Raw genomic sequence first — 72,089 nt, forward strand, 5'->3', positions numbered from 1 at the left:
TTGGGGCTTTAAATAAAGGTCTACTTCCCCATGGAAGGGATGATGTGACAGTTTATGAGGGGCACTGTAGTATAGGGGAAGACCTTGTAAAAAGAGCTTCTGGTTAGCAGTGTCCAAGATTTGCACAAGAAGCAAGTGTGTCATGGTGTATTCCATCACAAACTCTCATGCTCCTCTTTAAGGTGCTTTATTGCTCTTGTCTTACTGGCTTTTCTTGAAAAAAAAATAAAATAAGTACAGCTTTGATGTTTTGTAGCTGCATGGAAATGCTTTTTAAATTTTTTTTTGATACTATATTTTGTTCTTTCATTGCCTTCCCAAACCCCAGCTTGTCAGAATGGGTGAGCAAAATGAACCTGACCTTGGTACTGATCAGGTCTCATCATTCTCTTCTTTCTTTGTCTCACTGGTGGTGGAAAAATCTGGCAACTACCCCTGTTCAGCTTCTTGCTGAGATGTGAAGATGTGCTACAGTCACATTGTGCTTCTTGACCTCCAGGTGTTTACAACTTAGCAAAGTTCATCCCTCAGCAGAGAACATCTTTATAGTTTTCTCCCAATTCATTACTTTTATTATTATTATTATCATCATCATCAATACTTTGTCTTGGTTTCTAATTATTATTTCAGTGACCTCTTCTTGAGCCATGTTGCTTTAAGTCTGGAATCATATTATGTGTTGCTGGATAAAGAAGTGTCAGTGGAGTTTTTAGATTTGAGACAAAGGGTGGATGATGGAGAGGACAGTGGGGTCAGTGGAGTGAGATATGGGGAGAGACAGTGGACATGAGAGTGAACCTAGAATAAAGCAAAATCTGTGAGTGGAAAAGTGAGATCAAAACAAAACATTGGCTAGAAATGAAAAAAAAAAAAAAGATAAATAGGATGCATAAAAGGGCTGGGAAGTTCATGTAGACAGGGAAATATTTATGCTGGTGAGATATAAGACCGGAAATTTCAGGCTGAAAAACAAACAAAAAAATAATCTTAATACAAAGATTTATTTGAGGACCTCATAAAGTACTTAAATATCTCTGGGTAGTCCTACCTGTCTAGTCCGGTAATTCTTTAGGAGAGCTGTTTCAATCCTCACAGTTTATGGGCTGATGTGAAGCCATCTGAAGGCTGGAGCAGTGTCCATTGCACACAGTGGACTTTGGGGCTCATTTGAACACATGCTGGAGAAAACAGCAGGAAAATAATGTACAGAGAACATTCCTACCTTCAGTAAGGAGATGGCTTAGCTGATTTAATAGCTTTTTCTCAGTCTGTGATTCCAGCAGCCAGGTTTGTGATATTTATTTTAGTATTCATGTTCTTGGAGTCCTTTTTACATTTCTCTGTTTTTCCCTGGCAGACATCCCGCAGCTCCATAAGTCTGGGGGAAGAGGATGGTTAGCATGTTGTTGCTGTGGGGATTTGAGTCTTAACTCTCTGTGTTGGTAATGCTGGGCATATAATTTTAAAACTTGCATGCTACGGAAGTAGATAATTATTTCCCTGTTGCATTTTACACCGTGGTTTGGGAAAGCAATACATTTCAGAATATTAAAAGAAAGAAATAGTTACGATTTGGGGGACTATTGGAAATGGAAGCAGAAAGAGGGGAGTAATGGGTGTCAGTCTGGTTATCAGTCAAGCTGGAAGGAGACAGCTTGTTCTGTCGAACACCAAGAATGTCAGTAGTCAGCCAATCACTTATGCAGGAAGAAAACCATAGACTGAAAGGTAAGGTTCAAAGACATCTGTGTATGTTTCTGAAATGAGTTTGGAATCAGCTTGGTATTCAATTATGCTTACTGATCCTCTGCGTTTTACATCGATGATTTCTGTTTAGCGCAGGGCATTTCTATGTCTTTTTTTTTTTAGGGTCTCCCTTCCCTTCCCTTCCCTTCCCTTCCCTTCCCTTCCCTTCCCTTCCCTTCCCTTCCCTTCCCTTCCCTTCCCTTCCCTTCCCTTCCCTTCCCTTCCCTTCCCTTCCCTTCCCTTCCCTTCCCTTCCCTTCCCTTCCCTTCCCTTCCCTTCCCTTCCCTTCCCTTCCCTTCCCTTCCCTTCCCTTCCCTTCCCTTCCCTTCCCTTCCCTTCCCTTCCCTTCCCTTCCCTTCCCTTCCCTTCCCTTCCCTTCCCTTCCCTTCCCTTCCCTTCCCTTCCCTTCCCTTCCCTTCCCTTCCCTTCCCTTCCCTTCCCTTCCCTTCCCTTCCCTTCCCTTCCCTTCCCTTCCCTTCCCTTCCCTTCCCTTCCCTTCCCTTCCCTTCCCTTCCCTTCCCTTCCCTTCCCTTCCTGTTTTTATGTGTCCAGGGTTGGCAGTGAGTGACCATCACTGAGCAGGAGACTCAATATACTGTTACTTTTTTTTCTCCTCTCTCTTTTTTTTTTTTTTCTTTTTTTTTTACAACATCAGGGGAAACAGGTTGTCTTCCCAGTGGGGAAGGGTGGATACTGGGGTACACAAATATTTATCTGCTGGTTCTGCAGCAGATTTGACATCTGACTTGTGATAAGTTGTGAAGGACAGAACCCAAAGAGGAGGTGACAGAAGGTGTCTCCCTCAGCTCCTGGAGCTCCTGAGAGCTTCCTAAGGCTGAAGGGACATTCTAGGTCCCTAAGACAGTGCCCAAACTCCTTTGAAACCACAGTTCAGTTGTGTGTAAAGTGGACACAATCATCTCTGAATTGTAAAAAAAAAACCTCCGTGTTTTTCAGGTAGTTCGAAATCCTTATGTAGAAGTGAGGAATCATAAATTATTTATCTTACTGGAGAATATTTCTAGAGGTCACCAGTTCTAATAGTTTCTTTCAAACAGAAGTAGGTTCACTTAGAACAGTTTGCCCCCTATAAAATCTCTGACCTTGACTATTCAAACTTCTTTACAAATGCATCATTTAATACAGGAAGCTCCTTAGGGAAGGTTCTTCACATCTGCTGTCATAATTTCTTATTTCCTAAATGCAGCAATTTATACTTGATTATTCTTGCAAGGATCGTGCCTCCCTTCCCTCCCCCTGCTCTGGCACATTCCTTTGTGCTGCTGCTGCTTCTTCTCCAGCCTGAACGCGGCATCTGAGAGTGTTTGAAATCCCAAATTTTCTTTGTTGTTATTCTAGCATTTCCTCACCACTCCGTTCTAGGGGAGGGCATGTAGGAATCTGCTCCTTTATTCTGAGGCTGTTTTTGCTGCGGCTTGTTAGTGACAGCGAGTTGTCATCATCTTGCAGCCATTCAGCCAAGTAACAAAAACCAAGCTGAATCTTTCATTTTGGCTTCCTGAGAACAAGATTTTCCCCAAATAAAAATTCTCTGCCACTTCTTGGAGCACTTAACATCTGCGGTGGTTAAGCAGAGAGCTGCAGCCTGGATTTTTGAAGATGCTTAAGTGCTTGACTGCCACTAAACTGAATTGGACCTAAGTACTTGTAAATAGCTTTAAAATTTGAGTGACTGTGAAGGTTTCCCTCATCCATCACTCTCGCTGTGGTCCCTTCAGAATGGCAGAAAGGCACATCAGCGTGGTCACAGAAAATACTTCTGCTCTCCAGAATTTTGCATATTAACTACTGTGGCTTTTCATGAAATACATCTTTGAATCAGATCACTTGTATTCCCTAGAAGAAAAGAGCTCCTGCTTGCATGAAAGTCAATATTTAAGTCAGACAACTTTTAAAAAGGATGCAAAGTTATACTGTAAAAATACCTACCTTTATAGCTTATAATCCATTTTTTATTAAAACTGGGAAGTAAGCATAAAATTCACATTTAAATTACTTTCTGCTGTTTCTAGGGGATACTCTTTGCATTCCAGTTGGTTTCACGTTGTTCTTCCCTGTTTTCAGTACTGCTGTTTTAGACTTGCATAGCCTTCAGGGAAAAATTTATTCCCATACATAAAAAATGTATGGATTTTACTTTTTTTTTTTTTTTTTTTTTTAAATAATATTTAGTAACATTTAACTGTGTGTTAACCTTGGAATCGCTCTGTTTTCCTGTGAATCCAGAATGCTGGGCTACTACTGACTGAAAAGTGTTTGAAGAGGGGAGCCCTTCTTATTTATGTCCTTCACTCAAGGAGTTGTCCCCTCCTCAAGGAGTTCCTTCAATGATGCTATAAAACCAGGATCAAGTGCACAGAAAGCCATTCACTCTTCTGTTGGTGTAAAGGAGAGGCACTTGCAATGCTTCTCCTTAATAAACGTCACTGAATTTGTGAAAATGTAATTAAACTTGTTCAGTTAACTTGCATTTGTGCCTAGTGGTGTATTCAGTTTCAGGTTTGGTGGGGTTTTTTGAGGGAGGATGAGGAATAAAACTTCATCAGTTCTATGAAAAAAAAAAAAAAGTCAATTAATGTGCTGGAAAATCATTTTGATTTGGTGTGGCTTTCTGAATGACGGGCTGTTGCAATAGGACACGAAATAAAGATGCTTGACTCCAGTCAGGGAGCAGTAGAAATCAGAAGGTTTTATTTACAATCCATTCAGCCCTTTTATAACACGCTGTGCTAAAGGCACGTTATTGGTCCATAGGACTGACACCTCTCCCACTGGCTCAGTAACAGAAATAGCAAACAACACCTGTTGTTATGGGAAAGGAACATTGTTTACACAAGGTTGTTTTGGGAAAAAGAAAAACTGTTGAAAAGTTTCTCTTGGGAAGAACTGAGGCTCAGAAAATATCAGGTCCACAATGGGCTTGTCTTTTGGGATTGGATTAAAAGTCTGGAATACTTGAGCTATGTTCTGTAGCAAGTTTACTTCCACTCCACTCTTCCCACCTCTAACTGAAGCCCATTTGTCAGGTCACTGAGATGGAAAGATTTGTGATCTGTACTTTGAGCAGTCTGTCTTCATCCCTCCACCTTCATCTCACATGGAATAAATCAGAATTCCTGGCAGATTGAGTGTCCCACAGTTACACTGTCCCACATTACGCTGAATGTTTTTTACTGGGCTGAAAATAAGATATTTCTTAGTATTCACTTGGTTCTCAACAGTGTGCTGTTTAAACTTCCAACCAGTAAGAAATCATGGTACTGGAGGCTTAGGCAGTCAACTATATGATAGGAACCTAGCACTCAAGGAAGGAGGTGAAAATCCTAGGCTATCCTTAGAAAATAGTTCCTCGGAAGGGTTTAGCAATGTTGCCCTGATTTGCTGCCTTCTGATGATTGTTTACATCTTTTCTACTGGAGTTTTTCACGCATTTAACATAAGCAAAAGTAGATTGTTTTCATTCCTCTCTGTAATGGACTGCTGGTTTGATCACTGGGGTGAGAGGGGTGTTCCTCTCGTCCCCCAATCCTTGACCAAATTCCAAACCCTTATTTAAACCCCAAATCACAATAAACCTCCCTTCTTTTGCTCATCACTTCTGATGGCGACGGTTGTTCTTCTGTGTTGCATAACGGCGACAATGAGCAATCTCTCATGAATGATCAATACTGTTGAAGAAACTCGTGCAAATAGAAAAACAGGCCAAAACCAATTGAAACATGTGCCATGGTGCATCTCTCCCTTGTGCTGCAGGTGTTTGGAAGGGGAGAGGGGTCAGAGGGGTGTTCCTCTTGTCCCCCAATCCCTGATCAAATTCTAAATCCTATTTAAAACCCAAATCATAATACACCTTCCTTCTTTTGCTCATCACTTTTGATTTTGACTGTCGTTCTTCCATGTCGTAACGGTGACGCAACAATCTCATGAATGATCAATACTGTTGAAGACGCTCGTGTGAGTAGAAAAACAACCAAACCAATTGAAACAATGTGCCATACTGCATCTCTCCCTTGTGCTGCAGGTGTTTGGAAGGGAAGTAGGGTCAGAGGGGCGTTCCTCTTGTCCCCCAATCCCTGATCAAATTCTAAATCCTATTTAAAACCCAAATCATAATACACCTTCCTTCTTTTGCTCATCACTTTTGATTTTGACTGTCGTTCTTTCGTGTTGTGTTACGGCGATGCAACAATCTCACGAATTATCAATACTGTTGAAGACACTCGTGCACATAGAAAAAAACAACCAAACCAATTGAAACATGTGCCATGCTGCATCTCTCCCTTGTGCTGCAGGTGTTTGGAAAGGGAGGGGGGTCAGAAGGGTGTTCCTCTCATCCCCCAATCCTTGATCAAATTCTAAACCTCTATTTAAACCCCAAATCACAATAAACCTCCCTTCTTTTGCTCCTCACTTCTGATGGCAACTGTCGTTCTTTTGTGTCGCGTAACGGCGACGCAACAATCTCATGAATGATCAATACTGTTGAAGATGCTCGTGTGAGTAGAAAAACAACCAAACCAATTGAAACAATGTGCCATGCTGCATCTCTCCCTTGTGCTGCAGGTGTTTGGAAGGGGAGCGTGGTGGCTGGGCCGGGGGCTGCCATGGTGCTGGCCCCAGCAGCAGGAAGATAGCAGGGATGGCAGCCTGAGGGCGCCGCGCCCGCGCGCAGACATGGCCTTCGCCCAGTCCCACATCATGGCAGCCAGGAGGCACCAGCACAGCCGGCTCATCATCGAGGTGGATGAGTACAGCTCCAACCCCACGCAGGCTTTCACGTTCTACAACATTAACCAGGGACGTTTCCAGCCCCCGCATGTACAAATGTAAGTATTATTGGTGTTGTTACGGCTCCGGCGCAGCCTTCAGAATGGTTATTGCCTTGTCGATGTGGAATTTGATGGGCCGGTCGAAAAGAATTCAAAGAAAAGTGGGGTTTTTTGCTGCCTTTCTAATAATATTTACTGTAATGACAAGGAATCAGTCCGTTTGAAAAGTACTTTGTTAAAAAGATGGGGGAAAGATTTCCTCACTGGTAATACACAGTACTTACGTATTAAAAAGAGAAATAAAAAAACAAGCGGTGGCAATAAAACACGGGATGATACTTTCTGCAATCTTAATGTTTGTTTGCTTTGTGCACTTGCATATTGATGTACACGGCTGCTGAAAATACCAAGCCTGGATCTGTACAGCACACATTCTGTTTGGCTGATTATATTACAGCTGCATTAACAGGGAAAAAAAATCATATCAATACATAAAATACTGTGGGCACCCATCCGACAACTTACTTTCCGAAAATGCCAAGTGCTTAAAGAGTAATTAAAATAATGTGTTTGTTTCTAACTTCTTATATAATGACAACATCAGTAAAATTAACTGCTCTAGATGATTTACTTGTAACGTAAAGTGGAGAATTATAATTACGAAATGAAACCTGCCATAAAGTTTAAAGCCAGAAGGAAGAGCAAAACAGTAAAGCTATTACAAATAAATTAAGTATAAAATTCTACTGTAAAATATTTTTATAGGGAATAAAAATGTCTGCACCATTTTATTGTGTTTATTAAAGAGAGAAGCAGCCTTATCTTTAGATCAGATGGCTGGTTTTCATTTTTTAAAGGGAACCCTTTCCCTTTAGGAAGACTGAATAGTCACCTAGTTTAAATTTTTGGTATTTAAAATGATTTGATAACTTAAAAACGTCGCTCATGATTTCTGCAGTTAAAATCTCAGCACTTGTGACTGGTTGAATGCTGTGTGCCTATTTAGTGAATGCTTCTTTGGCATACATTAGATTATATTAAAAAAAAATCTGATGACTAACATGTATATCAAGATGGTGAGCAAACACTCGGTTTTTGGGGGCAGTATATTATGGTCTGTGTTGGGGTTTTTTAAATCCTACTGAAATGCAAACAGTAAAATGAGTTGAGTGATAGCACTGGGAAACATCTTTTGTTTATAGAGCTGGTAAACGGTAGAAAAAGTACAAACAAACAAATGTGGATTCAGAAACACTTTTGCAAATGAAAATGCCAAATGCAGGTTGCCTGATTTGTTGAGGCTTAGCTATTCCTTGTGAATATTCAGACAGCTCCTGGGCACTCAGGAATTTGTTTCCTGGTCTTAAAAGATGAATGTTTTTTTACTGGGCTGAAAATAAGTTATTTATTAGTATTCACTTGGTTCTCAACAATGTGCTGTTTAAACTTCCAACCAGTAAGAAATCATGGTACTGGAGTCAACTATATGATAGGAACCTAGCACTCAAGGAAGGAGGTGAAAATCCTAAGCCATCCTCTGAAAATAGTTCCTCAGAAGAGTTTAGCAATCTCTCATGAATGATTAATACTGTTGGAGAAGCTTGTTCAAATAGAAAAACAGGCCAAATCAATTGAAACATGTACCACAATCTGACCTACGCTTTCTCTTTGTACAGAAATAGTAAATAATGTTTCTGAATACCAGCAGGATTGCTTTTTCTTCCTACCAGTGAATAGGATAGCAACAAAGAAGGGAAAAGTAGACATAAAAAGGGTGACAAAAGCACCTTTTATTCACATGATTGTTATGGGTGAAATCTTAGTTCTGTGCATGCAAGTTTTGCCCTTAACTTCAGGGAGGTGAGGCTTTGTGCGTGGTTCAAGACACCTCCATTAATGATGTTGCAGGCAATCATAAACATTTCACACAGAAATGTTCATGAACTCACAGTAAACTACTTTAACCACGGGAGAGAGGGTTGTGTGCACCTTTTCTTCTGGATTCAGTCTTGGAAGCTCTTCTTTGGTCCTCTGTGCAGGTTTGGATTTTTTATTGGACGTTTTAGATCCCAGAACAAGCTGACAGCCCTTTCTAGACCTGTCGTAGTCTGGCATCCCTGTGCTTGTGAGATGACTGGGTTGCCTCTGACAAGAAGGATGGCAAATTCTGCCAGTGTTTTCAAGTCCATCAGTCATTTCTGGAAAGTGCCTGTCTCACTCCATCCTGAAGTACTGAAATCTAGTGTATAAACTAACCTCTAGAAGTGTTTTTTGCTCTGAGATGTTCCAACTTTGCTTTTCAGTTTCTTTGCAAGTTTTCCTAGCGATCTAAAGAAAAAAACAAAAGCATTTGCACAAAAATAATCAGCAGATCTGTATTCCTCTGCTCATGCTGCAAGCTGTGCATTGGGTGTTGGTGTGACAGCTGCTGCGGGAATGCGTTACACAAGAATATGGGGATTGAGCCTTCAGAAATTATTTCCAGTAATACAACTTAGATGTGTTTGAGAAACTTGACATATGTTTTTACCTATATATGGTCTCAGTGCGTGCATATCACTTCAGCATGAGAAATCTGCATCTCATTTATTTGGTGGGTTTTTTTTTTTTTTTTTTTTTTTTTTTTTTTTTTTTTTTTTTTTTTTTTTTAATTGTATTGATGTCCTTTTCCCACAAAAAACTCTCCGGCCTATTGCAGAGAATTTAAAAGTTACACATACCTCAGCAACCAGGAGAGTGCTGTCCACACCTTCCCCATCCCCATCCAAAGCATGTGCATTATGTGCTGCATGGGGTTGCCATGGTAAGGCTGTTCTTCTTTCCACCCAGCTTTCTATGTGGAATGTTCACTGCTCCCCAACACCTGGTTCACTGCTGTGCTGAGCTTTAAAAGATTCCTGAAGGAGAAGCAGTACCTGCTTTAAAGGCTACTCTACCATGAAAAGTCAAAAAGTGGTATTTTAGACCAGCCCATATCCTTATGTTTGCCAAGGCAGTTTCCATGATTTAAAGCTGGCTCAGTAATGCCATCTGTAACTCGCTTTGGGAAGTGTTGGGCAGGGAGAACAATAATTCAGTTTACCGGACTGATGTTTATTCCTTTTACAGAATAGCCAAGGTCAGTCCCTCTTCATTTTTATCCAACCAACTTGGTTCATTTTGTGAACTGACTGCATCATCCTTCACACAGCTTCCACCTGAGGGCAAACCCTCCTCACCAGTCTGAGCCCCACCATTCACCACCCACTTTTCTTTGCACCCCTGCTGCCTCCCCTGGAGCTTGCCCTGTGCAACTCTCTCCTCTTCCAAAACAGAGGCATTTTTAACCTCTCAGCTCTTTTCCCTCATCTCCCCTTCCCCATGTGCCCTACACAAGGTGTTTGCAGCTGCTGGGAGTCCAAGCACTGCACCCTTTGCCACCCAAATTTTGGAGTTCCCACTACATCCTTGCTTACCTATGCCCCTGGCATGTAGTTCTTCAGGTAGGATTTTATCAAGCTTGATCCTCAGCTCATATTTAGTTACTTTCTGCTCAAAACCAGGAACTTCAGCAAGACAACCCTAAAAGGCTGCTCTTCCAATTTTGCTGTAAAAAGCCCAATATTTCTTCTTCCTATATGGGAGAGATGGGTACAAAAGAATTGGCTCATTGGTTCTCTGGTTTTGTAGTTACATTGTAGAAAATGCTAAGACCTTGTTCTGTATTTAACAAGATCTCAGTGTTTTAGATTTGTTCCTCACCCTCTCACTAATCCTGTGAAGTTGTCAAAACCACCTCAGTTTATCTGCCTATAAATTTAATAGAACTTTTTGACACAGAGAAAAGGTTGAGTGAATAAAGATTGTTCTTATGCCTTTGAAGCAATAAAAATGCTTTTTGAAAATTTACCTAGTAAACAGAAGTAGTTTTATTAAAAGCAAAAGTCTCTATAATTTTTTCCCCTGAGTTTGTTTATGTAAAAGTAAACTCCTGAACTGAAGCCCAACCAGCAAGGGATAGAAATATGTACTTTATACTGCAACAGTGAACAAAACTAATTTTATTTGTCCTTTCAGAAGCAATGCTGTAAAAGTAAAATAGTTCATAACAATTCTGTATATCTCTCTGGTTTCTAGTGACACTAATATAACTCTTGCATCTCTTGCTTCTTGATTTTTTTCCACCAGAATTCCCTAACTGGAGTAGCAGATCCAGTATAGCTGCACATAGATAGATTTGCTTCTATGTATATGAAAAAATTATGGATTGAGGTTAAAAAGATTGATTTGCAAACAAGTATTCCTTCTATAGCAGAGAGGTGTTCTCCAATTCCTTCTTGTAAATTATAAGTAAGTCTCATCAAACTGGGTCAGATCTTTTCGTCTCTTCAGTTTTAAATGTAGAGATTGGGTTCTGAACAATGCAGCCTCACCCCTCACAGCATCTGATTTCATTTAGTGTAATTAAGCCCAGAAATTCGTCACTTTGTCCTGACAATAGTCAGGCTTTAACGTACATTTACAGCTGTTAGGAGAGTTTTTATGTTGCTTTGCATTAACACACTGAAACATATCTCCAAAATGTGTTAATTAAATTTGCTGGAATTGAGTAACTTGCAGAAAAGAAGTTATAATTAGAAAAAAAAAATGCATCCAAATGTATTTATGTATCTAAAATAAATCTTTTCCCTGTGTACGGTGTAATCATATTTAAACAATGAAATGGGATAGTACTTTTCCTTTGAAAATGACAATGCCTTTGATTTATTTGTAAGTATTTGTGTCAGAGTTACTGCCACAGTCCAATCTCTTTCCCTTAATCTCTTTAAATTAATCTATCTGCCCAACAAATACTGAAAATGTTGTGATGCGAGCATCAAGAATTTTTACACCTCCCATTAGTGTTAGGTTTGTTTTAATAAATCCTTCCATCAGGCACATTTAGAAGCCTGTGCAATCTCTTGTAAAGGTAAAAAGTGGTGTTACAATTGCAAAGCAGACACCAAGAAGTACGTAAATACTTTATAACCTTGTTATCATGCATTTCCTACAGGGTTGATCCGGTGCCCCATGATGCTCCGAAGCCTCCAGGATATACACGATTTGTCTGCATTTCTGATACTCACTCAAGAACTGATCCCATCCAAATGCCATATGGAGATGTGTTAATACATGCTGGTGATTTTACTGAGCTGGGACTTCCCAGTGAAGTAAAAAAATTCAACGAGTGGCTAGGTAGGTATTGAATTCTGTGTGGATTCGACAGTGTATTTGTTTACTGATTGTATCTGCCCCTTCTGCCTCCCAGTTAAAAACCATCACGCACTCAGAAATCATGAATATTAATTTGACTTTTAAATTTCAATGGCAGCGAGGAGGAATCAGATCTTTTTTTTTTTTTTTTTTCCCCTTAGTTTCGACAAATATTTTTGCATTTTTCCAACTGAGCAAATAGGATTTGTGAGACTATTCATCTGTTCTGCCTTCACACTCTCAAGTGTACATTAAGCAACTTCTTGGTGTTAGCGACAATTGAAATCAGGAGGCCTTTAATGATTTACATAAAACCTCTTCCATACATTGTTACAGCTTTGCTGCCTCCCCCCCAAAAAAGTTGTTGTGACTGAAAACATTTTTCTGTTTAACCCCAGAGGGCTCATAGGTTTGAGGGGTTTTTTTTATATCTGAGGCTCAGCTGCACCACAGAGATGAATTCTGAACAAAGCAAACCGTGTGTGCCTGTGGTTGCTGCCTTGGATGTAGCAGACCAGATGTAGATGCCTTCTGTAGGCAACTTTTGGCATTGCTAACTGAAATTCTGTTCCACTGGGCAAGAGAGTGATGATTTACATGTGCTTCTGCAGTGTTTTGTATATGCTAAAAAGAAAAAAAAAAAAAAAAGACAGTGAAAATTGGAAAGCGTGCACTGTATCCAGACAAAAACCCTCATCAGTGCTGTTCCTGCAGCATTGCAGATACCTTAATTTAGAATAAAAGTGGCTTCTGGATTCTGAGACCTCATTAATAAAAAAAAGGTGAGAGGGAACGAAGGAAGTAGAGAGAGAAAGGACACAGTTTAAGGGTAATGGATTTCAAGTTTTTGTGCTGATTTTCTTTCTTGTAGTTGATTTTTTTTTCCTACATATTGCAGCATTCCTCACTAGGAAGGCACAAAGCAGACAGATGCATGTAGGCTGAAATGGAATTTAAAAAGGAAAGTCAGGACTTCACAATTTAAACAAATATTTACTAGCAAATAATTATCAGCAAGGCTGATAAATATTTATTTGAGCTCAGGAACCCAGTAATATGCCCCACGTGGAACAATTGTTTTGTTCTGTGACTCTGAAGGTAGAAACAGCATGTGGAATAATTGATATAGAGCCATCAACTCTGTCTCTGCACCCAAATGAAACAGGTTGGTTATAAAACAGCAAGTTTTGACCCTGTTTTGTAGGTCTCTACCATGTATTATAGTAATGTGCTGAAAATAGCGTTTACAAATTATTCAAACCATATGGTTACCCCATCTAAATAATCCTGATTTTATTTATCTGCTGGTGTGGGAAGAGAAGTGCTTTGGGATATTGCTGGTGAGCAAGAATGGGGCTGTGCACATCGCTTGCTGCACAGTTTTTGTCTCCAGTTCTCCATCTGCCTCCCTGCTGGTCACAGCTGTACAGTGTTCTGAAGATGTCTCTAAGCTGAAATCCTCTCAGAATGGTGGGGAGATTTCCCAAGGCATTTCTGTGATGTTCTCTTCATCATTTTTATTAAAAAAAAAAAAAAAAAAAGGACTAATTTTCTGACTTTTCAGGCATGCTTCCAATTTCATGGTAGTGCGCGCTTGGAAAAGGTGATCTTGGTGGTTGGAGTTATATTTTTGCAAGAGCATCTTTGAGATACAGGAAGTTAGCAAGTTAAAAGGTCCTTGCTTAGCTTCTTGGCAATTAAAAATAATTTTTTAACTTAAATTTTTAATAAAGTTTTTGTCTGATTATTTTAAATGAGCAGTGTATCAACTCTTGAATATATTGAGTGTTCACAAAATCTGCAGTAAGTGGCAGAATGATTAAAAGCTTTCCCATTGGGAGAGAATTTCAGGTTTTGCTGGCTGTCCATTATTTTTGTGAAGGCATTAGTCTTCAACAGTTCTGATTTTTCTAGATAGCTGCTTCCAGCACCTTCCATAGTTTTGCAACTCCACAGCCAACCCAACCTTCTCCTTCTTCCTTAATATTTTACTGGTTTCTTGAGAAAGTAACTGACAGACTCTGGCACCGAATTTTCCTCCACTGACATTCTTCCTCGCTGCTGCCAGATTTCCCTGTTTATTCCTTCATGCACAGGGCTCACTTTCCCACTTATTTTATTCTTTGTCTAATCCATGTCTCCTGCTACCGTTAGATTACAACTTTGTTGATGCCTCACAATAAACCCTGGGTTTGGTACACCTTCCCTTGATCTCAGCTACCCCTCAAGCACGATACACAAATCCTCCCTCCTGCTTTTGCTCCATGTCTTTATGCACAGCACTGATTCCCACCTTTCAGTTCTCAGTTCCCTCCTGGGTCTGTGCCACTCTGGTCTCTCTCTGTTTCATCTTTCCAGATGAACTCGCCCTTCAGCAAGTTCAGATTTTATCTCCGCGCTTTACATAAAACTCCTGTCTGATGGAAAATTTGTTTTACATTACCATCATTAACTTCCATGGGCCTTATGGTTCTATCAAGCACATGCTCAAGTGTTGTGCTAATAGAGGCACATCGGCTGGATGAGTCATCCCCTAAAATCTGTTCTCTTTTTCTGACTGTCCCTGGGTTCTCACAAAGGCCGCCACCAGCTCGGATAACACCACTCACCATCCCAGTGTTGTCCCTGGCTGGGGCTGGTAGCCCGGGTGCTCTGTTTTGGCTGCTCTTTAGTCACCAAGTTTCATACTTCTGACCCCTAAAGCTCTCAAATTCATTTTAATTTCTTTCTGGTGATTGTTTTCTGTCATGTGTCTTTTTCGCTAAGCTCTTTCTCATGGAAAGAACTGAGGTTTCACTAGGGCTGGCTTGGTGTTCAACCCTGTGGAAGAGATAAAATATTGGTAATCACTGGATGTGCTTTTAATTTACTACATAGATTTTTCTTCTCTGAGTTTTTTAAATTGCTTTCTAGGTCTGTGCAAAGTTTGAGCACAGACACAGTTTTGCAACAGAGTTCCAGAGCATGACAGGGATGGTGAGATAATCTGTGCTTATTCTGAACCTGTCACCTGCTAGTTTCATTTGGGATTTCTTAGTACTGGAAGAGGCAAGTGAAAAATTTATCGTTCTTTATTCTGCTTAAGAATTTTTAGTCTCTTTCCATATCTGCCCTTAAGATATTTTTCAGGCTGGAGATTGTTCAGAAGTCCTTCAATACCTTTGATCATCTGTGTCACTCTTTGTACCTCTTTGTTCCAATCCTTTTAAAAAGAATGAGACCAGAACTGCACGTGTTCTGAGAACATTACAGATTTCTTCTCTGGCACAATGAAATTTCCTAGTTCTCTTTTCCTTTCTTGTGTTGTGGATTATTCTGTGTTTACAGAACAATGTCATAAAATTTCCTAATACAATTCCACGAAGTCTTTCCTGAAGGGTAATACCTAGTTCAGAACCCATCATTGCATCTATATTTTGTGTATTTTTTTTTCCAAATTTTTAAAAATTATTCTGCATAAATTTATGTTGTTTCATTTGTCCTCTTATTGCCCAGTCATGACATACCATGATGCACTTTTGCAAGTGAGAGTTCTATTTTGCTGAGGTTTTTAAGGTAACCTAAAAAATTAGGGGAAAAGGGGATGAATAGTCAGTTTACAAAGCATACAAATGATGCCAACCTGCTCGTTGCCTTTCCTTCTTTTTTTTTCTGAACTGACCCTTTTCCTGTTATCATATCTCATTTTTTTTCTTTCCTTTTTATCTAGTTTTTCTCTTACTGTATTTTTCTTCCAAATTTCAAAATTCAGTTTTGGAGAATCAGAAAAAAGATGAAGTGCATCGTGTGTTTTATGGTAAGACTGAACAGAAAGCCAAAAATCCAGTGGAACTTTTCTGAATGATTTATAAGAATGCACGGTGTGATTTGAGCACGTGCAAATTTTCCACCATTCAGTTCAGGGGATTTTAATAATAACACTTCAGATGGACAAAAAAATAATCTGCAGCTTTTTCATTATTTTAGATTTTGTTATTTATTTCCTTCTTCCCTACCTGCATATCAATCAAATTGTAGGACAAATCTAGAGATGCATGTCCTGCCTTAGTACACTTGTCAAATACTGACTCCAAAACCATCTCTATTTTTTATCTCCCATATAGTTGGCACTGCAAATTGCCTGCTTGGCTCAGTTGATTATGTAATTCCCTTTGCTCAAGCCTGTAATATCATTTCCAAATTGTGTATGCTCCAGGACCCACTGTCACTTTGAGCTTGTGGGTTACTTTCCTGGAAATTTAACTAAATAACTGATCTGTGGTATAAGCTGCAACACATACTTCCATCGTTTCTCTGAGAATTCTCTTCCGTGCACAGATTGGGAAGATTACTTAAACTAACACATTTTGTAATATATATTGTTTCAGTGTGTTTGCTTGAGATTTTTCAATTTCTAAGGCAGACTTTGTATTTGAGATTCAAGTTCAAGGTAAATTGGAAATAAAAAAAAAAATAGAAGGTGGCTTGGAGTTGTAATGGAAAACAATAATTAGCTCTTCAGAGTATTTTCCTGAAAATATTATTACATGCATGTTGTACACACACAAACACAGACAAAAAAAAAATAGGATTACATTATTTGACATGCACTTCATTTGCACCTAGGCAAATTCAGCACAAAGGATAAGATTTTTATTTCAGACTAAAAAAATATTCTAGTGTGAAAATGTCTACCAGCTGTAGTAACTAGCATTACTAGAATTAGCTGTTTCTAGAATTAGAATTGTATTTGATCTAATCCTGTAGTATTAGAATTGGTAGGTAGAACCAGAGATTTGTCAATAAATATCATCTCTACTTTTTAAAGTTCTTGATAAAAGATCTTCAGCAAAACTTGTGGTCACTAGCTCTTAGCTTTACTTTTGCTTTACTGCTCAGATTTGCAAAATGATGGTAATTATTTTTCTTCCTCTTTTAACAGGTATATATTTTAAGTTCAGTAATGCATTTAAAACAGATTAAGATCATGCTGAAGATGAAAAAAAATCAGCTTCAGAGCAGCAAAAGGAATTAGAATTTATATATTGTAGTCATGCCATTTTGACCATCGGTAATTACACTATTTTTATGTTAATGTAGAAGCCCCTTGAAAGAAGTATTTAAGCACTAATTATCTATTTACAAAAGAATGGCTTTGGAAATGCGGTGAAAAACATTGAGCTGTGTAGGGATTTAGAACAGATGTCAATTTTAAAATACTGGGCATGCTAAAAGAAAAGTATTGCTTTTACTGCAGTTGTTAAATGTATGGTGGGTTGGATGCATTTGTACATCCAAGGCTCAGACACAGAAAAGTGCACTGCAACACACTCTCCCAGTATTTCACCAGTTCTGGGGAGTTAGGATGTCCTAGGAACTTCAGAATATTAAACTAGCTTCTGTGAGTCTCAGGAATATTTAAGTTGCATCCCTGTATTGTGAAGATAATCCAAAGCAATGTACACCTCCTATGCCAGTGGTGAGAAGCTGTAGAGGTGATGGGTGCTAAAGCATTGTTTCCTCATTTTCTCCTTCCAAACACGTGTGCTTCTGGGGAATTTCTTGTACTTTGTACTAGTTCTGAGCTTGCCTCTTTCCAGTAGCCAAACTCTGGGATTCTGTGTCTGCGGTTTCATAAATACTCAGATCCCTGACCTTCCAAATGAATAAAAATACCCACTCTTATCCCAGACTAGCAGAGAAGAGTAACTTTAGAAGGCAGTGTGGCCCAGAAGTGAAGAGAACTATGGAACTGGAAAGATCTGGGATGTGAGTCTGTGAACTGTCACTGCCTCTGGCAGAGACATTTGAAGGACCCCAAGGAAGACAGGCAACCAAATCCTAGTTAGTCATCTTCAGATTTGACAGCCTCTTTATTGTTCCCCCTTGCGAAATTGTGAAAATGATGCTTGATCCACCTACCACATGAATGTGTTGGAGGATTAATTATTCTCAGCTCAGCACTTTGAACACCTATTGTGCAGCACTGTAGACAAACATTAAACATGGTTATTAGTGCTGTGCACCTCGTACGGTGACATGACACACGGCTCTTTGTAGTCTTCCCTTCCAGAAGGTGACAAGTGGGAGATGCTGAAAGAGCCTCCGTGGGATCTGAAGATCTGTATAGGAATCTGTACCAGTGTGCACAGAGATCCATGTAGGAAGTGTAAAATGTTTTTTTAATTGTTACTTTTTAACTCGGTTTTCCCAGCTCCTTCTCTTTCGTGGTCCCCGGATACAAGTTGTAACCAAAACTAGAATATTTCAGGGGGCAGGAAAGATGTAGTAGGAATTATATCTGCTCAGAAAATTTAAGACTGTAACTATCTCAGGAAGTAAAAAAAAACCCACCTCATACTTATGAAAATGGACTGTGACTTATTTAGTTGGTGGCTTTCAAGCCATCAAGTGCCATGAGCTAAGGGGACACATCAAAGGAAGGTTCAGTCCAGGCTGACATTGCAGTCATGCAATTTTGTAGGCATCTCTTACAGAGCACAGGTGAACAGAAGGTGCAGATCCACATAACCCTTTGTCTTGACTCATTGCAGCTACTCTAATGGCCTAGTTATGCATTGAGCTGGTTCTGCATAATTACAGGGTAATTAAATAAACCGGGATAAAAGGAAGCCACTTTTCCTTTAGAAGTAATTTTGACCAATTATTATACGTGTGTGGGTGTGTATAAAGCACAGTATATCAAAGAGCCTAAGCTGGATTATTATCAGGTGTTTTTTGAGTTTGATTTGCCTTCGTCTATTTTAAGGAGTCCTGTTTTACCAACGTGAGCAGTGTTTTATGTGTTTGCTGTTTTAGTGTTTGGTATAATTATTGGCTTTTTCAATGCAAGAATGGCTAGAGCTGGAAGGTTACAGATGACTTTGGAGGGAGTGTTCATTTACAGTATTATTCCAGATTACACACCATACAAAAACTATGTTAATGTGAATTTCCCAGACATCAGCCCCAGTGTTTAAACACAGAACTGTCAAAAAGATGCTAAAAAGCAATCTGAGACAGTTATGCAGTCTTTCCACTGTATCACTTACTGCTGCATTCTAAAAGGTTGGAATGAGAGGTAGAGAAGCACTAAGTGGGCACTTACATGATTGTCACTTCTTTTAATGAATACTAAAAATTCTGCTCAGTATGAGACACCAGGAGAAAAGCAAAACACATCTGCCTGTACAAGTTTTTATTTAGCCAGGCAAAGTTGGGAGCTGATAACAACTGTGAGCTTCAGAGGAGGTCTAAGGTTGATAAAGATGCCTCACTTGGCACAAGGGGAGTGTGGACATCATGAGGTTGCACTTGGATTATGTGCAGTTGATCTGGTTTTCTGGGGTACTGATAGAACAGAATGAACCCTTAAACACACAGAATTCCACTTTGAACAAGCTCATCTGCAGAGAAATAGCAAACAGACAGTGTTGCTCAGCAGGCTGCATTGTGCAGCCTGTAGTTCAAGTAATGGTTCCCCAGCACTTCAAGTTATTTTGTAAAAATTATGTTCGCCATAAAAAAAGAACCTACTGGAGTTTGGAAGTTAAAAATTGCCGCAATAATTTTGTAATTGGTGCATAAACATGCAAAAATTAGATGTTCGGTTGGTTTTCTTAATTAGTAATCTGCAGTAATGAAAGGAATAAACAAAGATGTTCCTAGCTAAATAATATATATATCCCTATACATAGTATATTACCAGAACTGCTGTCACATTCTTACACTGAACAAATGTAAGGGACTTTCTGAGGAAGGTTTTGCTGTAAACCGATTAAAAACTCCACAGATGAAGTGAAGGAGTCTGTAAGATGATAATTCATCTGGCTATGTGTGAGTTAACTATGATATCTGGAGATTGTTGATAGTTAAATAATCTCAAATAATAAGGAATTATATTGATGGAGGGAATTTAGGGCCAATTTTTTTTGTGTGATGAGTTCTGGGAGCAGAGACTCTGCTGCCTGAGTTCTTGGATCTTGTCTCGTAGACCTGTTGTGGATTCCAAATTGTCTCATTCCTTTGAAACCTCTCCTTCACATTGGGCATTATTCACCTTAAACACTTTCAGGAAATTCAAGGGAACATAATTACCTGTGAGGTCTTTATATAGTAAATGGCTTTTTAATCTGTTGGGCAGTTTCAGACAGATATGGACAAGCAGAGGGAAGTCTAAAGCATTCTACAAATTCTGTGTTTTCCCTAAGAAAAAAAGATATATTTTCCTAAAACTGCCAAATTAAGAGCAAGATAATGTGTCTCCAGCATTTTACTGCATATAAGGGGAGATTACAGAATGGAAAGGGGAAGATAAGGCAGGAAAAATAAAGAACCATGTAGCTGAGAAGAAGGAAAAGGATGGCAGAAATCTCTTATCCCACATTAAGACAGAGGCTGACAGTGGATGGTGGCTTGGAGCCCCATCCCAAACTGGCAGAAGGCAAAAGTTGAATGTGGCCTGAAAGAGAAAGCCCTAAAGCTCTCAACCTGAGCCTCAGTGTGTTTCTGACAGGATATTGATTCATAAATATTTCATTCCAAATCCAAATAGGATGAAGTGGATAAAGATTGATTATGGAGGAAAATAATTTTAGTTTCTTGCAAGGTAAAGATCATGAGAGGAAAAAAACCCAACACTTACTTTAGGGGAAAAAAAGGTGAAATTTTGCCTAGAGTGAAATTTTTATTCACCCCAAAATATTTTAAATGGACATTTTACTTCATTTTTTTCCCCTTGGTAATGTCAGAAAGACTGTGAATTTCCAAATATATCCCATTCCATCCAAGTGGTATTTTAATACAGAAAAATATTTAGCTAAAATTTTTCCAACCTATTCTAGTTGCAGCTTATGTCCAGATTAGAGGCAAATTTTAGCAGAATCTTCTCAGGTGCCAAGAACAGAAGAATCCCTGGACTTTGGACAAAAACACTTGTCTTGTTTTGGCTGGTCAAAAAAAAGATATCAGACAAAAAACAATATAACCTCCCTCAGTTTCATAACTTTTCGTCTTCTTCTTTTTTTTTTTTTTTTTTCTTTGTTTGAAATTACATCTTTAACTCCCATAGCATATGCTCTTGCATGTGTTTCTTGGCACTCCTGAAGGGCAGATCTGTTTCTTCCATGCTTCCTGCCTTAATTTTTTCTGGGGAATTAATTTTGTCCTGGATATGTGTGCAGAATTCCTGTGACAGACATAATTTTTCTTTAATAACATTGTATGCACAGAGCTTCTGTATTAATACCGAGTTTGCTACCTGCCCACCAGCAAAGCCATATGCTGGCATCAAATGTTAATTGGTTATCAGTTGGGGATTTAGTCCTACTCATCTGCTGGATGGATAGTGTGAGAAACTTACACCAGAGTTAATGGAACAGACTCTCAGTCCTGTTGAATTGCCTGTCTGCTGTCGATTTGTTCCATTACAGCCGCAACACAAAATGAGGTTTGGATTTGTTTTAGCATTTGCAGGCTCTTTAAAATTCTGGTTTGTTTTCCAGTGTGGATTGACAGGAATCTAGAGAATCAGGGAGGATGGAGGGGACCTCTGGAGGACACTGAGTCCAGCCTCCTCCTCAAAGCAGGTGTAGTTAGAGACCAGAACTTTGGTCCTTCAAGGGAAGACATTTCCCAGCAGCTCAGGGCACCTCTTTCACTTTTTTACCATCCTCATGGTAAAATTCTTTCCTTGTAGCATGTTCTCACTTGTGCTCCTTGCTGTTTGTCGTGCACCTCTGGGGAGGACTTGCTCTTGTGTTTTTTTCCTGAACTCAGGTGGTTGCAGACCAGCAGCAGAGTCTGACCTGCATCTCCTCTGGGTCTGAACAGCCTCAGATCTCAGACTCTCCCCTCATCCCAACCACCTTGGCAGCTCTCTGATGGACTTGCCTTGGTTTCTCAGTGATTTTTCCTGTCACTGAAGAGCCCAGGATGGGACCCTACACTCCACAGGAAGTCTCACAAGTGCTACATGGAGGAGAAAGGTCACTCCCTTTGTTCACCTTGTTTTGCTGGTCATTAGCACAGCCAGGGTGCCATGGACTCACTGCAGAGTCTTTTTGAGTGGAATTATTCCATCCTGGGTGCAGCTGTGGGAATAACTGATGAACCTGGAAGTGTTTGAATCACCTGTGATCAAGAGCTGTTGGGACAAAAAATTGGAAATGTCTTTTCTCTAGGGTTGTGCATAGGAACACAGCCATACAACAGCTCTTAGATTATGTGTTTTTGGGGATGTTCTGCTCCTAGCCAAGGAAGCCAGGGCTACAAAACTGTGCAGAAATCTGTTTCTTACACATAACTTTACAACAAGTGCCTAGGCAGGAACAAGTTTTCAAAGAGTTATACCTAAGTCTGACCTGTTACTTCAAGAGCACTCGGAGTAAAAAGCAAAGAATGTTCTAAAGTCTTCCAATGTTTGAACAAAATATTGCTAAATCTATGAACAAGCAGCAGAAAATATCCTGTTAGTCAAAAAATTAAGATTTAAGGGGTAAAAAGCGTAGTTTAGGAGACAAAGAAAAGGAAATAGTTTTACCAAAGCCTAGTGTGGAATGAAAGACAAAACCAAACAACTGAGCTGCATACTCATCAAAAACACAGTTGTTAATTGAAAAGCTGACAGACCTGTAACTACAGCAGTGCCTCTGGCCGCCGCTATAATAAATGTAACTGTACATTTAGAGTAATTTGCTAATTTGCCTAAGTAACACCCACAAACAGCAACATGACATAAATACATTAGTGGAAGCAACAGCTATAACCAGCTCATACAGGTTCTTGGCTGCTAGATGGATGGATCAGATGAGCTGGAAAAGATTTACCCAACACAAAAATATTGTGGGATACAGGATTTCTTTATTCCATTATGGCTTGAAGATGCCCATACGTACTGCAGCATGTAAATAACATTTTTAATTTATTGTGTGTGTCTGTGCACACACCTGGAAAGTTTGTACAGGTAGAATACACATTTTCTAAAGGCTAAGAAGCAAAATGGAGAAGCCTTTCAGGTAAATTATTTAATCTTGAAGATTTAACATGGAATTATAAATATCTGAAAAGGGTTTTTGTTAAATATTCTAAAGACACGTGTGTATTTGGTCCATAGGAAAGACTGGAATCTGTCCTATGTTACAGGTGTTACAGGAGTCTGAAACTTGTACTTCAGAATCACCCATATCTTCATTTGGCAAAGTTCAGCCCTGCATCACCTCCCTTAAGCTAACACTGTTCTGTCTTCAGTTTCCATAACTCTGAATCACACTGTTGCATTTTATTCTGCAGTCCTACTCATGCCAATTTTTGCCATTGCATATTAACTGGTTTTCTGCATTCTCTACATAACCTGCCTCCAGGTTAAGCTTGGGCCATCACTAAGGATTTTTATGTTACCAACAATGCCTTTCTAAAATTAAAACCCCACAAAATTGCCGTTATGCAAGGTGGGTTTAATTCTCAATAAAATATTTCTTTCTGGTCCCAATCTTCATTCAAGTCTTCATCCTGATACAAATTACCAGTGCAGAAACAAAGCTAATGAATGCAGCTTTGCACAGTTTCTGCCTTTGTTTCCTCCCAGATGTGTTTGGGAGGTTTGTGCTGAGCTGTTTGGGACAGGCAGTGGCAGCTCTCAGGGGCAGAATCCAGTGAATAACCAAATGGGGAGTCAGGTGGAAAGTTTCTGTTTCAGTGCTGCTCTCAGGAAGAGCCCACGTGTGTGGGCATATATATTCTTGCCTTCATCAGGAGGTTGTTCTAAGGTTTTTCACTAAATACGGGTTGTAAAATATTCTTGAACATGAGTCACTTTAAATTATAGTCCACGGAGCTAAGGGAGTCACTGAGAAAATGGAGCAGGAATAAAAAAAAATAAAAAATGGGATAGAGGCAAACAGTGATATTTCACTGTGGGATGTGGGTTTTTGACAGCCAAACTGAATCCATGCCTTGCTTGAAGGCTTGGTATTAATGTCAGGGCAAAGACCCCTCTGGTTGACCCGAGTTCTGAGTGTTAGACCTCGTCAGTAGAGGCTGACAAAGACCTCAGCTCTGGGAGAAGAGAGCTGACATGATTTTATGAAGCATTACGGCTGATCTTCTTTGAACCCTAATTTCTGTCAAAGAGTTATCATCACTGTCACAGTAAATGATACTTGCAGCACAAATGGCAATTAACGAGAAGTAAATAGTAGAGCAGAAGTCTGCAGACTGGTTTTTAAGGTTGATGAGTTGAAAGTAATTTCAACACATTAATGCTAAGCATGCTAAATCATGCCATGAAAAAGACAGTAATGTCATTTACCTGAAATCAGCAGGAATTACAATAACATGTTAGTAGGAGTAGGCTCGATTGTTTCAAATATGTGAGCATATTACAGGAATCGATAACACTTTGTCTATCTGTTTGCTTTTATCAGATTTTTCCACAAAACAAGTAATTTGTTTGTTTTTCGCTGTTTTAGGTAGCCTGCCCTATGAATACAAGATTGTGATAGCAGGAAATCATGAATTGACCTTTGACCAGGAATTCATGGCTGACTTAATCAAGCAGGACTTTTACTATTTCCCCTCTGTTTCTAAGCTGAAGCCAGAGAGCTATGAAAATGTACAGTCTCTTCTAACAAACTGCATCTATCTTCAAGACTCTGAAGTGACGGTGAGGGGATTCAGAATATATGGCTCCCCTTGGTAAGCAGGTTTTTAAGCATATATATTAAAAAAATATATATTGTTGATTTCTATCACATCAGCCATTTTGTCTGCATCAGCTGTATTTGGATTGCTGTGTTAGGGAGAAAAGTAACACTCGCTTTGATAAACTTTTTACATTTTCTTGTAATGAATCATTCCTGTGACAAAGTAATGTGCTGTACACTGTGGGTATGGTTAACCAAATAATGATGGGGAAAAAAGATGGTGTGCTCTTCAAACTCTCAGCCAGGAGCAGTTTTGTTTAACAGTCCATGCAGGGGGCTTTTGTGTCAGAAAATATATTTTCTATCCTTGGTGATTTTATTTAATTACAGGTTAATTTTATTGCAAGGCCACATTCTTTTGACGATTTCCATCCTACAAATAATATTGGAGGTTCATTAGTGTATACAGTAATCATTTAACTCAGTGAACATATTTCAGCAACTCTGAAGGTTTTTTATTGCATATCCCTCAGAATCTTACTTTCTTTTATGAAGTAATAGCTTTCCCCAAGGTCTAGCTGAGCTTCTAAAGTCAACAACTCAGTGGCAGCTTAATATTTCATGGATTTTGCTCTACTGCACAGTGAACAGTTAGAACCCCTTGACAGTACTGGACACAGATGGACTTTAGCTCTTGACTTCCTTATATATTCTGCTTCTGTGTCTCTTACTAATGTCACACTGGCTGTTTATTATTTCTGCTGATGGGACTGTAAATTGGGTCTTTTGTGAGCATTTGGTTTATTGTTTGAAACAAGTAAAAATGTATTTTAAAAGGCAGGGTTTTAAGGGAATATATAATTCTTCCTTTTAACATCACATCAGGCTGAAATGTAGCAAACAAGTTGTCAAACCTGATGCATATACCCCGATGTGAATTTTCAGCGTGAATAAACTGTGAAATCTCTTGAATTTATTTTTTTCTTTTTTAATGAAAATCGGTTTTTTTCCATTTGGTTACTTGAGATGGGTGTTAATTTTGTCTGAGCTTATTATTTTACATTTGTCTAGATTATTTTCCTTCTTAAATGCACCCTTCTCTTTCTGCTTCTCAGACCTGCAGATCTTTCTGGTTTTTTTGTTTTTTTTTTTCAACCTACCAACCTGCTGTTTTAGTTCATCTTCCTCTTCTGTGTACAGTGTATGCAGTCAATGTGCAGTTTACTTAATTTCCCAAATTATTTGGGAAGATGTTAGATGGTATCAGTCCCAATATTAACTTCTGAGAAATGCCACTTGGCATCTTTTCCCATTTTGATGTTTGACTGTAAATACTGTAATTATGCTCTGTTTACAATGTGTCTGGCAACCTCATATCTTCATTGCAGTGTTGGTAACCAGGCACCATATTTCAGTGTCAGTAATAATCTTCCAGGCAGGGAAGTACCAAAAGTCTCATGGAAGTCTAGAGAAATCAAATTAAAGCAAAACACTATCTATAAAGTAGTACTATGTAGAGGCTAAAGAGAACCATTTGAGCTTTCTGTGCACGATTAGATCTGTAAAAAGCTGTTGGGAAAACCTTTTGTTCACCCACTAACCCATCAATAATGTTTCTGTAAAATCAGCTCTACCACATTCTCTTTGTGTGCAAATCCTGTCACTCTGCACGAGTTGCCTGAGCTTTCTGCCATGACCTATCCATTAAAAAGAACACTGCCTTCAAGTAAAAGGAATAGTTTCCATCTTTTCTGCAACTCCAGGTTATGGCTACACTTCCACACTCCGTGTTTCACAGTGCTGCTAATTCATCTCACACCCCCTTATGGTCCAAGAAGTTGAATGTTGAGAGGTCTCCTGAAGATATTTGCTTTTTTCCATCTGGGAGAGAGTCTTGACGAAAATCTTCCACCCAAACTGTTTTTTTTTTTTTTTTTACTCACTATTCAGCAACCCTGAATGAAGTTTCCAGGCCAATTGATGACAATGTCCAGTGGAAACATCAACATCTTCATTAATCTCTCAGGGAGCAGATGCAGAAGTTGCAGAGTCCCATCAGCCAGCCCAATATCAGAAATTTTGGGCAGACAGACAGCTCTCTGCTGCTGGATTTCAGGCTGTAGTGCACTCGTGTGCCCTAGTGAACAACACTGTTCTTTGGCATTTCTGTTGCTATTCTTCGTTTGCCCTAAAAGGAGACGGTTGTCATAGCATAGGGAAATCAATCTCAGTTTTTTGCTGTATCACAGTAATGTAATCTCTAAAAAGATGCAGAAGTTTGCTGAACTTTACATGGTGAATTTTTTTTTTTTTTTTTTTTTTTACCTAGCATTATCAAGCTAGCCCACCAGAAAATATTGGTGAACATAGTCAAGATTTCAAAATTTAAAGTTCTTTAAGGTCTCAGGACTCCATAAGAAAGTTAAATTTCACCCAGTTCCTTGTCTAGTATCCTAAAATATTTTTCTTTTTCTGCTTTGAATCTATCCACCTAGACTTTCCATTTCTGGTTGCAGCGTTGATCTTCTGTCTTACATCACCTTTTGTAGAAACAATTAGAAGCTAGAGATATCCCTCATTCATAAAACACATTAATCAACAGTTGCAAAGTACTTTGAGAACACTGGAGTAAGGTCTGAGTGAAAGACAAACAGGATTAACTTAGTGTCTTTTGCCTGTAGCCATCTGCACTTTTATATATAACCTGTACACATTAGATTCTACTTCTATTTAAAATGTTTTAGTTGCAAATTAAACCATGAGACACTGATTGGTTTGCATAACATGCCAGTCTCTAAGATCTTTTAAACATGTACCACTTGTGTGTGGTTAAATATTTTTAATAGCACTCAGTATTTTGTCCTCTATTATTACCTAAAACTAAGTGGTTATTTTTAACTGCACAGAAGAAATGGGGCAGTGTTTTGTCTCAGAAACCAATGCTCTAACTCTCCTGGGCTCCAAGGGCAAGAATTCAAGTGCCAGATTGAGCCTTTACTCACTGACGAAAATTTCACAGTCTCAATTGTTAATTACACAAGTATTATCTTTGAGCAGGGAACAGCCATTTTGAAACGCAACTTGCAAAGCACAAAAACAGCTACTTAGGAATTAGTACTTGCAAAAGCCATATCTTGGACTGTGGATTATCAGGATAGATGATGAGGAGAAGTGTGAGAACATCAGGAGTTTCATGAGGAACTCAGGAATACCAAGATTTTAAATGTGTCCAGAGCAATGCTGAATGCAAAGGGTAGCTCTGTTTGACCTCGGGGCATGATGGTTCTCACAGGGCATACGGGGCTGGCTGCCAGATCTGGATGAGCATCAGTAAGGATGCAAAGTGCTTCAGAGAATCCCAGGATGGCTCAGACTGGAAGGGACCACAGTGAATCATCTGGTCCCTTCCTGCTCCAGCAGGGCCATCCCAGAGCACAGGGTTGTGTCCAGCTGGTTCTGGAATATCCCCAGTGAGGAGACTCCACAGCCTCTCTGGACAATCTGCTCAGGGCTCTGCCCAGGGAAGAAGTTCTGCCTCATGTCCAGGTGGAACCTCCTGGGGCTCAGTCCCTGCCCGTGGCTCTGGTGCCATTGCTGGGCCCTGCCCTGAGCCCTCCCTGCTCACAGGGACACACAGGGATCAGGGCCCCTCTCAGCTGGGGCTCCTCTCCAGGCTGGACAGCCCCAGCTCCCTCAGCCTTTCCCTGGCAGAGATGCTCCAGGCCCTAAATCATCTCTGCAGCCTCCGCTGGCCCCGCTCCAGGAGCTCCCTGTCCCTGCTGTGCTGATGATCCCAGAGCTGGACACGGCTCTCCAGATGTGCCCCACAGGGCTGGGCAGAGGGGCAGGATCACTCCCTGACCTGCTGGCTCTGCTTTTCTCAATGCACTTCCTTCAGAACACCCAGATGCTGGGAAATGTTGGGTCCTCTTCAGTGTAAAGTCTGGACACCCTGATTTTTGTTGCAAAAATTAGTCACAGGAAAATGCACTCTGGTTTCATCCCAGCAAAGCCCAGGGCATGGCCAGAACATATTCACAGACCTTGGAACAATCTTGTGCAGACAATTACCTTAGTTGCTGTGAATGTAAAAGAGAAGACTTTAGTTCCTCAATAACATTTACTCTAAAATGAAAAGCTTCTGGTTGAAAAGTAATTGTAAACATCCTTTTTGTTCTGAACTGTTATGAAGATAGGCAAACTGGCAGATAGAATAACCCAAATAATTCTATGCAATGATTCCATATAATTAAATATAATGATGGCAGATAGAATAATCCAAACAATTTTATGTAACGATTCCATATAATGTATTTGGGACTGCTAAGACTTCCCAAGGATGAAGCCATTTCCTAGAACACCAGAGAGGTGGCAGAGAAAACATTCTTTTTTTTTTCCAAGTGTTTCCAAGACTTGGCTAGACAGTCATGACTGACCAGATCTAGTGGTGATGAGAGATAGTGAGTGGTAGGTTGGACTGGAGATCTCCAGAAGTCCTTTTTGAGCCATTTTTCCATGATTCTGTCAATCCCACTATGGAGCTAGAACTGTGTGTCAGGTAGACACCTGAAATGGGCAGGTATCAACAAAGGTCGTGCAACAGGGAGTTTGCTCTTGTTATCACACTCACTACAAGGAGTAGATGGTCCCCACAGCTGGTTCAGAAGTCAGAAAGCTGACTATTAATAATTTATTAGTGAGTATTTGAGTTATAGATTTTCAGCCTTCTATTTTAGTTCATCACACACCTCCCCTGTCCCTTCAGTACTAGTTTTCAGGTAAGAGTTTTAGTACTAGTCACAGCTTGAAAATAGACTGTGCCATCCACACTTGTTTCTGTACTGCCAAAGATTTTAATTGCACAATTTCACAGGGGTGTTTGCACAAAAAGACCTGATGCATTCAGTGCACAAGGTCTGCTGTGCTTGCTTAATCCTTTTACAGTTGTTATTCAGAAATGCCCTGTGAAAACAAATGCCTATAAAGGTTCATGTGCTTTTATGTATCGACATGAGAACAGGTCTCTGAGGTTTGTAGAAAAGATGTGCATCTGCTAAAGGACAGCTATTCTGTGTCTTGTGTCTTCCACTCTGATCTTGTGGAAAATGGCAAGTGGCCTTTCTATTAAGAAGTGGATTATTGTTCATTAGTGACAGGATAAGAGTACTCATTTTACTTGATAGTGCAAAAGAAATGCAAGTGGCAGAAGAAGAAGATCTTTTTCCTAGCTACTGATTTTCCATGATAGTTGTGAGCAGATGTATACAGCTGCAGGAGAAACTTTGGTCTTCTGCTTTCAAACAGGCATACAAGGTGGCAGGAGAGCATTTTCTATCTTTCAGCACTTTCTTTCCATTTTCCACCATGTGGGAAAGGAAGGGACAATCACAACTCTCTTGCAAACATGTGACAGTTTCATTATTCTAAATGATATATTGGCCTGGATAGCTTAAAGAAGCTCTTTTGGAAGAGATTGCCTCCAGACTCATTATCCAGAGTGGATTTTTACTTGGCTTCAATTTTCTGGAGGGATCTATTCCTGTGAAACTGAACCTCATTTTTCTTTTGGCAGAAGTAAATTTTTTTCCCTAGTGTCTTATGTATTCTCATTTCCTCCTTCATTCTTTTGCTAAAGGCCTTCTGAACTTCGGAAACTCTTAATTTCCCAGTTAGGGAAGAGGGGAGAGCAAATATTAATGTCAGCCTGGAAAGGCATTTGTGACCATTTGTCCTGCAGTGACAGATGCCTGGGCTGGACTCTTGGGGTTTTATAACTTCCCTCCAATGGGAACATTGGTTAGATTTGGTCTGCCATGTTTGCATATGGACCAACAGCTCTAGTGCCACATTATTTTTCCAAAATTGGGAACTGAGGAAAGAAAGTTAAGGGTGTGTATGTGGGGAGCAGTTTCTTTCTGCTCAAGTCTTGTTTATATTGAGTTTAGCAAACTGCCCATCCTGTGAGCTCTGGCTTTGTCAGAGGAGATGGATGAATTCCTTCCAGCCTAAAGGACATCAACATGTAGGTTGCATTAGTGAGTATCAGCCCAAAGCAGCTTCAACACGGGGCTTATTCTCCAAATCATCATCCCCTTTTGGTTGGAGAGCTGGAAATTTGTTTCAACCTGTTGTTTCTTTTCTTGGTGCAGTGCAGTTGTCTGGACTATTCCAGGCAAGTGTTTTCACTCAAGCTGTGCATCCAGTGTGGTCATGGGTGTGTAACTCTTGTCTGAGCTGTTATTTTCTTGTCTGATTGGTGGGTTTTTTTTCACAGAGTAGGTGACTTTGTTATTTGACTCCTTGTCAAATGTTCTTTCTTCTCTGTGTGTGTGTGTGCACTTTGCATAGAAAGGCTGGTAACTTCCATGTGGAATCAGGGCAGTTTCAAAGAGCCTGCAAAGGGCCAAACTGAGGCAGCCTTATTTTGGTTCCACACAGACTCCAGGCTTAGGTCTGGATTTCAGTGCTTTCCTTCTTCCTTCTTTTCAAGAACAGCTGTAACAGTCTCTTTCATTCCTCACTGAGCTCAGTTTCCATCAGCAAAGATTTATAGATTCATTTCATGAGAGGGACACGCTTTCATTTTGCCAGTGATGAATCACCTAATGTTTACTTTCTGGGACCTTGTACAAATTTTTTAGTCATTGAGGTGAACATCAATTAAAATGGAACTGTATTAAAATAAAATATTGACTTCATTTAACATAATAAACCTCCCAAGCTGGGAGTGTGGTTTCCATATACAGCAGCAGCAGCTCAAGGGGTTTCACTCCCCAGAATTCACAGAGAGTAAGAACTTCTGCCTCAAAGTGACCATTCCAATTCTTAGTTCTTATGTCCCCTTTCAAATAAAAAAAACATATTTAGCTTCTTCCACACAACAAAAATGTATAGGGAATCCAATTATTACACAATTTGGACAAAACCATACTGGATATATTTTTCTTAGTAAAATACCCGATCCTTTTATGTTTTTCTTCTTGCTGCACCTTCATTTGGTCAAAAGATAAAAATACAAATAACTGAAGTGTGTTTGCTTCTGTACTGTCTCCTGAAGCAAAATTCCCTCTAAAATTCTTCCAAACTTCAGATGAAGTAGGTTTCTGAGCAGGTGGCTTGTTTGCATGTTCTGTGCTACAGTTTTGTTTGGATGGATGCAGAAATCCTGGGTATGGTGAATTATAGACTGCTGGTTTTGGCCGCACAGAAATATGTTTTAAAAATGGTAGATGTTCCCTGATTGTTAAAGTTGGGAACTATTTGGAGTTGTTTTAATTAGTGACTTTGAGGCAGGCAATAGAAGAGAGTAATTTAGGTAGACTTGACGTGGTTCTTGAAAAAAAAAAGCAAAGTAGTCAGTGGGAATAATAGACTCTACTCATTATTTAGAAATGAGGCATCTCAGGTTTCAGGAATTTTTGAGAGAAGTTTGGCATCTAAGCCTACTTGATGTGGCTGTATTACTGTGGTGAGAATGCTGAGGAGATTTTATTTCAGGCATGCAGTATAAGGTAGGTAAGACATGACAGATGTGTTAGAAATAGCAACATGTTCAGAAGAGAGGAAAAAAAAGTTCACCATCCTGTTAAAATACATTATCAGTCTGAGGCACATAGATACAGGTTTAATTGTATTTTAACAGAATGCTGGAGTGATATTTTTATTTCCTCTTTTATACTTACAAGAAGCCATTTTCCATTTTGGAAGTGGTGCTTCTAAAACAACTTAAAACCACAATGCACTTCTAGTTTGGTCTGCAGCATATGGAAGATCATAAGCACGGTTTTTCCTGCAAATTGTTTTGATCTATTAAGCTCAGCTGTTCAGGGAAAGTGGTGTGGAGAACTGAGCTGTACTGAACTTCTGGAGTGTGAAAGGTTTTCCAGTGGTAGAAAGTGAGATTTAACATTCTGGCTGTTTTACCAGCAGGAATGGACCACTAGGTCGTTTTTCTCCTTTTTTTTTCTCTTTTGTTTAACAACAACAACAAAAAAATTAGCTTGAATTGGTGCATTTGATATGATGAATTTGTCTTGGAAAGCATTTCATTTTCTGCATGGTTTGGAAATACAGGAGATGTGAATGTCATTCAGCAGGCTCTGAGTCTAGAGATGCTATTGCTTGTGTGAGCAATTATACTGAATTCAAGAGAGGTCTTTTTAATGAATGCTTCCATACAAATTAAGTGACTAAAATGAATTAGCAAGAAGCATTAACATTTCAGAAAAAAAGTGCATAGAAGAAAATAAAAATTTGTTAACTCCAAGTGAATTTGCTATATCATATTGAACGAGTATAGCTGTTATTAGCTAATTAAACTCTGCAATAGGTACGTGAACAAATGAAAATGTAGACTGAACTACACCTATTGTAGTCCATAAATTCCACCATGGTCAAACCAATGCAATAAATTCTAGTTGTTAAGTACTCCTGAGTCACAGCAGTTTAGAATTTTTTTTTTTTTTTTTTTTTTTTTTTTTTTTTTTTTTTTTTCTTGTTGATGAGCATTCCAGAAAATGTTCTCTCTCTCTCCAATAACATTTCTTCTCAGCATTGCCTGGGGCTGAGGAGTCTGGAACAGTTCAATCCCAGAGTGTCACAATAGAGGAAAATCAGTAGTTTAGACACCTCTGGCATGTTGTGCATTAGGGATATAGATCAGTTCTTTAACACATTTCACTGTGACCTCTTGCAGGGGGAGTTTAGGCAGGTAATGAAGCCAAAAGTGCTTTGCATCCACTTGGCAGTAAAGCTCCTTCACCGTGTCTGTACAAGTGTACAGGACCCACACGTGCATGTATGTTGAATATAGACCAGAAATTATATTAATTTCAACATAACAATTTTGGGCAAATCCTGTTTTTTTGTAATGTCTGAACATTTTGCGTTTGGCTTTGTATTTCTTTATGTGGAGTGGAGATTTGCATTTACTTGCTTTTCGATGTTCCTCGCTTTAGTTAAATTTGAGAGCAGTTGAAAAATATATTGCTTTAGTTTAATTAGCTTGGTAGGGAAAAACTCCTTTCCTGGGCAGTAATTATTAGTTGTGTATTATTAAAAGGAAGTAGTTCACGTTCAGTTACTTAGCAGAAATAATTGAATCTTCTGATCCAGTAAACTAGCTCACTTTGGATTCAGCTGGTTTTTAATTTAAGACCTGTAGAAGAGGAGGCCTGTAATCTCTCTACGGGGAATTGGCTTCACTTTCCTGCAGTTCATAAACCACAAGAGTGAAATTGCTATCCCCCACAGCAGTTTTCTCTTTATTTTTCACATTTGCTCGAAAGTTTAATTTAATGAGACAGAGCTGATTTTAAAGTTTAAAGTGCCTTTTTTTGTTGTTGTTTTGCTGCCTTCCCCCCCACATTTTTTTTTTCTCCTCGAACAAAAGGACTACCAGCTCTTTCTGTAGTCCCAGACAGCAGCAATTTCAGACTGTTTCAAAGATGTAAACACAGTTGGGCGCTGCAATGAGCCCTTTGGTGATATTCCAAGAGAAACACAAATAGCCAACTAAGTTTGGAGTGGGTCTGTGTGGAGCTGACTCTCAGCTGGGGTAACTTGGCAGTGCTCCACCAGCTTTTGGGCCATTTACACCTGGTGAGAATCAGCCTCCCTTACTCCATGGTAGGTTACATGTGTGTGCATTTTCTCCAGGTTTTGACACAGTAAAGGTGTTACTTCATCAAGAAGGAGATGGTGGCTCTACGTGAAGAACTGAAAATAGAGCCACTGCCATGGGAACTAATTGTAACAAAGCTGTCTGAGTTCTTTCTCTTTTCCCTGACTGGATTTTAAGGGGAAAAGTAATTTACCACTTATGAAACTGCTTAACATCAGAACACTTCCTTTGGACTCTCTGTTCATAAATTATTTCATTAAATAAATTAGCATTGTTTAAAATGAATTAAAATGAGGATTTTTTTCTTCACCACTAAGAAAGCAGAGAAAGTTGGAACCAATCCTGGAATTGTTTAGGTTGGGAAAGGCCTCTAAGATCAAGTCCAAACATAAAACAAGCACTGCCAGGGCCAACACTAAACCCTGTCCCTAAGCACATCTACACATCTTCTGAACCTCCAGGGCTGGTGACTCAACCACCTTCCTCTGCAGCCCCTTCCAGTGCCTGACATCCCTTTCCATGAAGAAATACCTCCTGATGTCCAACCTGAACCTCCCCTGGCACAGCTTGAGGCTGTTTCCTCTCATCCTGTCCCTGTTCCCTGGGAGCAGAGCCCGACCCCCCCGGCTGTCCCCTCCTGTCAGGGAGTTGTGCAGAGCCACAAGGTCCCCCCTGAGCCTCCTTTTCTCCAGGCTGAGCCCCCACAGCTCCCTCAGCCCCTCCTGCTGCTCCAGCCCCTTCCCCAGCTCCCTTCCCTTCCCTGGACACGCTCCAGCAGCCCCTCAATGTCTTTCTTGTGCTGAGGTTCCCAGCAGTGCCCCAGGGTGTGAGGTGTGTCCCCAGCAGTGCCCAGCACAGGGGACAGTCACTGCCCTGGCCCTGCTGCCACCCCATGGCTGGCACAGCCCAGGTGCCATTGGCCTCTTGCCCCCCTGGGCTCCTGTGCAGCCCTGTGCTGTCCCCAGCCCCTTTCCCAGGGCCTTTCCCAGCTTTGCAGCCCCTCTGGCCCAGCCTGGAGCTGCAGGGGGTTGGTGTGAGCCAAGGGCAGGAGCCAGGACCTGGCCTTGTTGGGCCACTGGGCTGGGCCCATGGATCCAGCCTGTCCAGATCCCTCTGCAGAGCCCTCCTGCCTCCAGCAGAGCCACACTCCCACCCAGCTAGGGGCTGTCCATGAACTCACTGGGTGTGCCCTCCATCCCCTTGTCCAGATGATCAATACAGATATTAAACAGGAGCTCTGGGGACTCCACTGGTGCCTGGCCCCAGCTGGATGTGGCTCCATTCCCCACCAGTCTGGTTTTATACCCAGGGGCTCACCCAGGCTGTGAGCAGCCGGAGTCCTCAGGAGAAAGTGTGGGAGACAATGTCAAAGGCTTCCTAAAGTCCAGGGAAACACATCCACAGCCTTTCCTTCGTCCTCTGAGGGAGCGTCACCTCGTCACAGAAGGAGCTGGGTGGGTACAGCAGGAGCTGCCTGTCACAAACCCACCTTGGCTGGGGCTGATTCCATGGTTGTCCTGGATGGGATGATGCTCAGCCCTCAGGTGGATCCCATCCAGCCCTGTAGACTTGTGTGGTGTAGCAGTCACTGACTATTTCCCCCTGGAAAATACAGGGCTCCATTCTGCTCCCTGTCCCTGTCTTCCAGCTCAGAGGCTCAGTACAATGAGAACAACCAGTCTGTTAAACAGTGAGGCAGAGAAAGCAATGAGTACCTCAGCCTTTTCCTCAGTCCTTGTCACCAAGTTTCCCCCCTGCATCCAGTAAAAGGTGGAGATTCTCCTTGGCCATCCTTTTGTTTCTGATGTATTTATTATTTTACCCTCTTTTGCAGCAGTAGATAGGTTAAGCTCTATCTGGGAATTGGCCCTTCTGTTTTTTTTTCCTGCATAATCCACAACATCCCTGTAAGTCCTCTTGAGTTTCTTGTCCTTCTTCAGAAGGTCATAAATTCCCTTTTTTTCCTGAATTCAGACAAAGCTCTCTGAATATTACAACACAGGGTTACACCTGTGCATGTCAAACATTTCTAATTGTGTAATCTACATCAGATAAATACATTTTTAAGGCATCTCAGATTCCTAGATAGTTGAAGGACAGCAGTTAAACATGTATTTTTTTGGTATAGAAAGCCATATTGCAGCAGTTTATACCGTGGAGTGAATTTAGGACTGTGGGAAAATGTAAATATGGAATTTAGGATTGCTTGGATTTTGTTCACTTCAGGTAGACACATGGCATATGAAGTATCAGTATGTGCTTTTTTAAACAAGCAGTAATTTCATCTGTTACTAAATTGGGAACATTAATAACAATGCACTTCATGCATACATGCACACATGTTGCATTAATTTATTAGTTTTGGAAGTGTTTTCATGCTTGTTTAAATCAAAATGGAGTTGAATTTTCTATAGTAAAAGAAGGTTAAAAAAAAGGGTGAGGAAAGTCAGAAAAGAACTGGCAGAGACTTAGTCCATATGGCCTGAATACTCCTGGTATTTTGAGTTAAGAATGTAAAACCTCTGGTGAATTACTAAAAGGAGTAAAACTCTTGGGCTCAACTGTAACTTGAGGGCTCAGTGACTCAGTGGCTACTCTGAGAGCTTTTTTTGTTGTTTCTCAGAGCACCTACTACATATCCTACATATTTTAGTCACATTGAGGCTTTAAAAGGGAAATTCCATCTACTCAGGTGGCAAACACCTGCAATGTCTTAGGGGACTACAAGAAACACCAGTTAGCTGGAAGTGTGGAAGAACATTCTTTTTCTTTAGCTGACAGTGAATAACCATAAAGATGCCATGCATAGTTGGGTATCAATTTTTATTTTTTTTCCCCTTCTTGACTGGCCCCTTCTTGGTGGGTTTTACATTTAAAATGACATGGTGACTGTACTGCAGAGGAGCTATTCCTTCTTTCTGTGACTGCCAGCTATCAGTTTATGGGCTGGTTAACCTGTATCTTTAATTTTAGATGCTGAGAATTCAAGAGACTGGAGGAACAAGCTCTGAGACATCAGGAATTCTACACCTTATCTCTGCATTAAATCCCTAAGACTGTAGTGAAAGTCTGTACAGTTCTACATCTGCACCCTCAGCATTGAATCTTTTGACTAATTATTCCAAATTAGCTTCTACCTTTGTTTGTTTTATTATTTTTTAAAAAATATCAGATGGGGTATAATCATTTGCCTTCCAGAAGAATGAGATAAACTATCTGCATTAGGTACTGGCATATTTTAAATTCAGTCTTTCATTAATTTTCCTCCATACCTGTTACCTTCTTGTTTTCTTGTTATGAAGATAAAGTAGATTTCATTTTATTTTTCATTGTTTTATAACAGATTAATGTTTAGAAATGATCAGTTCCTATTAGTCATAGCTCATTCTTTCTTCTTTGCAGTCAGAGCTGTATGAAATCCTTTACTAAACAAAAGATGAATGATTTAATGTGTAACTCGAATTGCAAGAGAAATAATTACTGACAAAGGGCCGTAGTCAGATTTTTATCCTTCTTTCCTTTTGTGAAAACAATAATTTAATTTGATTCAGAGTTTCAAGAATGACAACCTTGGATGCAAAGCAAGTAAGGCAAACTTCCCCATGGAAGCAGAGTTGTGTGTTATGGCCAGTAGAGGATCTGAGTTGCATCATTCCCATTTATTAGTTATAAATATAAGGCCTTACTTTTCATTAAAAAAGACCTGGCTTCAATATTAAGAATGAAAAAATTTAGGTTTCTTCTTTGCATAGTTTAATTCTTTTTGCACACTGCTGTTCTCTAAAATCACACCACACTTGCCTCTCTTACATGGAAGTGAGTCCTAATATAAATCTCATGCTCCTGAAGACTTCTGAAACCTGTTTTTCCTTAGATCTCACTTATGTTTGGCTCAAATGCCCAGATGTTGAATGAAATTTCAAAGCCTATAAACAAAGAGTGCCCTGCCAGTCATTCTGAGCACCGATGGCCTGATAGCTGCTTTTGTCCTTTCCCTTCCTGCTTTGGATGGCCCTTTTGCATGCAAGGAAGAAAAGACAAATAGGTCTGTGTTATTTCACAACTCCTTGAGATGACATAAATGGCTGATACAAAAAAAAAAGCCAAAAATATGAACTTTTGTGAATGCTTACTTGGAGAGATAGTGGAGTTAAAAAAGAATAGAAATACTCAGTAAAATAGTTAATTACTTACTGAGGAAAGGCTAAAAAAGGCAAATGCACTTTCTGGGTAAATTCAACTCATTCAGTGGTGGGGAATGTAAAAATATAAACACCTGAAGAACCTGCACACCAGAGAAGGTGAGCAGTGTGTATAGGACTGTACACCCATGTTCACAGGACTGTAGCTAGTTATGATAGGAAAATTATATCAAGACCAGGAAAAATTAGACTTAAATGTCCAACACTGAGTTTTCTTGGGCTGGAATCAGGATGTGTTGGAGTTTTGCCACTGATGAATCTGCTTTTTGTGCTCCACGGCCCTTGACCTGTCACTCCTGCCAGTATGGCTTTCAGCATGGGCAGTCCAGTCTTCTAAATATGGAATATTTGCTTTTCTCAGGAAGAGGAGAGGATTGAGAAAGGTGATTAGGTGCATTCTTTTCCCGCTGAGTTTCTTGACAGTCACCAACCAATATCTGTTTATCTTCCTGTAGGAGAAAAATGACAACAATTGTGGAGGAAAGGCTGGAGCGAGTTGGACGTGTTTGTGAACCTTTGAAATTTATTTGATAAGCAAAGGAATTCTTGTGAAAGAACTTGCCTTTCAGCTGTGAAAAAAATAAATAAAGGAAATAAATATAAAATAGGAATAGGAATATTAAATATAGGAAAGAATAGAAATTAAGAGGTACAATGTGTTTCATTCAGTTCTGCACTTTTTGCTCCCAGGATGTTTGCAGAGTGCAAACCATCCCTTTGATGCACCACTGCTGCTCAATCAAACCATCCAGAGCTCCCTGTGGCTACTGGGCTTTCCCCTTGAAGTCAAAGGGAGTAATTGGTGCCTACTGGTGGCAAGATTTGTGTCACTCAGCTGGGCAGCCTAGAGGCAGCTGCTGCAGTATATCTTGCAGCTCTTGTGGTAGCTGATACCCCCCCAGCCCTGCAGGCAGTGCCAAGAGGGATATTTCTGGGACATTTTCTGCCCTGTTTGTTTGCAGGGGTGCCTAGGTACTGTGGAGAGTCCCCTTGGACTTCCTTTCCCCTTGGAAAGGAAGCAAGCCAGCCTTTGAGTTAAAAGGTTTAAATTGAATCAAGGCAATGGAGAATCAAATTTCAGTCTGTCATTGCTTGTCATACAAAAATCCACGTGCATTGATAGTTCTCCCCAGTCAAGTGTCCCTTGTTTGTATGGCTGGCTGTCGGATTGAGATGGGTACCAGTGGTTTGAAAATTAAAAACCTTCAGTTTTCACATAAAGGGCAGGTCAAATATATGTGATGCATCCCCACCTTTTCCAGTACATCATGTAAGACTAAGTAAAGCCCCATTTAAATGACAAAAGAATTCTTTGGCTGCATGTTAGCTCTTTCTGGTAGTAGCTGAATAAAAGAAAAAAAAAATCTCTAATAAATAATTAGACTGGTAATATGTTTGACCATTATTTTTTAAGTATGACTTTTTTTCTGTTGCTATTATAACAGAAATGATCCTTTCAAAGACAACTAAAGTGCTAATGATAGCTAAGAAGGTCATTCCTAGGAGGTTAAACTGGTTTAATTAGAATTTATGAGAAGGTTACTATAGGAGTGCAGAAAGATGTTAAGGGGTTAACCTATAAGAGATTACATTGTAGTCAGTGTTCTGTTAAAGTTTGAATTAATTTTTCCCATGGGTTTTTCACATTCTAATTTTCAACTAAATGAGACATCTGTTTCAGAAAAGGAAAATTTGCTATGGTTGTCATAGCAACTATCATTCTGTAAGAAAATTATTCCAATGGTTACTTTAGAACAGAAAGATAGAAATTCAGTACATAAAGCAACATCCGATTTCTAGCACAAACTCTGATAATTCAGTCCTTTTTGTGTGGCAGATTATTTGGCCTGCAAAACTTGCTCAAATGTTTTAAACATAAGGTTAATTGTGCTGTAAACAAATTCACCTCTGATATGTTTTTCCCCTTGACTCTTATATGTAGACAATCATTATTCTTATAAAAATAATAAAACGGTTGAATTTCAGTGGATTGTTGGAGACACTCAAACTGTTCGCTTGAAAAAGGTAAGACCTAAATCAAAGTACATTTCTACAGATGAGTGCTTCACTTCAAAGGTGAAAGATATTAATGATGTATGTCTTTAATTGCCAAATAATTTTTTCTTGGGTTTATTTCTTTTTTTTTTTTTTTTTTTTTTTTTGAGGATAGTGGATTTTTCTCTTGCAGAACATACGTGACGGTATTTTCTTTGTCAAGTGTAAAATTGTAAAAATGTAAATTATAAAAAGAATTACACTTTTCCTGAGTAAGCACTAGCTGGGAATACAGAAATTCAGTACTCAATATAAAGAATTTAACTGTGTTCTCAGGTTCTATCATAAATGCAAATTTTAGACAAAGTTGTCTTTGCATGGTATCAAGGCCATGGGCTCATTAGTGGGTATTAGAGGAGAAGGCTTTTTCCCCACTCAGAAACTTTGATAGCTGTTTTGTAATAAATTTTCAGAAGAAGAGACTTGGGGGATTTATAAAATCCCTATGTGCTTATAAAGATGATTTTTGCTTTGGGGGTGGGGGCACTGGAGTGTGTGATTTGTCTTTCTTCTCTCCAATGTAAAGCAATGCCAGCATCCTCCGCTGAATCCTTTCTTGGACCTGGGATATGATTTGATTTTTTTTTTTTTTCCTGCCAGAAATATTCCAGACATTTCCTTCCATCTCGAGATTGTCACAAAAGACAGCATAATGGCAAATCACACAAGTTGTAACATCTCCCCTTCACAAAAGAACAGCTCCAGCATGCATAACTTACCAGCCCCACTGCAGTCACCACAAAGGGAGTGAAGGGAGGAGGAGGGAGGGATGAGGGGGGGAAAGTGCTTCTTGTCTTAATAAGCAGATCATGCCTATTCATAAGGGGAAATGGGCTTTTTTAGAAAGTGGCCCTGTGTAGTCCAGCCCTGGTAGAGGCAGACAGAGGCTCTCACAGCTGCGTGTGCTGTTTGTGGTTGTCTGGATTTCAGCAGGATTAAGCTGACTTCTGGTGAGACCTGTGGCAATCAGGAGTATTTCTCTTTGAAAATGCTTCGTTGCAATCTTAAAATAATTATTCTGGGAGTTTTTGACCTGTGCTTCTTGGACAAATGCTGATCTTTCCCTTTGGTTTCTTTTCTGTGTCTGGCACACCTGTGGGATGATGGTGCCTCCCTATCAGGGACAATCCTGTTCCCACCAGGGACAATCCTGTCCCTCTCCAGCAGCACCAGCCCAAGTGAGGGGTTGAGAGCAGGGGTATATATGCACTGAAACTATCAATGACTCAAAAACCACTATTTACTGTGCTGACACTTCTTTTGCCACCTATTTGGCCTTGCAAACATTTCCTGTCAGGGAGAACTTGCTGCTGGAAAACGTGCCCTGGGCGTACAGACAATTTGCCAAACAGTTGTGTATTCTCATCTTGGTGAAGAAATATGCTTGGCATGTGAGGTGTGGAATGCAATCCCAAGACAGGAAAGGATGAAGAATTTAGAAAAAGCCAGCCACTGTATTTTAATTTTACAAAACCTCACACTTCTGTAATATCGAAGCACCTCACAAACTTCAGGCATTCCTATGTGGTAAAAAATAATTTCCTCATCTCAGTGGTGAGCTGAATGGAAGGAGGGGCAGATCCAGTTCCACAGAGCTTTGTGTGGTTGCTGTGTGGCAATGCCACATGGTGACATTGCTGGTACCTTGCTGCACAATGAGCCAGTTGGGAGAACCCCATAAATGTTTAGGAAAAGACTTCTGAGATGATCGAGTCCAGCCATAAACCATGTCCCCAAGTGCCACATCTACACGTCTTTTAAATGCTTCCAGGCATGGTGACTTAGCCACCTGACTTATCATTAGAGAATTATTCCCAATATCCAATCTAAACAACCCCTGCTGCAACTTTAGACCCTTTCCTCTTGTCCTATTGACAATTAGAAGAAGAGACCCAATTCTCACCTTATTACTCAGAACAAAGTCTGTGCTTCACTGCTAGTGCTGTTAGTGTCTCTCTCACACCTTCTTCACCTCCCTCATCACAGTTTCTGGAGGCTGGGACATATATTCCTGGTCCTCATAGCAGATGTTCAAAGTTTCACCTTTTTTTTTCCCCCCCTGGGACACCTGTTTCTCAAGACCTTGGTTATGTGATGAAGAGGGAGGGGGTGAGAAAGAAAATCTTTCAGTCATCAATAGTTGAGCCTCTTTTTGTCTGTGGAAGAAAAAACATACTATTCATTGTTCTTCAAATATGGGTACGGCCACAAGACGTCAGTCAAAAAATCATTAAAACTTCCAACCTAAAACTAACCCCTCCGTTTTATGGCCTAGAATTGGAGCCTAGTCAGCAAGACATAATTTAACACTGTGATATAATTGCTGTGAAATATAGGTTTTTAATCAATGGGATAGCAAGATACAGATAAATTATGTTCTGACTGGCAGTGTTACAGTCTCGCTGCTCCATAAGTACATTTTTAAAAATGTAAATGCCTGTCTGATAAGGAATCCTGAATATGAAAAGTCTTAAAAGCAAGTCAGCACAGCAGAGGACAGAAGAAATTTGTGTGTAAGAGAAGCAGCAGCGTTCTTGTTCTGATGGGATGTATCCAATTAGGGGAAAAAAAAAGAAAAAAAAGCAGCAGAGATGATGTCTCTGACTTTGGAGCAGGATCTGTCATGGTGCCAGGGTCTGTCCTTGCCCAGCTGGTCATAGGCTAAGGGCCAAACGTGCTGGGAGCCAATGTGAAACATAAATCACATGGAGGTGTCTGAGACAGCTGTTCTTCTAAATGTTGTGAGAGTCAGCGTGATAATCCACACATGGAGATCTTGGTATCCAGGGCTTGTGAGTGGTTGGAGCAATACTGTGAATATTTGACTGTATGCTGTCTGCTGAAAGTGGGGAGGACTGCATGGATTTGCCATACCAGTTAAACAACACTGCTTGTGTGGAAAGAGGGGATTACTGTGCACACAAAGAAGAAAATGAATGCTATTTGTGTCTCCAAATTCCGTGGTAGTAAAGAGTCAACCTCAGTGTTTTAATTAGATAACCAGTACATGGAAGTAGCACTGAAGACATTCTCCTCCTCTCTTGGCAGGCAACCTTGGTTTTATGGCTGGGGCTTTAATCTTCCACGAGGCCAAGCACTATTAGAGAAATGGAACCTTATTCCAGATGGAATAGATATTCTTATAACACATGGACCACCTCTCGGTAAGAAAATAATAGTGCTCTTAGCTGTGTATTTCAGATGATTATATGGTAACTGATGGCTCTCCTTAAGAAAAGAGTGCAATCCTGACTCACAAAAGTCAAAAGCAACGTGCATACTGATCTCAGCAGCACCAGGACTTCAGCTCATGGTTGCCTATGATACCTCCCCTCAATGGCAGGGAGTTGAATAATGTTTTAAAAAATAAAATGTTAACACATGAAGCCATAATGAGCTTTACAAATAAGCAGGGTCTAGTTTTCCTATGCACATGTCTAATCTGCCACTGGTGAAATTACTAGATTGAAAGCGTGGAGCCTGATTGAAGAGAAATGCAGGATTAGGATCTTATTTTTTATCACTTTCTAACTTACTTGTCACTGCATTCTCCCACCAACAACTACTCAGAATCTCTTTTTTTCCTCATCATGCTGACTTGGTGCACCTTCTGCCTCACAAACCCAGATGCTCCCCATTATTTGCCTGTTCTTTGGACACGATGGTCAAATTGCTTATCTGTAATACAATTTGGCAACATGAACAGATCAAAAAGAAACAGTTTTGCATGTCTGTTTTTCAAATATTAATATAGGTGATATAAAAGCTATCTCTCTGTAATAGATTTCTCATATTCCTAGGAAATTTTGACATTATCTTTACTATAGAAATAATACAATCACACAAACTTGTCGATATTCAGTAAAGGCTTAAGGCTTTTAAGCTGTTTTTCAATGTATTTAATATATAGCAGTCTATATTTAATGTGACTGTGTGTTTGGCTGTCACTAATTTAATAAATGGACAAGAAGATGTACTCAAATGCTCTGCTGAGATTACTGTGCTTTGTGTGAAATGGAGGCAGTTGGTTTCTTTAAACCTTTAGATTCCCCAATTTCCTGAAGCTAAAACCTTCATTTTCCACCCTTTCTTCTCTTTCAGGGCTTGGAGGAGAATGTATCTAAAGAGTTTGTTTTGTTTTCTTTAGGAAGACATGTTTGCATTCCACTGCTCACTAATCCTGGAGGAAAGCAGTTCTTTGTGAGCAGAGTTTCTCACAGTTAGGGGTGTGTGTTTTGATTCTTCACCTAAGTGGAGTCTCATGCCTTGCCATGGACTGATTTTAATATGAGCCTGTATTGTAAAAGTGGATCAGAAATTAAGTGTTAACTGATATCAGCTCCAATGGGGGTAATCTCTGCCAGGATTCAAGGCACAATGCTGTATCTTTCATGCAGTTTTATTTATAAGTCATATTTAAAACTTTTCCAGAAGCTTTTTCAGCACTTTGATGGCTCAGGCACAGAACCCTCTGCCTGAGGGCAGGAGCTGTTGGTCTCCCTGACACCCATGGCAACAAATATATGACACTAAAAAGAAACTTAGCACTCATTTAATTAGTAACCTGTTTATTATTATTAACAAAGATACACAATATATTTCATAGCTTATGAAATATAGTATTTGTGATTATTGGATCAGTGTTAATGCTCATTTCCATATCAGCCTATTTTTGTTTCCTAAAGATCTCCATTTATGATTCTTATATTTCTCTTCCAAAAGTTCACTTTTTTTCCCTTTTGTTTTTAATTTAATTTCACCTTTAAGTCTTCATTTGCAGCTGTCTGCTTGATAGTCTGTGACAAAGATTTATACTTTCCTGACAGCTGCAGAAACCTGTTTCAAGTAACCAAACATTAAAAAACCCCTAAGATGAACTCTAATTGTTAGCTAGGTGTAATCAATTATTCTTAGTTTGTGTAGTCAGGTGTACATAATAAGCTGCAAACATATGGGAAGGCTTCAGAAGGGTGATAATGCATGTAAACAAAAACATGTTCAACATAAATAATGCTTAATTTAATGGAGAAGTTAATTTTATGGATTTTTTTGTTGGTGAAGTTTTTGAAGTGGAAATACTTTTGGCTTTATGTTCACCGCAGACATTTTGACAATTAACTGTTTCAAATCATTGGAGTAATAAAACCTATGGCTATAATATGTTTATTCTGAAAAAACCCCAAAACATAACAGAGCCATGACTTTATTGCAGAGGAATTGCTGGCCTCACTTTGAGACATCATAAACACTATTTTTCTCCAGTGAATTTTGCCCTCCCTTTGATGGCACAAGTGAATTCACCAGGAATGAGCATTGCTCAGTCTGGCTCTTGTTCAGGAGGACTTTCCTTTTCTGCATCCCTTGGCAGGTGCCAAACAGCACCTTCAGCCCTTTGACCACGGTCAGAACTTCCTCTTTTTGGCACTGATGATGCCCCATTCCCAATTTTTTATTTCTGAAAATTGAACTTAGCTCTCTGAGTAGCTATGAAACAAATGTAAGCTTTTGCCATTTTGGTGAAACCTCACGGTTTGCTGAGCCCAGTTTTTGAGCACTGGCAGCTTAAGAGGTATTTCTCAATGTGTGAACCTACCCCGAAGCTCTAGCAAATCTGAGAGCTTTTCCAAGAGCTTGAATACCACACTTCTGGTCTTTTAAACCAGTTGGTTGGCTGCTTAGCCATGCTTGAGTGGACATCAAAAGTAAATGTATGAAAAAACAGGTCCAGGCTCTGTACTTTGGGCTAAAAGCACAATATATTCACACGACTGCAACAAATCCAAGAGATGCCAAGCTATGAAAGGAAGGCAGGGAAAATACCAGAACAACATAATCAAATCAGGAAGATTTTATCTTTTAGGTTTCCAAATTTTGAGCCTGATGAAAATGACTGAACAATAGAAAGAAAACAGATTGGGTGTTGTAAACACTCCAATACAACATCCTCCTTATACTACCACTTGGAAGGAAACATGAGACTTCAGTTGGCAGTAAACATCCCCCTGCAGTAATTTTAGACAAAGAGGCAAGTTGATGTAACATTTCTGTCTATTTTCATGAGAAATACATTTTTACACAGTTGTTGTGCAAGTAAATGCAGCACTTAAATACATCTCCTGCAAAAGGCCTGAATTTCTCTTCCTATCTGAGGTCTATCAATTTAGGCAAGTGGGGTTTGCTGTGCCATGAGGTGGTTTAACTTAGTGATGTTATTTTTTTTGGGTATGTAGTGAATTCCTCGCCTGAGCTCCACTCCTGTGGGATTCAATGTGATAACAATACAGTTGTAGTGTTGGCAACACAGATTCCATTATGTTGGTTCAGGTGTTCAATCTAAAAAAGTAGGTCCCAGGACTGGTTTTAAATAGTTAAATGTTCTTTTAAATTCTTTGGAGGCTCACTATGGACTTACTGCTCTTTACACCTCATTCTCTTCAGGAAGAAAACTGGGTCAAGCATTGAGTTATCCCAAAAAATGCTTTGATTGCAGTGATTATTTTTATTCTTTGAAAGACAACTGGAAAGAGTTATCATAGTCTTTTTTTATCCAGATGAGCTTTTATGGTTTTCCACCAGTGTTTTTCTTTCCTACCTCTTCTGCTTACCAAGGCAGACACATCTTTTGCCATCTCAATTCTTCTGTGGCTGTTTGTGAAAAGCCATGAGAGATGAAATCTCAAAAATCCTGTGTTAGCAGCACAACTTTGGCTCATTTGTGGATTACTCGTCTTCACTTAAAGCTTTCCTTTCTTTTTCAAAGGTTTTCTAGACTGGGTTCCTAAGAAAATGCAACGGGTGGGATGTGTTGAACTGCTGAACACAGTCCAGAGACGAATACAGCCAAGGCTTCATGTTTTTGGACATATCCATGAAGGTCAGAACACATTTCTTTTTATGTATATCTGTATTTAGAGACCACAAACAGAGGAGGCTTAACCAGCATTTTCAAACTTGAATGTCTGAACTGAAGCATTTCTAGAATTCATATACATATTTATCTGCATGTATAGAGGTGAAATTGGCTGATACCTCCATTTCAATACTTGTACTTGAACTTATCTTTCATTTTCTACATCTGTGAAACAGGTTGATGCTTCCTTCACAAGGATGAATACTGTGAATTTTAAAATAAGAACACAGGCCCAGTCATTACAGAAAGTGACTAAATATTAGGAAAGATGGATTTTTTTTTTTCTCAGCAGAATCTGTGCTTCACAATAATTCATGAAAGATCTCTGTGTCTCAGCTTCTGTGCTTGTAAAAGGGGTAGGAAATTTTTTGAGGGGGGCTCCTAAGGCTGTACAATAACAGTTGTACATCTCTCCCCATCACTGTGTGTATGAAGTTGAAATCAAGAGAGATGTCACCACTGACTGGTGTAGAAGTTCCAAGATATTTATGGATGCATTTAGTTGCTTTGACAGGGGAAACATTTTGTGCTCAGACAAAACAAGTGATTCTATTGACTATTTGGTATTTAACTGGGAAAAGAAATGAGCTCCCTTCATACAAGCCAGAAAATGGTGACAGATATGCTCTGCTGAAGTCAGTGACAGCAGGAGTTCATCTCCAGGCAAAGGGAAAGGTAGATGCTGTCTGTCCTGTTCACAAAGCAAGGCAGCAAGGCTCCAAGCAGTGCTCCCACCCCAAGCAGAAAGCAGTGGGCTGTGCAGGAGTGAACCATTGGTGTGTCAGTGTGTATTATCAGCTGCTCAGTCTTTGGCAGTGTTAATTTACTGGCAGGAGAAGGTACCCCACAACTGCCAGTTTTCTGCTTCTGAGATTGCTCCAGCCTCTGCTGTAGGGTATTTATGGGTCTCACCAGTGTAGAGATGGAAAAACTGGAGGAGCTGGCATTCAGATACTTCTGGTTTTGTATCCCAAGATATCCCTCTATGAGTTGCTGCTGGGGGCTTTCACCATGGCACATCAGAAGTGACATTGCTGGTGGTGCAAAATTGTTAAGATCATTATTTTATAGCTCAAGGATTAGGTCCATTCTCCTCATGTGTCTCATCTGCAGTGATCTGTTAATGCCTGGTTAATGTCCCAAGTGCTGTTAAATCACAGAGTAAACAAATAATGCTGCTAGAGCAGTCTTTGATATTCCAACCAAGAGAGCTGGTGAATCCAGTTCAAACTCACTGTCATTTCAGAAATTGTAAGCCAAGAGGGTTGCAGGGGATATAAGCAAACAGCAAGCCATGAAGCTTCAGGCAGGTAAACAAAATCACATCTGCTAAAACCAAGCCCAACTTTGGCTCTCGAGGGAGGAGAATGGCACCTCCATAGAATAGTAAATCCTGTGAATTAATGTAGTTGGCACAGTAGGTATCAAAACACAGAAACAAGGTACTCTTCCTGTTAACTATCATAATTTAGAGAAAAACAAATGGGGAACTGCAGAGCCTGTTTTTCAGTGGGATGCTAAATCTCTGCTGAGGAGAATTCCCATTGCAGGCAGGCTGTGCAAACGAAGATGCACTTTGTAGAGGGAATGCATGATTTGAACAGATGAGTTCTTCCTCTGAGTGAGCATAGCTACATCTGCAGCAGTCATTTACTGAACATCTGGGGGGAAGAAGTGCTTGTAAGAGATGTTTCTTCCCTATTCCCTCTCTGCACTACCATGTCTGCCAAAAAATACCTCTGCACATGGGCTTGCTGCTGATCCACCCGTGGAAGGGACAAGCAGCATGGCAGGGGCTAAAATTCTGGTTTTTCCCATTGTAGCCAATATTCCACTGAGGTCATGGCCAAGAATGCTGGCAGTGGGACAGGAGAGAAAGCTGCAGCAATAGGAATCTCCCAGCAAAAGGAGTGTGTTAGCAGGCTGCTTCTGTTCTCTACAAACATGTGGCTGAGGAGACAGAAAGTCCCAGCTGCAGTGCTGACTGTCCTCCGTGCATTTTGTGTTTTCCTCAGAACAGTCCTTCTGTGGCAAACAAAAAGGGATTTAAAGAAATGCCTGTGACAGGAACCTGACAAGAGTTTTCTTCCCTCCCTGGTGCCTAATTATAGTGTGGGGTTTTTTTTCCATGGGAGGTGCAGGAGGCCCCTGCATTATTCAGGGTGTTTTAAGGAACCAAAAATAAAGGAATTTGACTACTGTTTCTTTGTTTGCAAATTATGCAATTTTCAGTGTTCTGAAAGACACAAAATTACATTCAGAAAAAAACATAGGGTCCTCTGTAACTAGGATTTGAATAGCTAGAATTCAGTGTGCATATAGCAATGAATACATTTCACTATTAACTTTATGAAAGGTGAGATTGAATCTTAGTACAAATGCTTCCTACCAGATGACTTCCCCAAAATCAAATATTTCTGCTGATGAATGCAGTTCTTCATATTGATAATAATATTTCAGTGAAAGTTTCCAACATTAAGATTTTAGCTTTCATGTAATCAAGCTTATGTTTTTTCCTAGTGATTCATTAAAAGATTTTTGACAACAGAGCTACACAGAGTGTGTCTCCTTTTTCATAGCACCAAGGCTGTCAGAGGGCTTCTTCTTCACTTTCTGAAACAGCATTTCACTGCACTTCTACAGGCAGTACAGCTGGAAGTTTGGTTTTCTGCAGATTTAACTCTGCAATTGTTTGCCAGACATGAAAAGTAGCTGAAGCTTTTTCACCACTGGTGAGACACACAGAGGTGTGTGTGCTCTCCTGTGGAAATGTCCCAGTGTTTTAGGGTGTGAATTCACCTTGTTTGTTAGACAGTGCATTCAATAATAAAGCCATTTTTTTCTTGGCCTGGGCAGGCATTTTAGTGCCTTTCCAAGTTTGGTCAACAAGTTCAAAGAATAGCAAAAAGAGGTTCCTACCAGGGAAATCCTGCCCAGATTCACATACACATGGACTGGCCTCAGTCAAGCAAGGCTTTTCCTTCATTGGAAAAGATGTTGTTTAAGCTTTTCCTTGCTTAAAGGATGTTCAACACAGGGCAGGAGAAAGAGGTGGAAAGATTAAAATTGCCCAGAGTTTGCTGCACTGATGACTGCAAGCCTAAACGATCAGAAGCATCCTTTCCAAAACTAAAAAGGTTTTAAGAGAAAAATCTCTGCAGAGGAAAGCATCTGTCCTTCTAAGGAGGTTTACTGAGCTGGCTGCCAGAGATAATAGCCACTAGCTATTGGGGCCCATTTTGCTTTTCTTACACAATTTTAAACGTTCTGCTGTAGGACAAAGATGGTATTGATTCAGGCAACATTTACATTTTGCACAGAGAGAATTTTTAATTTCCTTCTGAGTAATAAAAAATGTAGCACTTATCGTTGTATGATAAAAAGTAATTAAAAAAATAAAGAGGATAATAAGGAATAATGAGAGTAACCAGAATTTCTCTTCCTTTGTAGGTTATGGTGTCATGGCTGATGGAACCACCACCTATGTGAATGCATCTGTGTGCACTGTGAACTACCAGCCACTTAACCCACCTATAGTTATTGACTTACCTACTCCAAGGAACACATGATTTTAATGAGGATTTCAAGTTGTACCCAACACATTAGCAACTTTATATTGCTGGCTGAGAATCCCAGTAGGGAACCATTCAACAAAAGAAAAAAAAAGCAAAATCCTTCTTTTTTTCCCTGCTAGCTCTCTTCACAGATAAATTTAGAGTAACAAAAGTGGATGAGGAACAAAGACATTTTGGTGCCAGAAACAGATTCAAGACTTAACATTTCACCATTAAAATGTTTGTGAACACAGAGAAGTGAATGCATTCCACATATATATATATACATATATATATATCTATATATATATATATCTAGTAGGGGCTTTTGTACATACCGTATATTGGACTTATTAAAAGAACAATGTCTTTCAAAGGAGTGTTTCTTTAAGAAAGTTTGCAGTTTAAACATAATAAGTGTTTAGACTAGGATTTTCCTCATTTCAGATGTTTTCCAGTGAGCTCTTGGTAAAGTAAAAATGATGGTAAAGATGTTTTTCCCTTAATCAACATGGCAAATATAAAAGGTGGTGCACAAATGACCAGTCACAGGAGGAAAGTTATTTCTCCGAGTCCTCCAGGTCTAAGTCTTTGCATCTATTCAAAAACCAATGCAATAGAGGCCCTAATTCACTGTACTGAAATGAAGTTTTACTACATCTGGCATTACAGATGGCAAGGGAAATGGTACATATTGCTAGCATGCTGTAAACAGCTCAACATTCAAGAAGGGAGACTGTGTTAAATGCAGTATAAACTCAGGAATTTGTAACCTGGCCTCGCCTATTCAAAAAAAAAAAAAAAAAGGATGACATTTCCCTTAAAAAAAAAAAAAGTAAAAATATAACTGTGTTTTCATATGGTAAAGCGATATGTGATTGTATTTAGGGACAAAAGAAAGAGAAAAAACCTGCAAAGAGCCCACCCAATGATCAGTATTTTAAATAAAACCCACTGAGACCATTGGTTTAAAACCTGCTAACGGGATGTGCAGACAACGATGAGGTTACTGGTTTGAATTTGGCCCTGGTCAGGAGTGGTTAAATGTCATTGTGATCATTTTGTCCTTGGGAAACATAAATATCAAGGGGAAGGCACCAACCCAAGGTGTTGTTTGGGCACTTATTTTTGGGTGGCTGTGAGTAATGGGTTACGCACCAAAGTGTGCAGAGCAGAGGTCACCTCAGGGGACCTGGTACTGCTGTTTGCCCACTCATGGACACTGCTGAGAGAGGCCCAGCACAAACCCAGTAGAAATCCATCTGTTGTGTTGCTTTTGGCACCAGGCAGAGCAAGGGAGAGTGTCAGGAGCTGGTTGGGATGGTCCACAGCCACAGTACTGCCCGTGCAGCTCTCCTGCAGTGTTAGCAGAGGTATTGAAGTTGTTGGATTTCAGTCCTGTCCTGGGCAGAAGCTTAAGAATTAATTACAAAGCCACCAAAAAAATTTCCAGGGCTTCAGGCATGTCCTGCAAGAAATGGATTTCTTCTTTGAACTAACAAACATGTCCTTTTGACTCGATGGAGATAATTCAACTGCTGTATTCCGAATGTGGACATCCTGAATTTGGGGCTGACAGCATCTAGACATTCATCTTGTTCACACACATTGGGCAGACCACAGCACTGCCAGCTCAGAGTTGAGTGTGCACAGAGCTCTGTGCACAGCCCACACCTGCACTGGAGAACTGTGTGTGCTACATGGATGTAAATGTGAGTTGTACGTAGCAGCTGCATGTACTTTATACACATAAACAATTTAAAATACCTGTATTGCAAAACCTAGGCTACATGAGCTTCGACTCTGAGCAAGGTGGGCACAATCTCTGCTTTTCACTGGCTTCCCATGTGCAGCAGATTTTCCAGGTGCTGCCTGGAGCTGGGACATTCAAGCCCAGTGAGTGACTCGTGCTGTGGACCCACAAGAAGCCACCAGACCCCCAGAAAATATGACAAGACACAGCTCTGTCATTTCTTGTCATCTGTTGGGTGATGGTGTGTCTAACTAATATGCTGCTTTTTTTTTTTTTTTTTTCCTGAAAACAAACCCCAAAACAATTGGTGACACCTGCAACTGTTTTTTTTTGGGTGAGTGGTTCACAAGTGCATGAACAATCTGCCATTAATTCATTTGGGGCCACTTTTGTCAGAGCTACCGATGTAGAAATTTCAGGATCAGCTCCTAAATCAGTAAGAACTGAAATTCATAGCTGGATATGAACTCCTGTCATCATTGGGAAGATGAACAATAGCATGTAGTTAGAATAAAAGTGGCTTAGCTGGTCACAATTCAAGTGGTTTGCAACAAATGTGGCAGGAAATTGGCTGCATGTTAAAGTCTGAAATGTTTACATTTGCTCACGGCACTTAAATGTTAAAGTGAAGGGAAGAGGTCCTTTTTATTAGCCTCGGCAAAATTTCTATGTCAACCATAAAATATTATCTTGAAAATAATTTTTTTCCTAAGGTATCTTCCAAATACTGTGTATTTTTATGTGGAAAGGATATGAAAGCAACTGTTACTTCAAAATATCATTTAAAGTACTTGAGGTATGAAAGCTTAAAGATTATTTAATCATTTTGGCATAACTTGAGTGTTGTAATTTTTGGTCAAGCATGTTAGACAAATAAAGTCTTTAAAAAAAAAAAAAAAAAGAAACCAAAAAACCACCAGACCCCACACAACAAAAAAAATAAGGTCTCTTAATGTGATCAGCTCCATTTTGGAATGACTGTAATCTCCTGGGGTAGGAGCCAGGCTGTGGGACATTGAAGTTGTTTTGGAGGGGAGTCAGCACAGGGGATGCCCTGCAGAGGGTAATGAGCTCGAGGTTGGGATTGCAGAGAGAGGGGAAAACCAGCAAGCACTGCCTGTAATGGATGAATTTTGGTGGGAGAGTGTTCCAGGTGTGTCTGGGTGGCAGAGAAAAGCTACTGTACAGCTCTGGAGAGGTTGGGAACTGGGGTGCCACCCTTTGGGAGTGGGCAGCCACTGGGGGAAGGAGAGTTCCTGCTCTGAGTTGGGTGTAAGGACACATCTTCACACAGAGAGAGGTAAAGACCAAGTGAGTATTTTTATTTTAACTCTGTGGGCACAGAAAGACCTGGATTTCTGATCTACCTCAGCTAAGGGAAGCTGTGAAAAAGAAGATTTCCACAAATGTGGCTGTGCCATTGTCAGCTCTATTTAAATTTGGGATGCCCTCTCAAGTCATTTCCTGCCCCACCTCCCCATTGCTGACCTTCACTGATATTTATCCAGGTAGCAGTGCTCCTGAAGGAAGGTGTGCTGATGTGTAGCACTAATATGTGCATTCCCATCCCCAGGCAGAATTGTTGGCTGAGATTAATTCTGGTTCATTTCAGCAATGAATAGGGGAGATATCACTGCATGTCAATGAAAAGGGAAAAAAAAAAAAAAAAAAAAAAAAGATGACAAGATTATTTTTACCTCCCTCAGTCACTGAGGATGTGAAATGTTCCTTGACTAGAAGGAGGGAGCAGGCTGGAACTCAGTACCCACCCAAGCAGCTGCTTTTGGTGCCCCAGGAAGGATCAAAACCCCTGTCTCAGATCATGCTGGGGACACAGAAAGTGGGAAGGTGCTCTGGTCTTGCTGCAGGAGGAGACAAGAAGTGGTTTGTCTTTTCCAGTCACTGGCTGCTGCCAACAGTCAATGCAAATACTTCAGAGGAAGGAGGAATGAGACATCCCTTAGAAGGTAATTTTTGGAATAATCTGCCCATGCGGATCTTTGCCCCCCCCTCCCATTTATTGCTGTTTGCGTGAAAATTTCTCTCTTAAAACCCATATTATTGCTTTCTGCTCCAGTAACTCACACAGAGCAAATATAACTGCAAATGGTCTTTCCTTTCAGGTACATTCCTGTCCCTTTCTTGCAAGTCTCTCTGCATCTGTGATTTTAGTGATATTTTGGAACAGGGAGCACCCTGGATGATTATGCACAGTGCATTAGAACAACAGTATTTCACTTATCCTTGTACATGTGCTGCTGCTTGGGTTTATTGACTGTCCCTTTGTTCTCTTTTTTATGTGAAAAGTGAAAACAGGACTACTTACATGGACCTCTTTTGTGCCATTTGTTATTTTGTATATTGGCCATTATGTTGCTTTTTACTCACTTCATCTAGAAATTAAAATAATTTCAATTCTAGCTAGACTCTTTTTTCTAACTCCCTCATTTTCCCATCTCAGAAATGCTCCCCTCTTCTCTTTTTGATGTGTCATTTGGGAGTTGGTGAGAGGCAGCAGAGCCAGAAGAGGACCTTCTCTTCCTTCCTATCTGAGCATTTAGATACAGTTCTCTGTGACTAACTTTTATCCAATACCTTCATTTGTTTAGGAGTTTTTGAGATAATACTATATATATTTGTAACCCCCAGTGGTGGGTTTTTTCTTCAAGAGGGGAGAACTGATCTGCACCTACCACAATCATTAACCCTTTCCTCTCAGGGAGTCTTACCCAGGCTGTGTCTGTGCTGGGGATCTTCTTCCCCCACTCTGGCCTGTTCCCCTGGCTTTGGTGGTGCCCTTGGCAATTCTCATCATCCCTGGCTGGGCTTTTTTAGCTCATCCTCCACCTGTGGGGAGCTGAGGGTGCTGCTGGGTGGGATAAGGAGGTGTGTGTCATCAGCACAGCCCTCATTCTGCTTTTGGGGCTTTTGTTTCTTAGCTGCTGCCCAAACCATGACCTTTCCTTCCCTCCCATGAATAGTTCTTCCACAAAGGTCTTTATCAAAAACCTCCACAATTGTCTACACCAATTATATCAGGGACAGCTCTTATGGCCAGGCCTTTGATGTACAAAAAGCTTTCAAATAAATTAAAGGAAGCGGCTTTTCTCTTGCACAAATGGGTTGGCATTGTTTCCCCCTGCCCAGTGAAATGTATTCCCTCTCCAAAGCACCATGGACTAAAACTGAGCAGAGCAATTAACCTCACCACATGTGCACACCATGTCCTGGTGCTCTTTGCTCCCATCCAGGGCTGTGTGGACCTGGTTGGTGGACAGATGTTTCCTGCCATGGGAGAAGAGCCCATTCTCCCCCTCAGAGCTCTGGTCTTGCCCTCTGCATGGTCTGGGGGCAAGGGGACAGCCATGGGGAACAACCACACAGACAGGTTGGCTGTTTGGAGCACTGTCATTCCATTTATCCTCTCATTCTCTCTGCGTTCTGAGTGGGGTGAGCAACTCGAGCAGGGCCAGATGGGAAAATGCTGGTTGCTATATAAACATGTTGCAGAGGCTTATGGTGGAATGAAGCTTCAAAATCAGAGTAAGGAAAATGCTTTGCACAACCACATGAGCTGCCCAACACTCAGGAAAGGCTGGGGAGAGTCAAAGGTGATGTTAAAACACTCTCCTCCCTCCAGTGAAGCCCCAAGTGCTCCTTCCCCACTGCAGTTAGAGCCTGGCTGTGGGGGCCCAGCTTACTGAGCAAGGGCAAATTTGGAATACTAGATGTCAAGTTTGATGGTACAAACCTTTCCTCAGAGGCCACTGGAAGGGTGGGAAGGTTGCTGAGGTGTCTGCTCTCAATGAGTGCCCCCTTGTCCACACGGGAATGGCTGCATGTGTCCTGGTGGGAGTGGGGCTGAAGCTGATGGAGGGGACCAGGGGATTCCATCTGTACCTCTGCAGGGCACAGAGCCAGGTGTTGTGTGCTGTGAGCTTCAGAGAGAGGCTTGTCCCTGCTGGGCTTCCCTTTCAGCCTGGTGGTGGTGCTGCTCTGCTGGAACACAAGGGACAGGAAGCAACAAGGTCAGATCCTGCATGGCCCTGCACCTCCAGAGTGCCGAGGAGGCCTTTGTGCAGACAAAGATACTCTCCTCTGTGCAGTGTAATAACCCACAGTGGAAAATTTCAGGGTTTCCTGCCAACTTTACCTCCCACCATGATGACCTGGGCCACATTTTCTAGAAATAATGAAATAATGCAAGATAAAGCAGTTCAATACAGGCAATTAAACCTGCAAAACGAGTGAGAGGCTCCAAGTAAGAAATGCAATTTAATAAGAAGAAAGGAAAAAAAGTAAAATGAAATAAAATAAATGTAATAATACAAAACACCACTGACAGAGTCAGAACACAACCTGAGCAGGGTGGTGGGAGCAGTCCAGGTGAGGGGCTCTTCCTGAAGCAGTGATCCTGTAGAAAGGTCTGGGAGCTCTGCTCCTCTGGGAATCCAGTGGGTCAGGGCTGCTTGTCCTGCCCCAAATCCCAGATTCTCTCCAGGTGGGAATGCTTGGCTTCTCCCCCTGGGCAGAGCATCTCCCAATGGGATGAGGAGTCGTGCAGTGGGTCCTTGATGGCCCATTAAACAGAGAGAGCTCCTGGAGGGAGTTCCCTGTGAGTCCTGGGCAAGGCATTGATGGGCCATGAGCAGAAGAGCCCAAAGGAGGGGCCTGGGAAAACACTGCCCCACCTGGTTCCCACAGCTCATGAAGATGGTGATAGAATAAATACTTTGTGTACATCCTACACTGCAACCCAAGACATGAAGTCCTCTGTAGTGACATACACAGGAAAGGGAAAACCTCTGTGGAGCCACCAAGGAATGATGAGAAGGAACTGCTTCCAGCCTTCTTCCCCATCACCTCAGCCTGTGCATCTCTGGGCAGCCATGGTTTACCCCCACGCCTTCAAAAGCTGCTCCTTTCCCCACCTGCTCCTGTAGGAATGCAGTGTAAACACAATTATGTTTATTGCTTGTTCAGAAAGAAATAAAAGCTCTGAAGTGTTACCTATCCAGTTCGTTTCTGCAGACGCCCCTAACAATAATTAATCATATGTATTAACATGGGGTCAAGAGACTTGTCAAAACTGCAGCTCTCGAGCAGTAAACAGAGCTCAGGCAATTAGCAGTCCCCACTCTGAAAACACTTGGATTGATTCATTGTTCCTTCTAACACCTAAGAAAATCAGGGAAGTAATAAATCATGAAAATATAGACAAGGCACTCAGCAAACTATGATGAAGACACTCCATCAGCTGCCTGCAGCTCTGTGGCAGTGTGTTTGCACTGGAGTCAACACCGAGCTGGTTGTATGACAGCTGGAACCACCAGGCACTCACAAATTCTGCAATAAACTCAGAAATTTTGTGCCTTCTTCGGAGTTAAAAGTAGGGGATTTCTTAGCTGCTTTTAATCAATCTGCTACCAAGCTTATGCCATCCCTTAAAATAAAGGTACAGGAACTTTTAGTGCACAGATTTTAATAGAATAGTAGGACTTTCTCTGCCAAGCCCACAAGGCCGTGTGGATGGAGGGGAAAAAGGTGCAGCTGCATTTGCTGGTCAGGACAGGGTCCTTCCATCTCTCCATGAACACAGGAGGCCACAGAGCAAGACACCCCATCTCTCCTGGATCCTGGACATGCTTTGTTAAAGCAGCCCCTTTTAACTTGAAAAAAATAATAAATCAACATTTGCTAAAGGAATAAAGGAAAAAAGCACAACAGTGGCAGAAAAGGAACAGTTCCTCCAAACTTTGAAGCTGGTGTTATCTATTAGAAACAACAAAAGGAGCTCGAAGCTGGGAGATGGAAAGCAACAAAATGTATGAAAGCAAATTACTTGAATGGGGCTCTCAGAAGTGATGGTGATGTTTTGTGCTCCCTATTGGCTTTGTTTCTGTTTCTGAGTGAAAAAGGAGAGCATACTTTAAAGAGCAGCCTTGTCTCAGTAGTCTCTGCTTGGCATTATTAACAGTGGTTGTGTTCTGCAGTTGTGATGTTGGTCTAAAAATCATCAGGAACTCACAGCCCACATGTAGAGTTGAAATAGGAAGGTGGCGTGTGGGTTTTTTAAATTATTTTTTAATAAAGAGAAAATAAAGACTATTTTTATTCTTGAAAAGGTCCTTGTAGTTGTAAGAGGCAGTTACTTCTCCTGACTCCTTGATGATTTCACAAAGGCTTTTCCTTTTCTGTGTGCCTGACTTCAGAGAGCTGCAAAGCTGTTCCCACAAGAAGAGGGTGCTGATACCAGTGGGAATGGCTCTGCCAGAAGCCCAGGGTCCACTGAACCTGGAAACCAGCTAAATGACTCAAGTCTTTTCCAAGCTGCTCAGGTCAGAGCACCTCTGGAAATACCCACTCTAACCTCTTTCTCAAGGGCTGCTCAGCTGTGCTTTGAGGATCTGCAAAGATGCAGAGCTCACCACCCCTCTGGGCATCTGTGCTGGTGTTACACCACCCTCATGGGGTAAAATGCTCTGTAAAATGGAAAGTCAAGCCCTGCATTCCCAAGGGAAGCCACATGCCCTGCTCCCCAGCCCATATGACATCCTTCAGGGTCACGTCCAGAGTGGTGGCCAATGCCAGGCAGCCACCACATCCATCTGGGTGCCCCAGCCACTCCAGACCTTAATAGTCACAGAGAGCCACAGCAAAACCATATTTTATTTCTGGTGCTGTGATGTCTTCAGTGCAATAGCTTGATTTGCTTTGGTTGTTTTAGGAGAACAAAAAGAAAAAAACACTGTGAAGAAGCGGGTGCTGGTCTTGGTTCTCTCTTAATTCAGCAGAAGAATGAGTACTGAATTCAGCAAAATGAGCATCTAAGTAAGTACAAGTCTGAAGAATTCTTGTATAACCTCACCCTAAGGTTTATAAAACTTTTCAAGATGTTTTCAAGAGAAGCCATGTTCATCTTTCTGGCTGAGCTGAGGAAGCCAAGAGTGACACCCACTGTGCTGAACCTTCACTTTGCTGGGCAGCTGGAGAGCAGCCTCCTTTCCTTGGGAAAGGTTCAGCTGGGATAGGAGAAGTCAAATACAGGAACTGGAGCTGTGGCAAGCAAAAAGATCCATTCCTTGGGGAAGGATTTTGCTTTAGAAGTTGTTTAGAAGATGATAAGTAAATATTGTGCACTTCTAACTATTTCCACAAGTCTAAGGAATTTTGTGTGCTGGGACAGTGAAAGGCAGTGAGCATCCCCAAAATAATGATCTGAGAGTGGAACCACAGCACAAAGGACAACACTCCTGAAAACAGAAGACATTGCTGCACTGATTCATGATCTAACTTCCTAAAATTTACACTCCAAATGGGACTGAGGGAGGGGGTTGTCTGCTTGGAGGGAAATGAAGGAAATCAGAAGATGCAAGGACCTGACAGTGAAAATGCTGCTTAACTGGGAGGTATAAGTTAAATAATTTTGGCTTTTTAGGGCAACAGAGAAACTGCATGGCTTGGAAGAGCTCCAGTCCTGCAGAAGACAGGGCTGTCTGGAGCTGCAAGGGGAGGTTTCAATTAACAGAAATGTCTGAAAAGAAGGGACCACCAAACCCTCAGACTGTTCAAACTCTCAGTGTTGGCAACATACAATAGAGACAGACTATGCTGTGCAGAAATTCCTAAATTGATTATGTATCAAGATTAAAAGCCCAGGTAATAAATGCAAGGAATAGAAATTGCCTGTTTAGAACCATGCATTAGAACTGGCTGATATTAATGAAACTTAATAGGATGACACATGACAGGAATGTTGATTAAGTTGTTTATAATCTCTTTAGGAAAGATCAACTGGGCAAAAGGGAAATAAAACTGACTCACGCTATAAAATGTTGATGCTGGCAACTGTGGAGTTAGTCAGCTGGAATATTTATTCATCCACTACACCTGAGAAATAAAGCTTGTGGTGTCCCTCCAGGTGATACACGCTTCACACCATTACATTCAGTTGAATCATAAAATATCCTGGGTTGGAAAGGACTTGCAAGGATCATTAAAGTCCAACTCCTGGCCATTCACAGGGCAAAGACAACTCCAGGAATCCCACCATGTGTGTGAGAGTGTTGTCCAAATGCTTCTTCAATTCTGGCAGATTTGGTACTGTGACCACTGGAGAGCCTTTTCCTGATATCCAGCCTAAAACGTCTCCTGACATAGCTTCATGTCATTCCCTCAGATCTTGTCCCTGGTCACCAGTGAGAAGAGATCAGTTCCTGATCCCCTGCTTCTCTCTTGAGGAATCTGCAGAACTGGTGTGAGTCTCCCCTCAGTCTCCTCTTCTCCAGCTGAACAGATTAAGTGTCCTCAGCCACTCCTCATAAAGCTGCCCTGCAGACCCTTCCCCATCCTCCTGCCCTTCTTTGGACACTCTTCAATAGCTTAATGTGGTTTTTAAATGGTTTTTCTGTTGTGGCACCCAAAACTGCCCCCAGGACTGGAGGTGAGGCTGCCCCAGCCCAGAGCAGAGCAGGACAATCCCTCCCTGGCCTGGCCAGTCATCCCAGGACAGGGATGTCCCTCCTGGCTCCAGGTCACTGCTGGCTCATGTCCAGCTGGACACAGCCTAGAACCCCCAGGTCCCCTCCTGCAGCTGCTCTGCAGCCTCTCATTCCCCAGTCTGTCTGTCTGTCTGTCTGTCCAGCTGGGGTGCCCCATCCCAGGGGCAGAATCCAGGACCTTCCCCTATGGAACCCCACAGGCTGGGACTTCCCAGCCCCATCATCTGTCCAGGGCTCTCTGCAGGGCCTCTCTTTCCTCCAGGGAGCCAACAGCTCCTCCCATTTTAGTGTCATTGGCAAAATTCCTGAATGCCCCTTCGGATCATTAATGAGGGTGTTGAACAGCACAGGGCAGAGGATGGAGCCCTGTGGGACCCCACCAGTCACCAGTGCCAGCCTGGTGTCACCCCAGTCACTGTCACCCTTTATGCCATCACAGGATGTGTTTATCCAGCTGTGGCTGGACACTTTGTCCAGAAAGATCCTGGGAGAGGCAGTACTGAAACCTTTGCTGAGACCCCAAAAGGCTCCATCAACCACTTTCCCTTCATCAGCTACGTGGGTTACCTTGTCATAAAAGGAAATTTTATCTTTTATCCCTTTAGATCCACACATCAATATTGTTTGCAGCATACCCTGCACTTGTCATTGTGAGGTGCCTTGTTCTGAATGGCACAAAAGTGGGAATTTCAGTCCTCCAGAATTTCTGAAGTCCCCCCAGATGGCAATTTTCTGACAGAAAGGCTACTTCCAGCAGGGACAGCTACATCATGTCTCATCTTGGCCAGCAAGGAGAACTTGTTCACAGAATGAGGGTGCTGAAGTAGCTTGAGATATCAGCAGCACAACTTTGGTCACATCCCACTACATGAACATAAAATAAACCCCGTCAGATAAACTCTTTGTCTTTCAAAAAGGGATGTTTCACAAAGCCAAATCTCAACACACCAGTGAGGAGGGAAAACATTTAAGCAGGAAAATAGAGATGGTATTTGCAAACTGTTTAATCGAGTCCCAGCATAATAATAATTAATAATAATATAATAATTAACAATAATGTAATAATATAATAATTAATTGTAATAATTAATAAGAACAGTCCCAGCATAAAGAAAGACTCAAATTAGTTTCAGAAAAAACTCCCCACCCTGGTTGGGAAGGCAAATCGAAGCAGACTCAGAAAAAAGGTGTGTAATAAGGGAGAAATTTGTGTTAAAAAGGAACAAGTAAAACACACAGAGTGGCTATCAATGGCTTAAACCAGTAATTATAAGACCACAAAAGCAAATGGAAATAGGAGGTATTATTGAAATGGTGGAATTTTAAGGTATTTTTGCCATTCAGACAAAATGGCCTGTGGTGGTGGTGGGACATTGCACACAGTTACTTCTAAGCAGTCCTGAAAGAGCATCTTAAATGGCAATTACCAAATTTCTCAATTCAGAATTGCATCTGAGAATGTGTCTTTTTAAACTGCTAATAATGAATGAATGTTCAGACACACCAGGACATGAGAGAACTCTCAGCAGTCCAGAGAAGGCTGAAATTGTGCCAATATCTTTAAAAAGGAGAGAGAATGGCCAAAGCTAGAGAGCATTACCCAGACTTTGATCCCTGGGAAAAAAAAAAAAAAAAAAAAAAAAAAAAGCAGTGATGGGATTGATTGTGCGAGGCTTTAGCAATAAAGAATTAAAAGAGACTAATAAAATTAAATGCTAATCAAGGTGGGTTTAAGGTAAATGGATCTTCTGAAACTAATTTTGATATCTTTTTATGAGATTATGAGTTTGGATGACAAATGAATTAGTCTTAAGGTAATAGACTTGGTAATAGACTTCTGTAAAGAACATGACTTGGCACCTCTGTCTGATGTGTTGAGGAGGAAAAAAGAATGATATAATTTCAACGTGACACACAATAAATGAATTAAAACCCACCAAAGGAAGTAATTAAATAAGGAATTATCTTGAAGGGGCTTTGTGTTTTGCAGGGTCATCCAGGTACTGGTTCCTGCCCTGCCATAAATTACATGTTGATCGTGTTACATTGATCAGGAAACCTGCATTCCCCACCCTAAAAGGTGTCACTGAAACTTTAAAGATGCACCAAGTGTTGGACTGCAGGAAATACTGAATGGGATGTCTCATAGAGATACTCTGGTGCTGTTTTTTTGGAAAATGAGGTACAGAAAATCATTTCAGCATGGTCATGCATAAACCTGAATCACAGGGACATGGAGTGACTTGCCTTGGAAAGAAGAGCACTAAAAAAAGAATTCTTGGATGTGTGTCTGGCTGGCACAAAGTGTGCCCAGAAGAGCAAATGCAGCAGCTGAACTGGGCAAAGCTGGCACAGGGAGTCTGCACACCCTCTGCCTTTGGCATCCCTGTGGCTGGGATTTGAGAATGCCCAGTTCAGACATCCCTGACTTGAGCATGAATTTGAGGAGCTGAAATTTGCTCCAGAAAAGCCTGTGGAAATGGGGAAATGGCCAGAAAATCTGTCCTAAGAGGTGAAAATCTGGGAAGTTCACTCTGTCTTGCTGAAAACAGAAGAGGTTTGAGTTGATTTTGCTGTGACCTTTATGTGGCTGCAGGGTGGACCAGCTGGAAGCCACAGAGAGGCAAATTCATATCTGAAACAAGGACACCATCTTAAAAATGTATGTATTCATATGTATGGATATTGGTGCTTTCTTTACAAAGAGAGTAATTAGCCACCAAAAACAACCTCTGAATGATTGCACCGAATATTTGCAACTGGCAATTTTAAAATCAAGGTCTGATGTGCATCTTCAGACAGAAAATAATTATGGGGAGTCCCATTCATTAACAACAAACAAGCAAACAAACATCTACGTGAATCCTTTAAACTCAAGTGATTGTGATTTGGATCAGACTCTGCCTTAGCTGATGGAAATGCTGTAGAATGACCAGGCCAGAGTGTTTCAGCCTCACCAGGGCTCTGCAAACCCCTGCAACTAAAGAAAATGCTCCTTTACCTAGCCGTGTCGTTTCACACCCCGGCAGGCAATTAAAATGCAAATGAAAAATGTTAATTAGAACTGTTTCAACATCTATTCTAATGCACAAGATGGGAATTCTGTACGGTGTACAGAGAAAGATGCATTGTTCCTTAGGCAAAACCCTCCCGTCACTCTTTGCTCTGGAGTGAGCAGAAAGAGCTGCTATTTTTATTTTTTTTCTTTGAAAACCTGCAGGAAAAAAAAAATAAAAGAGAATGGATTGCTGAGATCTGATCCTGATGTCAAATGCTGACATAAATCTACCAAAAGCCAGAGGAGTGGTTGTTGATTTAAGGAGGTCAGGATCAAGCCCTGTGAAATCACTTACACTGAAAGGAGGTGAGAAAGGGTATCAACCCCACAATGAAACATCTGTGTAAGAACTCACTTTGCTATTTTCCTGCTGTCCTTTTTTAAAAAAAAATCACAGCCAATTTTCAGTGTAGTGACCAAGACAGACTCCAGCTACCCTGAGGCACTGGAGGCCACCTTGTCTCAATGGGGATTTGGGAAAGGAGGAAGAGGAGGAGATTGTACCACATCACTCAGCCCCCACAGCTCTGCCTGCACAGCACTACAATTCCATTTTTATCCTACCAACAGCCCTGTAAATGCACACCAGCAGGTCTCCTTTCCACGTTAAATATGTAGCTGCTCATCCCATTAAGGCTCATCTCAATCCACCCTGATGCTTAAGACAACTTTTCTTCCCTTCCCTTCTAAAAATCTACCTACATCAAAGATGAGATCTGGATGCTCCCAGAGCTGTGATGAGGTTGTTTTTACAGCTATTTGAGCAACATGTTATACCTGCTTATTTGAAGATGATGATATTTGTATTGTTGCTAAGAATTCATGCCAAGCATAATTTTGGGGCGTTGTGAAGATATCATATTTGCATATTTTAAGTATTGATATAATACAAAATTCTCTTTATGACTCTTTTCACGGCATAATAATGCTCTTTTCCACTGCATGACAGCCTTTAGCTTAGAAAAATTCAAAAACAGAAGAAAATTAGTTTGTAGAAATGGATCTTTTTTTTTTTCAAATCTGATTTTCATTTCCCCGTGTTTGGAGCATCCCTTACTGCTCATGACCTGCTGCACATCACTCTGATAAAAACAGTAATTGCACAGAGATACAGGCACTTCACATTGCAATGTCTTAATCAAAAAAATGACTTCATTTGGAAGAAATTTGAGGGTTTTTTTTTATGAAACACATTCTATTTTTAGCCTTGCAGATCTCATGCCAGTTGTCCATGTAGAGATGGCTCATATGAACCTCAGGGTGGGAGCACAGGGGTTTTCTCCAGCCCCTCCTGCCTGCATGGCTGACCCTTTTGCCAAAAAAAAAAAAAAAAAAAAAAAAAAAAAAAAATATATATATATATATATATATATATATATATAAAATCCCCAACTCTTCTTCTATTACAGACCTTATCCATCCAGCAGTTTGCAATTTTAATATGAAAAATTGCCTCGGTTTTCTCAAAATGCTGGCAATTGAAATTCAGTTTTGTGTTGGCGTTTATTTTTTTCCAGGCTGTATAAACACTTGGTAAGTGACATCCCTGCCTTTAAGAACTCAGTAAGAAAACCCAGCGTGACTTGATTTGTTTTTACAGCGAAAAGATTGTTCTTTAATCCCTTTGGAGTTGTTGGATTTGATACTCCTGCCAGTCGAACTAATGAAAAATCCTCTGTGTGGAAGCTCAGAGACATCCATCCCCTCCATGCCAGTGCAGGGATGGAAATCTTACTGTATTTGATGCAAAATTAAACCCAGTTATCAAACAGGAAGTACAGGAGATTTGGGGAAAACAAAAAGCAAACAAAGAAAAAGACCCACCCGAGCAATAATACCCAATAATCTTGAGAAGTTAATTTTTTTCTCCTTGGTTATATGCAGTGTTGTAAGAATAATTCATGTGGTATTTGTGTTAATCTTAGGTATCAAAGTAGCAATTCGTTGTTTAATTAATATGAATGATAAATTCATTATATAAACTGCGTGGAGTAATAACAGGAACTGGTTTTAGGAATTTTTGTAATGATCTAGTGTGGGAGAACGTCCCTAAATAACAGCACTTTCAGTTTGCTCTGGTAATCAACTATCGAAGCAGCAATTTCAGGGACATACAAATTGGCATCAATTTGGGGAAAAAAAGTCTAGCAAGCGTTTTTTTAATGCTTATTTTCCAAATACATCCAATTCCAAATGTATTTGTTTTGTAGCAGAGTACTAATCACACAAATCTTAGAAGCTAAAAGAGAAAGAATATAAAACATCCCAACCTTAGGCCTCCTCAAAGCTTTTTACTTAAAATCTTTGCAGTATTTCCTGAAAAGTTCCAAATGCAAAGGAGTATTTTTCTAGGAAAAAAACCCCTCATGTATTAAAATGTTCTGCACTGAGAATCTTTCAGATTCATGCTATGGTTCACACATTCACTGGATTGAATTTTCAATCTATTCAGTAGAAATAATAAGAAAAATGAGATTCCATTCCTCTACCCTTCTCCATTCCAAAGACTTTACCTTGAGATATGAATATATATTTTTATGTGTGTTTGTACACCCACAACTTGCTCCATTTTCCCCCCTCATAATATCCGTTAACTTCTCTTAGTTTTACTTGGGAGAAAACAAGACACCAAATCAGCACAGCTGACAAGGGCCCTTTGGTGTTGTGATGAAAACTGATTTAAAAGCCAGACAGAGAAATATTTATCCAGCAATTCTTCAGAGTGGGTGTTTAATGGTTGATATAATCCCAGTAACAGACTCTGATGATCATGTTAGCCGTTAATTATCACAACAGTTCAATGGTCAAACAATTTTCTTTTCTTTTCCTTGCCAGGATCTAAGTACCTCATAAAGTTCAAAGAGGTTTTTTTTTTTCTAGAACTGGTAATCTAACCAGAGATTTTAACCTGCAATTTATTGTTTATTGTGTAAATACATACATATATATTTATATATTTATTAGAGTGTGGTGGGTACATCTCTACTCTATCCCACTCCCTTCTCCATTCTTGGATCTGAGAAGATCCTGGTGAGCCTTGACCAAACTGGTGAATGATGCCTTGAGGAAGCCAATGAGGCATTCACTGATTGTACCAGCAGCTCCTGCCTGGCAGAGGTGGGACAACCACTGGGAAACAAAGTATAAATAATTATCTTTTTTTTTTTTTTTTTTTTTTTTTTTTTTTTTTTTTTTTCTTTACCTGAATTGTGTCCTGAGTGAAATTCCCAGTGGGAATTACAGCCTGAATGAAATGTTACAATTAAAAGTGCACTTTGGGCAAGAGAAGTGCAGTAGTTACCAGCTTGGGTTATGGCCAGGATGGAAACTTAGTGGTGATCAAAGTCATCCTCTGGAGACCTTACAAACAGCATTCAGTCCTGAGTGAGGCCCTTTGAGCTCTCCTGGAGTGAAGTGGCTGTGCAACCACCTCCCTCTGAGTGAGACCCTTAGTGGAGCTCCAAACCCTCAAGCCTGTGATCCACAAAGGATTGTTACTGACAGAAAGAATATTCCCCCACTCCACACCTCCAACCCTTCCCTTTGGGAAATTCCAGGGGATTTCATGTATTTCACCAGTCCCAAGGGGAATTTTGGATAGGTGCCTTTGCACATATAGATTTTTACCTGTGTGTGTGAACTGATTATGGTATGAATGTTTCTGCCTCAAACCCACAGCTAAGGCACTGTTGTAATTACTGTGAGCTTTACAAATGTTAAAGCGATTAAATGCTGCTAAACCCTTTTGCACCCTTATCTTTGCATCCATATCCTTTGTACCCTGACACTCTCTTGCATTCCCAGCTTCCTTGTAAGTCATTCCAATTTGCTTCTAATTTAATCTTCCTGTGGATGTGAGTGGACCTTGCCATAGAGTTTTGCAAAGTCATAATTCCACATTAATTCCTATTAAAGCCTGCTTTTTGCCAATAGCTTTGATGGTTTCTTAAAGCAGCCAGAGCATTAATTTGTAACACAGAGAAAGGTGTGGTATCCACACACAGCTGGCATCTGTTCAGATTTCAATGCCTGATCCATATAAAAATGTCCTTAAGAATACACATATGGCACTGCAAGCAGGGGAAGAAGATGCACTGAGAAATAGGATTCTATTTTTGAATAATGAAGGCAAATGTGTTAGAAGTAATACAGCTGGAAAATGGCAAATGAGAAAATTCAATAGGGTGTCTTGTAAACCTTTTTCTTAGTGAAGAGTGTGTCAGTAATAAAATGCATAAAATTTAAAAATCATTTCCTTAAATGAATTGCTTTTGGAGACGTCTTAGGAAGCATTATTTTGACAATGTTAATTGTTGTCTTTTTCTTTTTTGATAAATGGATTATGCAAAATTAATTCCCTCACTGTGTAGATTTAATCCACAACACAGGACCACTGTCAGAATTTAAAACTATTTTGAGTTTTCGAATGAATAGATACAAAAAACCCCTACTCAATTAATTTATTAGTTTGAAATTACAAATCAGTCACTGTCTTTATCTACAGTTTCCTGCATTTGGCCAAATCCTACTCTACAAATGCCCAGAGAAAATAATTACAGGATATTTTTGAAGACAAAGTTCTATCATAGTATTTTAAAATAGTATTTTAAAATAACTTTCCTTCTGTTATGTCAGTGCTTTACTCATGGAGCACCTACAAAACACAGAGACAACTTCAAAACTTATTCAAGTGCTTTGTGTGAGAAAGAAGTAAAACCATTAGTTTACCTCACTAAAACTTCTTTAAAAAATAATTTGATGATCCAGGTTGACTCTTGATTTTCCCAGACTATTAGAAAATCAAACCTTCCTTTATTATCTCTTACTCTTGCCATGCTAATGTTGTCTCCTTGAATGGATATAAGAACACCAGGATATGGAGGGGCTTTGTCCACTTTCCACTGGGAGTGGGCAGCACCTCTGTGCAGAGAAGCTAATTTACAAAAATTAAATGTTTAGAGGCTTTCATTATTGTCTAGATATGAGGTGATGAAAAGGTGAACTATCTTCCTCTCTATCCTCCTTGGCTGATCTGCATTTGGAGAAAGAGCAGAAATAATCCAATCACCTAAACTGTGCAAAGCCCCAGATATACATCACAGTGCCCATGATGCAATTTTATTTTTAATTTTAGCATTTAATTTCCATGGGAAAAATGCTCAGCCTGCCTAAGTGAGAGCCCAACTTGAGCAGGGTTTGTCTGGTTCACTTGATGCCAAAACAGAGGTGAATGTGTCTGACATCTTTCAGGTATTTCACCTGGGACATCTTTCACCACTTCAGCAGTTTCAAATATTCTCAATGCCCTCATGTGAAAGGATATATTGCATTAATTTCTGAGGGTTAATTCTGGGTTTAGATACACTGGGGAACCTAAAGGAGACAACTGGTCAGTGTTCCAATGTGTCCTCCTGTACCTGTGCTGGTTGTATTTAATATCCTGGTGAACTCAGATTAGTCTGTCCCTTTCCCTGTTCAAACTCAACATCAGAAATCAGTGATTACCTTTTGCAGATAGAACAGCCATAAATAGCAGTTGTTAGAACAAGAAGTTAGTAGAAAGCTCATTTCCCTGTTTCAGTAAATTAAGTTACCTAGGAGATAAAGGGATCTGTACAGCCACAAATCACTTGGTATCTTGTTAAAAAGCAGGTTCATATCTGTCTGTAGGATTTTGGAATCAGAGATTGCTTCTTGATTTAGATCCATGAAGTTTTTGGGGTTTTTTTTAATTTCCCTAGCTTATGTCACATAAGAGAGCTTGACTTGAAAGCTGTTGCCATTGCTTCAGCCACAAATGATAATCATCGCATCCTGGAGGTGTCCTAACACACATAAAATTAAATGGGTTCAGGGCCTCACTCTATTTTTTTCCCCCTTGCAATTAAATAGAAAATATTCAGAAATATTCCTAAACAGGTAGTGGTTATAATTCTTAGTTTAATAAAATTGTGGAATTAGTAAAGTTAAGCAAAAGTTAAATATCTTATGGATCTAGATGAGGAATCACTGACATTCAGAATATGTAGGTGTGTGTTTGCTGCTTGAGGAGGTATAAGGGACCTGAATACTTGCACAGGAGACAGAACCCTTGCCTAGTAAAAAATCATGAACATTTTCAATCAGAAAGTTTAGATTAGACAGCTATCATTTTTCTGGCTATTATTTAATAAATGCCACTGCCTTGTCAGAAATCTGCAATATTTAACAGTTCACACGAGTTTATCATAGAATTTAAAAGTTTTCTTCATTGGCATCCAGCAGTGCAGCATTTGGGACTGAAGTGGCTCATTGTCCAGGACTTGGCCAACAAAAATGGATGAAAATGACTGACATTTCCTCACAGCATCATGAACACAACTGGGCAGAGCTGCAATGCAGAATGAAAAGAGATGCTGGATTGTAATAATGCCTCAGTCTGTGACTGGCTGCTGAATACTTGTTTACAAATTATTGCAAGATTCTGTTTACACAAGATTATTTTAACCTATAACATTTTGATATTCTTGGGAAGTGCAGATGGTATATTTACTTAATCACTGTCAAAGCCCTAACTTTTTATTATTTTAAACTGATTCCGAAGTCAGTGTTACTTCTGCTCAGTGTTTTCGCATGTGTCACGCTTGCCTTGTTTCAACTCCTTTTTCAGTCATTTTTAATCCTCATCAGTGTTCATTTTTCTGAGTGATTTTTTTTTTTCTTAAAAATGACTGGCTGCATAAGCCAACAGTAGGAGTGGTAAGAAAAAGAAAAACCAACAAAAAAACCACCCCTTCCTACACTTCTTCCTGTGTTAGGAGTTTTTGAACATTTCTGTGATTCCACTGCTGGACCGTGAGGTTATTTTTCCCTTGGATATGTTATGACTTGTTGTTTTAACCTGGCTCAGCTTGTTACATTGCTGTACCCTGAACTGCAAAATTAATTCCAAAACCTTAACACTGGAGTGATGAGTAAGGGGCTTTTCCCAAAGGCAGCAAGCTCCAGTCCTCTGGATCTGATCTACCACCCGTTTCTTTCTTTAAAAAACACATCTCCATCTCAGCTTCTCCCCACACTTTTCCTGGTATTTATTGTTGTAATTGGGTGCCAGCTGCACATGTCAGTGGAGTTGTCACAGGCAAAGGAATGAGCAGGTAGACACAAATAATGAAGTTTCCAGCCCAAAGTACTGAGTACCCCTGCGGACTGAATGGAGGGAGAAAGCAATTTATGGCGGCTGCAACTTGGCTTATTTTCATTGCTCAGAGTCTGGATGCTTCCATGAAGCCTTAGGCTGTTTATTCTCTCAGGCTTTTGAGAAAGAGAAGGAATTGTGCCTGCCACCAAAAGCAAAGGGGGTTTATTTGGGCTTTTTATGATTCTTCTTGATGTCTGTCTGTATACTTAGGTGGAAAGGACTGAGAAATCTATGAGGAAATTTAACTCAGAATATTACCTTATATAAAGGTATGGATTGAGACCTTCATTATTTTTTTCTGAATAGAATAAATTAAAAAAAAAAAACCAAAACAACAAAAACAGATGCATAGGTACTTAAATATTATTGCTTTATCCTCTCCAGAATATTGGGATGGAATTTCACAGTATCGAGTTTGTGTATAAAGGAAACCTTATGTAAGATAATGAGGTACTTTGAGGCAAAACTTAATGGCTTTACCTTACTCTCCCTACTGGTAGTGAATACTTGATAATTCCTAATGATGCTTTCTTCATACCTTCACAGCAATATGTTCATTCTACATCTAAAAACAGTTTGGTAATGTAATTTCTCTATAAAACACGGCTACTAACCGTATCTAAACTAATTAGGCACAGTCAGAAACAGCCTAAAAATGTAACATGCTCACTGAATGAGCAGATTTGGAATTTGGCACTGTTCCTACTACATAACTCGACTGGGATGCTGTTACTGATGCCTTCCTTTCTGGGCCACAGGAGCCAGATTTCTGTGTCTCTCCTGATCTCCTCTGCCCTGGAGCAGTTCTGTGAGCAGGGGGGAACAGCTTGTTGTGCTGGGGCTCCTCTGCCTCTCCATCACAGCTT

At 40.3% G+C, this 72,089-nt stretch overlaps 1 protein-coding gene across 2 annotated transcripts; it reads left to right on the forward strand.

The window, feature by feature from the left end:
• Positions 1–6,441: 6,441 nt before the first annotated feature.
• MPPED1 (metallophosphoesterase domain containing 1) lies at positions 6,442–50,881 on the forward strand (the record flags this gene model as incomplete). 2 transcript variants are annotated; one of them, XM_083860456.1, is made up of 6 exons in its annotated part: positions 6,442–6,593; positions 11,569–11,754; positions 24,219–24,440; positions 43,316–43,431; positions 47,028–47,141; positions 50,562–50,881. In XM_083860456.1, the coding sequence occupies 6 exons, from the start codon at positions 6,442–6,444 to the stop codon at positions 50,744–50,746; spliced, it is 975 nt and encodes a 324-aa protein (XP_083716582.1). In that variant the 3' UTR covers positions 50,747–50,881. The 2 variants fall into 2 exon arrangements, with proteins under 2 accessions (XP_083716582.1, XP_083716583.1); XM_083860457.1 differs by having other exon boundaries at positions 50,628–50,881.
• Between the last annotated feature and the right edge of the window lie 21,208 nt (positions 50,882–72,089).

The sequence above is a fragment of the Zosterops lateralis genome, assembly GCF_965231275.1.
Source record: "Zosterops lateralis genome assembly, chromosome: 4".
In the NCBI taxonomy this organism is placed as follows: domain Eukaryota; kingdom Metazoa; phylum Chordata; class Aves; order Passeriformes; family Zosteropidae; genus Zosterops; species Zosterops lateralis.